Genomic DNA, 72,089 nt, shown 5'->3' on the forward strand with positions numbered 1-72,089 from the left:
CCACTTCAGATTTGTTTAGTGGCAGTCACATTTTATGATAAAATGAGTTGTCATATTGGTCCTTGTTGGATGATAATCATTGAAATATTTGCTGTAATAGGTCTCCTCTGATGTACGTAAATATCACTGTGACTTGTGATCGTAAAAACTCGGACGCAAATTTGTACAGAGAGTTTAAATTTGTCAGACAAATTTATAGTCAGATAAGCAGGACGTAACGGACCAAGCAAGATTGCTTACGAGTCTGGCATCTGTAGTTCGTCACAATATCAGCAGCGTGACGCAAACCCTCGATGTTTTGCGGGTGCGGGGAAAGAATCATTCCACAGGGAGAAAACTCCTAGACCACTTATTGGTCTGGATGTGAGTGAGCGCTACGAGTATGTGAGTATGAAGAAAAAAACAAACAACGTCATTTCATTGGTGTTTGTCATTCAGCACGTTAGCGCTTACGTGGTGTTAATTCTCGAATGGGATATGTATTATGTACGAAGAATGATCAGTATCGAATGAAATATGTGCCTCTTATATATGGCATCAAACTAAAGTCCAGCAAATAGTCTTACTTACAGTATTACCTGTTTCTAAATAAAAAAATAAAAAAATATTTCGAAGGCAGTATCGCTGATACTGAAGTCCTAGCTCTTAGTTTTGTCCCTTTTTCATTTCAGAATACAAGACAATTATCGGTGGCAAGCCACAAAGATGCTGGTGGAGCTGCTTCTGTTCGCTGTGCTGGTGTTCCTGTTGTGGAAGACCTTCAGGAAACCCCCCGGACTGCCTCCAGGTAAGTACTTCTCGACCTCACACAACTTCATGTAGTCACACACTTCATGCTACGAGAGCTTTCACTTAATGCAGAATGTACACTGACGGCAGGAATCGAATTGTACAATTTGATATCGTGGTGATAATTCATACCTTCCACCGCCCCTGGTTTGTGATGCGTAATGGCGGCGCTTGGTGGTGATGTCCCTCAGGCAGGTGGGGGCTTCCTCTAGTGGGCTACATAACCTGGACAAGTAAGAACTTTGAAGACCAGGTGATGGACCTCCACGAGCAGTATGGAGACATCTTCCTGTGAGTGATTGTGTGGACAGTTACCAACTCTGTGCATCCATAGTCCCACCATGCAAATATTATCTAATCGTCTTCCCCCCCCGCCCCTCTTCTCTCTCTCTCTCTCTCTCTCTCTCTCTCTCTCTCTCTCTCTCTCTCTCTCTCTCTCTCTCTCTCTCTCTCTCTCTCTCTCTCTCTCTCTCAATCTCTCTCTCTTTGTGAGTGTGTGTGTGTGTGTGTGTGTGTGTGTGTGTGTGTGTGTGTGTTTGAGCAGCATTGTCTTTCCGATGCAGGTGGAGGATGGGGACTCAGTTGATGGTGTTTCTGAAGGACTACAAACTGGTGAAGGAGGCTTATTCCAGATTCGACTTTATAGACAGACCAAACTGGGAGATCTTGAAGACCTTCGAGGAAACTGGCTATGGTGGGGTCACTTAAGCAGTTAATATGCTGAGATAAGAGCGTTTTTTAACGTTGACATACACTGCGTGACACATCAGCAAGCTGAGAAATAAAAGATGTCTTAATGCCAAATTGTGCTACAGCACAGGTGACTGGATTATTGTGTTCTTAAACAGGAATCACAGCGAGTAATGGTCTTCTTTGGCACAACAACCGGAAATTTACGCTGCGGCAGCTGCGTGACCTTGGCATGGGCAAGTCCTCCCTGGTGTGGGCGGTGCAGCAACAATGCCTCAAGCTGCGCGAGACTCTCGCAGAGAAGGCTGGAACACCCGGAATGATTCCCCATCAGCTTCACGTGACTGTGCTCAACGTGATCTGGCACATGGTGGCAAGTGCGTGACGAGTGAGCCTGGGGAAGAGTTTACTTTTCTGCATTATACTTCCAGTCTTGTCTATTTCATATCTTTGTTTGTAAAAGAATTTCACCGTTGTTTCTCGTCCTTACAGGCAGACAGTTCGATGCAGAAGACGAAAGGTTGCAAGAGTTCTTAAGACTTTCGGCCAAGTTCTCATCTTCAAACCGAGTAGCTCTCAAGGATTTCTTTCCATGGTTGGAAAATATCATGCCGAATTTTCTCTTTAAACGCCTCATAACGTATCATGAAATGGAACATTTATTGGAAATGTTTATCCGATACTTTTCAGTGAGTATTTTTTTTCATGAACGTGAAAATTATCTTTGTGAATGATGCATATGGCATGCTCTAATTCCCTAGTTCTTTTGGTAACAAAGTCTTATTTCGGGATCATCGAGCTTTGAAGTGAAGGTAAAATTTCTCTCAGAGGAGTCATGTTTTGAAGGGAGTAATTTATTTTTTTTTCCTTTGTGTGGTCAGGATGAGATCGAGGAGCACAAGGCCACTTTGGATCCAGACAACCCGCGGGACCTCATTGATAGCTACCTGCTGGAGATGGAGGCCAAGAAAGATGATCCGGAGACAACCTGTAGCGGTAAGTCTCTTAAAGGTGTCCCATCGCTCCCTCGTCCCTCACTGTGTGTAAGGGGATGTCCCAATCTCATTAAATTTCTGATTAAGGTTATTTAGTCAGTTTAGTCCTTTAGTATGACTACTCAAGGTTGCTTCCACATCTGCATGTCATTTTTGCACATTAATATAAGATTTTTTTTCTTTTTTTTATCATTCCTGAAATCTTTCACTTGGGTCAGTTTCATGTTTGTCATGTCTGTTTCAGAGCGGGATTTGACTTTTGTATTGTTAAGTATGTTCTTCGCGGGAAGCGAGACCACAGTCAATACTTTCACGTGGCTGTGTTGCTACCTGGCCGCACACCCGCAGGTTCAGCGTAAGCTGCATGCTGAAATCGACGAAGTGCTTCCCAATGGAGCTCTGCCCACCTTGGCAGAGAAGCCCAGGTGAATCACTTCCCTGTCTTCTTGTTCATGTATCAGAACCTTTTTAAGTTCACCCTGCAAGTGTAAACAAGTATTCCTTTCCCTCAACTACCGCTGGATTGCGTCTCTTTCAGGATGCCGTACACGGAAGCAATAATCAACGAAGTGATGAGGGCTTGTTCACTGGTAAACTTCGGATTGGCTCACATGGCCACCAGTGACACGCATCTCGGAGGCTACACCATTCCCAAGGTGCGTTACTGTCGTGTACTCCAGTGACTTGTGGTGCTGGCAATAACTAAAACAGTATTAACTTGAGTTCTTGAATTGCTGAGTCAAATGAACACACGTGTATTTGCAGGGAGCGGTCATGAACTCCACCGTCACGTCCATCCACTATGACAGTCGCTACTGGGATCGACCCAAGGAGTTCAGGCCGGAGCGCTGGCTGGATGACAACGGCAAATTCTCCATGGCCAAGGAGGGGTTCCTGCCCTTCGGTGTGGGTAAGTTTGCTTTTATTGTGAAGACTTCCAGGTTGTTATTTGTGTATTTATTTAGAGCTACATGGCACAAGAGTGATATTTGTATCGTATCTTTGATGTGTATATTTATTTGGCTGTTTTGATATTTTCACTTTCCATTAACGATGGGTGTTTGACGAAGCAGTGCGTGTGTGTTTCTGACCTCAAAACGATGGTCAGTCATCATTAGCGGCTAACAATTTATAGTAAAGCAATTTCTGTAAATGGTTATCTTGAGACATCCAACGAGAGAAAACATTATTGTGAAGGAGACTTAAATAAAAATAATTGTTTTTGAAACAACACCCAAAAAACCTTAATTTCATTCTCTGTTTTGATTTGGCCCAGGAAAAAGAACGTGTGTTGGGGAAAGTCTGGCCCGGATGGAGCTGTTCATCCTCACCACCATGGTCTTCCAAAGCTTCTCCATCGCTCCTCCGCCTGGCAAGTCCGTCAATTTGATACCTGATTTGAATGATTTGTTCTTCCGCAAGGCAATGCCTAATGAGTTCATCTTCACCGTCAGGGAACAGTAATTGTCGCTAAGGTTATCATCAGCTTCCCTGTCAAATATGTCAGCAGGACAAACGGTATCCCTCATTTCTTTACTTATTTGTACTAATTTCCATAGGCAGATCCAATCGTGTTAGTTCAGTGTCCTGGCTTTATATTGTAACCTACATCCGCGTCAACCTGACTGTCCACTTATTCAGTAGTTGTGACTGAGATGTTGCATAAAGCTTTTCAAATTTTAATGAATTAATAGTACTTACATTTATTACGAATGACCATAAAAAATTCTTACTCGTATTCATCTAAGGTTTGTTCAGTTATTTAGTGTTGGTTTCTATCTTCACTATATATTCACTAATTAAGGCAATCATTGTGCAAGAACACAGACAATATCATATTCATAAACACAGCAAATAATCAATCCATTATTGTCCAATTAGAAAAACACACATGATATCGGCATCACCGTTCTCACCGTTCTATTGTTGCTGTTAAAACGGTCATTGTTCTTCTCACAAGTTTATTAACAGTGGTTGTTCCTCAGGGTTCTGTTCTGTCATCCATTCTCTTCCTTTTATTCATAAATGATCTGAACCAAATTTCTTGTCCTGTCCACTCCCATGTTGATACCAACCTTGCACTTTTCCATGTCTTTTCGTAGACGTCCAACCCTTCAGGAAGTCAACACCTCACGTAGGGAAGCCACAGAACGCTTGACTTCTGATCTCTCTAAAATTTCTGATTGAGCAGAACAAACTTAGTATTGTTCAATGTTTTTATTTTTCTCATATTTTTCTGCATTTTTTTCCGTTTTTTTTTTCTTTTTTTTGGGGGGGTATATATACAACATTGTGATAAAAATTTTTTGTGTGTTATGTAATGAGGCGTTCCGTCATGAATATCTGCGGTTATGCACGCCGTGGTACAGGTATGATAACTTTTTTCCTCCATTTTTTTCCTAATTTTTTTCTGAGTTACCCAGTTTTCTTTAGTCTCCTGTAAAAATCTACGGCTCTCTCTCTACGTATAGCTAGAGAGTGGGAAACTTTTAGCTATAACTTATTTTTCCCGAATTTATTTATGAAATTTTTTTTTCGTAAACCTAACAAATAATCAATGCATTTGCATCAGATATATTTTAAATTAATATTTTATTTATTTTCAACAGTAGAACACTAGTTTTTACTTAGAAATATCGCGAAATAAGGCGAAATATAATAATACGCTTGTCCCCCCACCCGAGATCGTTAATTAAGCTTGACAGCATGAATCGCTCTAGGCCTACGTATAAAAACAATCAGAGTAACTAAAAGAAACTCTGTTTGCTTTTACCATACATCCTGAAGTATATAACCTGTGAATTTCAACTCCCTAGTTGCATTAGGTAAATTACACTAAATTCTTAAACTTTAAACCGCAATATCTCAAAATGGCAGATTTTGCCATATGTATCATATTGGTTTGATACACTGGATTCAAAACGAAATTGTAACGTGACGGCTGACTGTTCTCTCTCTCTCTCTCTCTCTCTCTCTCTCTCTCTCTCTCTCTCTCTCTCTCTCTCTCTCTCTCTCTCAAGTGATATGAATGATGACTGAGCAGCATCTCTCAAGACTGATTGTGACTGAGCGGAACTGAATGAGAGACCAAGACTGACTGCTCATGAATGGGTGACCGACTGGGACTGAGAGCTCGCCTCTGACTGACTGCGACTCTGACTCTCGAATGAACTGAGAGCTCGCTACCATGCAGGCTGTATTTATCTGAGCTAAGTGGATCGCAGATGTTATCCCTAAGGACTGGAAGTGGGTGTGAAATTCCCTTGAGATAGAGAAGGAGGACGAACGCAGGTGTTATCCCTAAGGACTGGAAATGGGTGTGAAATCCCCTTGAGATAGAGAAGGAGAAATGACCAGGAAGGAAGACGAACACATGTATGCAGGTGTTATAGCTAAGGACTGGAAGTGGTACACGTGGGATGAATATATAAAATGCTGAATATACATTTATATAATAATAGTAATTGTTGAGACTGATACAGATATAAAAAATATCTCCTCCAATGCTATTCATGTTACACAAATATGGGCTATTGGAGCTTATGAAACTATATGAGAGGAACAATTCCTAATCTCTGAAATGTTGATTGAAGTTAGTTTTGATTTTTGGCAAATATTTAAAAATGAATGTCTTTTTATTATATTCATTGAACATTAAAAAGAAAAATACTATTATATAAAAAAAAAAAAAAATAGAGAGTATGATTTACTCCCCTATGCTTTTTGAATGAAAGAAATTGGTCCATAAATAAGGGAGGAGATACATGTAGAATATAAGCAATTTAAATTCGCGATTTTACAATCCCCCCTTAAAAAATCAATTTTTTCATCTATCAACTTGACACAACCTTCCCCAACTATCCCCTTTTCTTCAATGACACTCAGTTGTCCCCCTCGTCTTTACTTTTAATCTAAACTAGAAACTTTACATCTCATCTCTAGTTCGAACATCTACGAATTTAGGCGTTCTGAGTCGTCTCCGCCAATTTTTTTCATCCCCACCCCCGCCCCACTCAGCTGTTAACTCTTTTCACGGCCCTTATCCGTCCATGCATGGATTATGGTTCACATGTTTGAGGGGGTTCCACTCATATCGCTATCTTAGACAGGGTAGAATCAAAAGCTTTTCGTCTTATCAACTCCTCTCCTCTAACTGACTGTCTTCAGACTTTCTCTTCGTCGCAATGTTGTATTTCTTGGTATCTTTTACCGCTATTTTCATGCTAACTGCTCTTCTGATTTTACTAACTGCATGCCTCCCCTCCTCCCGCGGCCTCGCTGTACAAGATTTTCTTCTTTCTCTCAACCCTATTCTGTCCACCTCTCTAATTCAAGAGTTAACCAGTATTTATAATCTTTCATCCCTTTCTCTGGTAAACTCTGGAACTCCCTGCCTGCTTCTGTATTTCCTTCTTCCTATGACTTAAACGTCAAGAGAGAGGTTTCAAGACACTTATTCTCCGTTATCTGACTTTTTTATTCGGCAGTCTTTTAGGAACTAGGAATTAAGTGGGCCTTTTTTTTCCGTCATAATTTTGTTTTCCTTGACCAGTGACCCTAATGGATTAAAAAAAAAAATTTCATTAGTTGTCATAAATATTTCGTAATTAAGTTAATCTTCATACACCATACCTACCTGTCATACCAAAACATAAAACAATTTGTAGATATCCTACTCCTCCTCTAATAAGATACTTGATTTCTAGACTGCATAACACTTTTAAGTTCCCCTTACTGCAAGTTATTCCGTCCATCTCGGCCCCTCTCTAGTCAGCCCCTCTGGAACCTCTGCCTCTCTTTCTGCTACTGCCTAATTCTCTCTCTCTCTCTGTTACATTTTCATATACATTTGTTTCGGACTGCCTATTTCCCTCATAAAATTATCTTTTATTTTCATAACATTTTACATATCTACCATTCACGTTTCTCATTTACGCATATGATCCGCCCACAGGCGTGGTATTTGATAGAGAACGCCAGTCAGGGTATAGGGGCAGTTTGGAGACGGAATTTAAGTGGACGTTTTTTCTATAGGCTAAGCTTCTTTCCTACTGGTGCCTCGATCGCTTTCTGGCCGACTTTTCCTTATTGATCACTTTCTCCACCTTGTCCTCTACATCGTTACCATTAATTCCCTTTTGTCCCAGGCTACCTTCACTCCTGTAGTTGTATGGCTTTCTTCCTGTTGTTGTGTCGTGCGTGCGTCCTTCGTCTGTGTTTGTTTATTTTTCCGATTTCTTCTCCAAGGTTCCCTCGTTCTTGATACCCATGTGTGAATTTCCCTACCGGTAGGCTGACCCGCTTGTTCTCTCCTATTTCATCCGTCTTCTCCATTTCTCCGTGAACAGATGTTCAGATAGTGAACAGATGTTCGGATAGTGAACAGATGTTCAGATAGTGAACAGATGTACAAATAGTGAACAGATGTTTAGAGCAGAGGAGAATGTTTAGAGCAGAGGAGGATGTTTAGAGCAGAGGAGAAAGATGTTTAGAGCAGAGGAGAATGAGAAGCTGACAGATATTTCCATAACTAGGGAGATAGTGGAACAGGAGATAGATAGGCTAAAAAAGTTCAAGACACCAGGACCAGATGAAATATATCCCAGAGTACTTAAGGAATGAAAAGAGGTTATTAGTGAGCCGTTAATTTCTGTCTTTAGGAAATCACTTGAGTCAGGTGAGGTACCAGTAATGTGGAGGCAGGATAATGTAGTACCCATCTTTAAGAAAAGGGATAAAACTTTAGCGTCTAACTATAGACCTGTCAGCTTAACTTCAGTTGTAGGTAAAATATTAGAGTCAATAATAGCGAGGAACATTAGGGAACATTTAGACAAACATAACTTGATAAATCACAGCATGGCTTCACGAAGGGGAAGTCTTGCCTGACAAAGTTGTGAAGTTTTTTCACAGTAAAGTGTACGAGGCAGTAGATAATGGAGATAATTATGATATCTTATATCTGGACTTTAGTAAAGCATTTGACAAGGTACCCCATAAAAGGCTCCTGAGAAAGGTTAGGGTACACGGGATAGATGGGAAGGTGTTAGGCTGGATAAGGTCATGGCTAAGCGACAGGCGACAAAGAGTGGTAATAAACGGCTGTAAATCCGAGTGGGGTCATGTAATTAGTGGGGTGCCACGGGGATCAGTATTAGGGCCATTGTTATTTCTAATATATATCAATGACTTGGATAGTGGAATTAGTAGTGATGTTAGTAAATTTGCGGATGACACAAAGATAGGTAGATTAATTAGATCAGACTAGGTCGGACTCGGATATATATATACGAGTATATATATATATATATATATATATATATATATATATATATATATATATATATATATATATATATATATATATATATATATATATATATATATATATATATATATATATATATATATATATATATATATATATATATATATATATATATATATATATATATATATGAACAAAATAAAATAAGTCCTTGTAAACAAAAAAAATGAAAACTACTACTTGCATTGCTGAATTATTGAGATAAATCGTCAATATGATGATGGAGGAAAGTACAGTGCCTCGCTAATGTTACACTTACTGATGCTGAAAACTTGCTGGATATTTAGTTTGGTTTTTATTTATTGCTGAAATTCGTATTAATTGAAGTATACGTATAATCTCAAACCTTGATGTCAGTATGTATGTTTTACCAATATTATGCCTAATATTTTTTCCAGTGCTGCTTTCTGTATATTCCAGTACCATACAACAAGATTTTAATTCTTCCTAATTATCATGAAAAGTTAAATAGATTTTATTTTAATACAGTGTTGCATTACTTGAGTTCCTTCTTACTACTTTAGAATAATTCTTGTTGACACCATTCTGATGACTGCAAGATGAACTCCCTTATTTTGCTTCTGTATATCAAAATTCTATAACAACAACCTAGTATATCCAGTTTAACTGTTACTTATTTATGACCAATAATAAGCACAAACTCTTGCTCACACCTGTATATCATATAACTTCCAGAAATGTTTATTTAATTTTGTTTTCTAACATTCGTCTTATCACAGTCATCATCATTTTCCTTGGCACTGCAACATCTGTATCTTCAATATCTTTTACTATACCATCTTCAGACAAATTATTTACTCTTCTTTTACTTCTCAGCTCTTCTAGAACTCTCGTTTTATAAGAAAAGTGTTAGTTTCCTTAATAATTCATATGCTATCGATATGCTGTGACTAGCCCCAGTCATATATATATATATATATATATATATATATATATATATATATATATATATATATATATATATATATATATATATATATATATATATATATATATTTTTTTTTTTTTTTTTTTTTTTTTACACGCCACAACATGTCATATCACGCTTCTCATCTACTTGCACCACATCCTGCCACCTACGCAATCCACTGACCACCACCGCCAACGCCAGCTCTGCTCCGTGCAATGCCGTCTGGCCTTGCCATGCCGTGCTGCAGAGTCTCTGAACGTAACGTGATGACACGCGCCAGTCGATTTCGCTCTCCAGCCGGCATGGCATTATGGAACGGACACGAAGCATTGTGAAAAATAAGAAGGCAACTAGGGAGACGGGAGAGAGCTCAGTCGGTTGTTGTAGCATTAGTGAGTGGAGTCGGTTGGCAGCGTGTGAGTCTAGGTGCGCTGCAGTGGAGTGTTCAGCAGCTCGATGTGGATTGGCCCAAAGTTAGCGATCTCGTCCTGCAGTGGTCCGATACTTGGATTTTCCCGAGAGGTTAGTGTTCTGATCAATTAGGTAAGTCCCTCAAGTTTTGCTTACTCCTCGCAGCTCTGCAGTGGATATCTTAACATGATATCTTTGTTGTAAGTGTTATTTTGTGAATTAGCTTGTTGTTGTTGTTTTTCTTAGCTTTCGTTGTTGTGTGTCCATGTCGTTACCAGGTTGCATCTTGGTATGGATTATTTACGACAGTCCTTGTTTTGCACATTATAAATCGTTTATTTGTTACTCTTAACTGTTGGCGATGTTTCAGCGTTCAGGCAAACCTAGCATTTTTCTTCCCTCTTCGTCCCCAATCTCCTGGAAAAATAGAGTTGGGTAAAAAAACAAATGCTTACCTTATACAACATCTAAGTATAGAAAGCTATGCGCGCACACACACACACACCCACACACACACACACACACACACACACACACACACACACACACACACACACACACACACACACACACACACACACACACACAAACACACACATACACACACAAACAAACACACGTAAGCCTCATGCACTGCAACATTGATTCGTTGTGTTGGTTTAACAACTACAAGACTCTCAGCCAACCAGAATGAACCTCGGGAAATAAGGCGCGGTTTTGCGTGTCAAACGAATCGATCCTGAGGTATAAGCCATGCACCGGGTGGTTTCCTTGGCTTTTTCCCAGAAACAATGAGCAAGACATGAAGTTAAACAGTCATACTATGTAGAGATAGATAGATGAATAGATAGATAGATAGATAGATAGATAGATAGATAGATAAGTACATAGATGGATAGATAGATAAATAGACAGACAGACAGACAGACAGACAGATAGATAGATAGATAGATAGATAGACAGACAGATAGATAGATAGATAGATAGATAGATAGATAGATAGAAAGATAGATAGATAGATAGATACAGTAAGGGAAAAGAAGAAAAATACATATACAAAAAATGCGTGTAAAAGAAAGAAAGAAAAAATGAATACATAAAGTGCAACAGGAATGTAAAATATCCATGTATGGAGTATGCTTCACATGTCTGGGGGGGTTCCACTCATACTGCTCTTCTAGACAGGGTGGAATCAAAAGCTTTTCGTCTCATCAACTCCTCTCCTCTAACTGATTGTCTTCAGCCTCTTTCTCATCGCCGCAATGTTGCATCTCTAGCTGTCTTCTACCGCTATTTTCAAGCTAACTGCTCTTCTGATCTTGCTAACTGCATACCTCCCCTCCTCCTGCGGCCTCGCTGCACAAGACTCTTCTTTCTCTCACCCTTATTCTGTCCACCTCTCTAATGCAAGAGTTAACCAGTATTCTCAATCATTCATCCATTTCTCTGGTAAACTCTGGAACTTTCTGCCTGCTTCTGTATTTCCACCTTCCTATGACATGAATTCCTTCAAGAGGGAGGTTTCAAGACACTTATCCTATAATTTTTGACTACCGCTTTGGAGCCTTTTCTGGGGCTGGCATCTCAGAGGGCTTTTTTTTTTCTTTAATTGGATTTTTGTTGTCCTTGGCCTGTGTCCCTTCTACATAGAAAAAAAAAATAAGAATACAAGATGGTAGATGAATTAAACAAAGATACCATTGACAGGCTCTTTTGGGACATTGGTGTGAGTTACGTTGGTGGCAGATTAGACAAAGAGTGTGTTTTTACGTAAGAGTGGGCACTGGTCGAGGACTGCTGAGGTGCCAGTCCCCAGAAGGAAAAGAACCAGAAAGCATCACTCCAAATTAGAGAAGGGTGATTAAACTTTCAGTATTTACACAATCCTGAGCCTCAGTGGGACTAACCCGTTTTTAATCGGTGTTTTTTTTTGTTTATTTGTCCTCCGGCGGTTGGCCATGTGAAGCTAAACTGCAGGCCAGGTCTCATGAACTCAGCCACGCAAAGCAGCCTTACCGCAAACCAGAACTAATTCACTTTTCTTTATTATTTTCATCTTTCTCATAATCTGTGTGAAAAAAAAAAAATCCCAACTGTGTAAATCCGACTCTCTCTCTCTCTCTCTCTCTCTCTCTCTCTCTCTCTCTCTCTCTCTCTCTCTCTCTCTCTCTCTCTCTCTCTCTCTCAACCCATCTAATCTTGCATTTAGAGGTCTTTCCAATCCTACATTTCCTGTCCAGCACACGGAGAGAAGACTGCATAACTGAATACGCTCACCTTAGTTCGATCCTGTACAAGTTTGAAGCAAATAGAATGAATGAGAGAGAGAGAGAGAGAGAGAGAGAGAGAGAGAGAGAGAGAGAGAGAGAGAGAGAGAGAGAGAGAGAGAGAGAAGGTTCTGCCGGAAGGAAAGCACGTTGCGCGATCGTAAAGGATGATCATGAGGGAAAGGATAGTCAGTATTGTAGATAACAAAAAAGAAAAAAAAAAAAAAACACTCACTGGTGTAGATAATAAATGAACGTTGATGATGTAATATCCAAGTGAGTTCTGCGAGAAAAGTGTGTCTGCTGGAGTGACGTTAACCCATTCACTGCTCTTTTTTATTAGTTCGTCTTTCCTTAATCACTCACTACTCTGATACATATCTTCTCGTCCTGCACTCACCTCCAAATGTTATACTGGCAAGAAATTTCGAACTCTGTCCATTTCCATCACTTTCTTTGCTGGCAGACGCGTGTAAGAGAGAAAAAATAAATACATTGCTTTACTGCTTTTAGTGCTGTGAATTATTGCATATCGCAGTGAAAAAAAAACTAAATAAATAACAGAGACCCTGACGAGAGGAATAAAAGGTTGATGTCGAAGTAAATTAAATGGTATGCAAAGGAAAAAGAGAGCGTCGAGCGGCGGAAATGACGAAAAGGCGGAGTCCATATTACGAAACACTATTTCTTTCATCATGACTATTTTCAAAGGTCACAAGAGGTGATTAGTCGACATCCCATTTGCGTTTTCTTCCTTTAAATGATGCGGTGGAATCCTTGTTAAATTATCACCTGAGTCACTACAGCATATTGAAAGTACGCAAAATCAGATAGTGAAATATTTGAGAATAGGGACTCAAAATCTTGGTATAAGTTTATCCCGAGAGGAAGAGGAAGAGGAAAAAGAGGAGGAGGAGGAGGAGGAAGAGGAAGAAGAGGAGGAGGAGGAGGAGGAGGAAGAGGAAGAACAGGAGGAGGAAGAGGAAGAACAGGAGGAGGAGGAAGAAAAAGAGGAAGAGGATAGATACGAGCATACAAGATCATTTGTATACGCTCCAGGAAGAAGAGGTTTATTCTTTACACGAATACAGGGCAGTGTATTAAAGGGAAGGGAAAGACAGAGTAGTGAGAGGACATGTATAATGATAACACTTATGGAGACAAGGACGAGACGACACACTTAACCGGGAACACTTTACGACGACGTTGCAAGACATAAATGATTACAAGTGGATGAATAAAGATAAAAAAAAAAAAAATCTTTAGTCTCATTTATTACGGCTTCCTTTCCATCCATACCCTTCTCCTTCTTCTCTTTCTCTTCCTCCTCGTTTCTCGCCCTCCCATCCTCCACGTCCCCTCCCGCGCCCTGCACCATCGAGCTGCAGTGTGACGTCACGCGCACACCACCATCAGGTCACGTCATGAGATACTCACTTCTCGCTTTGTCTCTCCTCGCTGCCTGCCTCGACCTCTCCCCTGAGGCTGTCATGGCGAGTATAAAGACGTAATAATTGTAAATGTAAAAGAAAAATAACGATGTGGTAACTTTACGAAGCAAAAGAAGATAGACGAAACAAGAAGACAGATAAATGAAGGAAAATAAAAAAAGATACACTAAGAAAGAGAAAGGAACAAAATATAAACATCAGTAAAAGATACACCTTTTCTGTTGTGAGTGTGCAGCTTCTCGGTCACGACAATGATATGACATGTACTGGTGCTCCTAGAAATCCGTTCGAGCAGCGCCAATAGTGGAAGTGCAACCGTATTTCACTGACACGTAAGGCGAGGTGGCGCCCGCTGGTCTCGGTTAAGTAAATTCGGGAACGTAACTTTCACTATTTTATTTTTTTTATTTTTTTTATTTCTTAATATAGACTTAGTTTCTGGGTCGTATAATCTTATGGCAGAATTGCTTTGTATCTAGCGTGATGTGAGTACCGTCTGTTGTGAATGTAGAGAGTAAACACAGCATAGGAAGAATGTTTCCGTCCTTTTTCCAGAATGTGCGGGTCAACTCACGGTGAGGGGGGGCCGTGAATCAAAATATGTCTTCAGGGATTTCCTTGTCTTCCCTCGAAAACTAAACAGAACATAATGGAAAGGAACGGAAAGCAGGTTTTGAGAACAAGAATGAGTCCGGCTTAAAATCAGTTGCAGGACTCAGACCCGAGAACTGATGAAAGAAAACGTGGAGAAGTGAGGGAGGCTAATGCAAACCTGTATGAGTAACACCAACAAACTTTTTACTGTCTGGCTGAGAAACACAAGTAATGGTAGTGGCGCCACAGTCTTCCTTTTGCTTATGGCGCCATTCTATCTTCCCTTGGTTTGTGCGCCACTCTCATCCCTTTGCTTGTGGCGCCACTCTCTCCTTCCCTTTGCTTGTGGCGCCACTCTCTTTCCCTTTGCTTGTGGCGCCACTCTCTTTCCCTTTGCTTGTGGCGCCACTCTCTCCTTCCCTTTGTTTGTAGCGCCATTCTCTTTCTTTTGTTTGTGGCGCAACTCTCTCCTCCCTTTGCTTGTAGCGCTATTCTCTCTTTCCATTGTTTGTGGCGCCACTCTTCTTTTTCCTTTTCCTTGTGGCGCCACTCTTTTCCTTTTGTTTGTGGCGCCACTATCACCTACCCTTCCGAGTAGATAGAGTCACGTAATTCCTTACTTAGATAAACAGACAGTCCTTGCTAAGTAGAAGAGCACAGACGTCACTTCCTCTGCCTTCCTCTGACGATAAAAAAAAATGAGGGTACTGTATTTTTCGAAGAAACGCGCGTACTCGTAAAAATACACTGTACTCGTAAAATACACACACACGCTACATGCATTACGTTAACACTGAAACAATAAACTATGGAAGCGTTACATTAAACACACTTCGTACTCTATATTTCTCTGATGGTAAAAAAAAAAAAAAAAAAAAAACGGAGCATAATTGTAATCGAACAAAAGAGTCAGTACATGATTTAAGCACATACACATTACATGCCAAAATTTCACATCAACGCTGGGCCAATAAATTATAGAAGCGCTACGAAATCAAAGCGTTATATCAAACACGAACATTAACTTTGTCCTATTATTGCCACAGTCACCACCATCACACGTACATACACACTCGCACGTGGCAAATAGTAAATGCAGCCAATATCTGCTGGCCAATTTGCGTGGAATCAATAATACTGAAATTAATGAACATAGGGAGAAATTACCAGAGGGGGCAGAATGGGACGCAATATATTTTTCGACTATTACCTAACATGAAAAAAAAAAAATGTGAAACTGAATGCTGAAATTTTCTATATATCGTTGTTTTTTTTTCATCAGAGAGAGAGAGAGAGAGAGAGAGAGAGAGAGAGAGAGAGAGAGAGAGAGAGAGAGAGAGAGATACGACCGCCTACTCAGAATGTAAATAAGCATATGCAAGCAAACAGGTATATACAGAGAAAATACATTACGTTCAGGACACCCACGTCACGCCTGCCAAAAAGACCCGCCTGGAAAAGGGAGGAACTGGAAAGTCAGATTATGTAAAAATGCAAATATTTCACCATTTTCAAGCACACGGGAAAGGTGCAGTGCGAAGAAATAAGCTGGCGATACTGGAAGAGCCGCCAAAGTGATGAAGCCGGCAGCTTGTGGATTCTGAGCTGGAGAACGACGAATATATGATGTTCTCTTCGGTTCTCAGTGGAATCAACTGCCTCATTTAGGTTAGTGCTGGTCTTTTGCTGCGGCCTTATTTTCCTTGTAGGCTACCTGGTGCATTGCTGTCCCGTTTTACTTCTTACGTTCTCTTCTGTAATGTTTCTGGTGGTTATCAGGGGGATCGTCAACGGGTGTAGCAATGCGTGGCAGCAGGAAAGTGAATTGACATGGGGAAGGTGTTTGAGGTGACTGTATTTATAATATTACTACTAGACAATGTTTTGCATAGGCACCTGTTATTTTATATACACTTAACTTTTGTACTACAGTCTCTGGCACATTTTCGCAGTGTAGAAATATGTGTAGTAATACATAGCAATAAGAAAGTGAAGCAATTTAGAAAAGGTGTTTTAAGATATCACTTCCAACGTTTTCGCTCCCAGATACTTTCCTGGTACGTATAACTTTTGAGGCAATTTCTTTTGCGGCATTGTTTCTTCTATCCGGCAGTGGAAGGAGAGGGAGGACTAAGAAGGTTTATGGATGCAATGGAAGAAGACGTGCTTGTAATGAGTATGACGGAGGACAGCGCAGAAGACTAAGGGTGTCGAAGATGAAACGATGCGGCGACAAATAGTGGGAGAATCAGAAACTCTATCAAATATCTAAGCATCCTAGAAAAGATAAAATCAACCTTCTTTTTTATTATGTTTTCTTCGTGTGTTCTTGTAGACTGTCTCCTGCAGGGCTGTGAATGTTAGCAGAGGGTGACCATGGCGATGAAAAGGTTAAAGGTCATAAACGTGAGGAAAATATTACGCGCTTCGGGGCGAGTCTGTGTGAATGAGTCAGTTGTTTGGTTGTCATTCCAGGATGGCTGAGGCTGAAGGTAAAACAAAAGGTGGAAGTTTTATTTATTGTTCTATATTTTTATTTATTTGTATATTTCTTTGTTTCAAGGAGAAATCAGATTTATTATTTATTTCAATTCATTTATTTCATCTATTTTCTTTTTTTTTTTTGTGTCAAGGAGAACACTGACCAAGGGCAGAAAAGAGGAAAAGAGGTCTGATTCGCTCGCCACTCCACAAGAAAAGGTTAAAGAAGAGAGAGAGAGAGAGAGAGAGAGAGAGAGAGAGAGAGAGAGAGAGAGAGAGAGAGAGAGAGAGAGAGAGAGAGAGAGAGAGAAATGTGTGTGAGTTCAGTAGCAGTTATTGTAGGATTTGTTTCACTAAGAAGGATGACAAATGATCCACTTCCATTGCCATATTTATCTACTTATTTATTTATTTTTATTTTTTAGCAGGGCACGATTCACAAACCCAAACCAAGGTAGTGGTGGTGGTGGTGGTGGTGGTGGTGGTGGTGCCTTTTTAGAAAATGTATTCATCATAGATTTAAGTATTTCCAAGAAGCATTGGGAATATGTTTGGGAATAAGTTCCTGAAAAGCATAAACACACACACACACACACACACACACACACACACAGACAGACACACCCTACCCCTTCCCCCAACGTACATCCACTGCCTGAATATCACTTAGAATGCAGAATGGCAAATAATGACAAGAAATACCTTCCCAGCGACAACACGGTATTGGGTTTATTCGCCTCAGGATCGAGATGAAAAGTTAAAAGTTTTCAAGGAGTAGTATAAAAACAGCCACCAAGTTTTCGGAAATGTTGTCCAGTGTATAGCTACGAAGAAAACAAACTTTCGGATCCCTTAAGTGGTTTACTAAGTTTGCCGAATGGTGGGCGGTTGTGTCGGGGGCCTATTGGTGGTGGTGGCTGTGGTCGTTGTGGCTGTAGCTGACTGTGCCGACCCTTGAGGAGAGTAACATGGTAGGGAATAAATAGTACAGGTTATTCATCAGTCGGTCTTTCAAAAACCACTTAATAAAGATCAACTAACCCTTTGCAGTCTCCTAATTTCTTTTCTTTTTATCTTCTTTTATTTATGTTTACACGGCACCGAAGAAAACACAGAAGTGGGACTGAGAATATATAAAAAGTTTGCTAAGTGGTGGTGGTGGTGGTGGTGGTGGTTATGGCCGTGGTAGACTGCGGCGGTTCTTGAGGAGTGAAATATGGTTGAAAATACTAGAAGTCAGTTTTCATGGTCAGTCTTTCAGGAGCTGCCTAGATCAACTGGCCTTTTGCAGTATTGTAATTTTTCTTCTCCTTTTCTTTTCCTTATGTTTAGTCAGTACAGAAGGAAACACAGAAGTGGAAATGAAAAATAAACAAGAGGGTGGAAGGAAAACTGAGCACAATCATCAGAAGAGGAAGAAGTAGCTGTGGGTGTTGTCTTTCGATGCACTGTTTCATGAATAATTTTTACTGATAACGTAAGAGTGGAAGAACAGGATAAGGAAGACAGAGAAATAGATGGAGGGATGAGGTAAAAAGATTTGCCTGGGGCGGCCTGGAATAGAGAGGCAGACGACAAAAAAAAAAAAGAGTAAAGCTCAAAGAGGCTTAATGTCCAGGATTATAAAGTCTATTGGCAGTGGTGACGATAGTGATGATATTTATCTAACACGTCACTTTTTTCTTAATCCAGGCCATCCCGAGGCGACAGGAGAACCACCAGGAGAGAATGAAAATGAAGCGGGCGGCGAGGTGAGGGCGTGACGTTGTGGCGGTGTGGCGTGTTGATGGCAGAGTGGAGGCAGCATGGTGCGGGTGGCGAGGCTGCGGCTCTCCTTCCTGTGGCTGGTGGGGGCGGGGCTCTTCCTGGCGGCTGGGCGAGGCGTGTGGTCTTCCCTGGTTGCTACCCTCGACAACTACCTCAGCCAGCACGTCAGTTATGGCTTCCAGGAGGACATGCCGGTGGGTCTGTCCATCACCACCAAACGTGAGGTGTCCACCGTGCCTCTCAAGTCGATGGGCAAGTCGTCAGGTGAGAGAGGTCCTCAGCAGGGCGGCAAGGGCGATAAGATTGTACTGTTCTGGACATCGTGGTTCGGCAAGTCGTGGTGGGTGCGGCTGGGCGGCGGCATGGACCTGGGGGCGGCGCAGTGTCCGGAGACTCGATGTGTGTTCACCCATGACCGCTCCACGCAGCACGAGGCCGCCGCGGTGCTCTTCCAGGTGAGGCCACGCCACTGAGCGATCTTCTTGTTTTTATTATTTTTTTTTTCTCATTCCTTTTTCTCTGTTGTCCCTGCACCACACACAGACCAGTCACGGATGCAAGGTAAATATCGAGCCACACATGCCTCGTTTTTTCTTGATTCCTCCTCCTCATCCTGCTCCTCCTGGCCTTTGTTCGCGACTTTACCTTTTAACTGTGATATGCAACAATTCACACAATTAAAAGCAATGCATGGAATATTTACAAGGATGTACAAGCAAGAAAGGGATAAAAGAATAGATTTTGCAATTTCTAGCTTGCACAATGTTTGGAGGTGGCTATAAAACAAGAAAAGATGTCTTAGAGTGGCTAGTAATTGAGATAAGGTGTCTCAAGTTGCAGTGAAAGGGTTATTATTGATATCATGATTAGGTTTCCACTCAATTACAATGACTCCGTTTGTCTCACGGATTGTTAATCACTTTTGGCTTTCAAGGAATATTCTCAAAGGCAATAGAGATGATTGGTCTGGTTCTTGTGGTGTTTTCTTCACATTGATGGTACAAGGTAATTGTTAAACTATCACTAGAATCATGAGAACATCCTTGAATAGCCCAGTAGCCTCCTCCACTAAGTACAGTTAGAATGAAGTGACACGTAGAAATGGTTTAGAATGAGAATCTCTGTGACAGTCATTGGATACTTGAAATATTTCACATTTTTTGTTTTATAATAATTTCGAGCGACGTTTTCTTGTTTCCTAGTAATATTTTCGAGTACTATTGGTCGCTAAGCATTCGCCATCTCTCTCTCTCTCTCTCTCTCTCTCTCTCTCTCTCTCTCTCTCTCTCTCTCTCTCTCTCTCTCTCTCTCTCTCTCTCTCATAGTCTCAGGGCGTTGATGTGCAAGACTTCCCCCGTGGGCGCGAGTGGTGGCAGCGGTGGGTGTGGGTCCACGTGGAGGCACCGCCCGCTTCTGCCGCCGCCTACCGCAAGCTTCACGACCGCTCCCTGGTGAGGACTGACGCAGGAGGAGGAGGAGGAGGAGGAGGAGGAGGAGGAGGAGGAGGAGGAGGAGGAGGAGGAGGAGGAGGAAGAGGAGGAGAAGGAAGAGGAGGAGGAGGAGGAGGAGGAGGAGGAGGAAGAGGACGAAAAACTAGACCACTTTCAGAGTAAATACGAAACGTAAGAATAATATGATGTAATATGTAATAATAGAATACCATGAAATAACATTGCAGAATATACAATATAATACTCAAATATACACGTCTTCCTCCATCTCTTCCTCCTCCTCTTCCTCTTCTTATTCCCTTCCCATGTTTTTTATTAAATTTTTCCCCATTCACGTTCCCCTGGTTTCCCTGCGCCACACACGGATCAGTCACGGCTGCAAGGCAGACATCGACCCACACATTGTTCTTTTTTCCTTGATTTTTCTCTTTAACTGCGCATCTCCTTACTCCTGCCTTCTTCTCCTCCTCATTCTGCTCCTGGACTTTGTTATCATCGTCCTCGTCCTTCCCCATCACCTTCTTATGCTTATCTTTGTCTTCTTCATCTTTCTTACTGTCCTCGACCCGTTCTCTCTTTCTCGTCGTTGTCCTGATCATCGTCGTCTTCTTTGTACTCGACGACCAAACACTCTTGTTCGTCTGCGTTCTCTTTCTTGTCGTCTCCATCCTCCAACTTTATTTCCCTCTCTACCTACGTCTATTCTTCCTCCTTTTCCACGTCCTTGTGGTCCTCTTCGATTGGTCTTACAGCGCCTCTTGCTGCTGCTGCTGCTGCTGCTGCTGCTGCTGCTGCTGCTGTTGCTGCCGCCGCTGCCGCAGCCTCCGCCGCTGCTGCAACCGCCGCCGCCGGCGCTGCTGTTGTGTTGCTAAGGCTGGTGCTATTGCTGCAGGTGCTCCTCTTTCTCTTCTTCCTCCCCCATTTCCTACTCCTCTTCTTCCTCCTCCATTTCCTACTCCTCTTCCTTCCCCTCTTCGTTATTGCTCTCTTTCTCCTTTTCTTGGCAGGTCTAACTCAGTCCCGATGTGCCAGGAAAGACGTTGAATAGTTAGGGGAGACTGACGTGCCACAAAATAAATCCTCTTAAAAGTTACCACATTTTACGCAGACTAAAGCTTGTCAAACTTTTACACCGCAAGGGAGTGATTCACGAAGCAGCGCGTCGCCGGTGTCTTGTGTGCGTGTGGCGGGGAAGTTTGCTGTATAACCGATCTGAAGACACGTGTCATTCGTTTTAATGTTGAGTGACTGACAGTGACTAATGTGCTGTTCCCGCTCATGTAAACAAAGTCAAATGGGACTATTTTTGGATTATGTCTGTAGTAATCTTTCTATGACTAATGTAGTAGTTTTGTAGGGGTAAGACCAACGATAGGAAGGAAATCTCATCCCTTCTACTTGTCCTCTGAATAGTTGCAGCATCGCCCCGCTTCTTTCAGACAATAACTAGGCGCGGGAGGGAGGTTAGGGGCGTGCAGGTTCACCTCGCCTTAGTTTCATACAAGTAACGAGGATATGATTAGGTTTAAGTGCAGAATAAAAATGTTGATTTCCTCGTTAGACTCCAAAAGTAAAGAAAAAAGCATTCTCTTACTGAATATTCTATGCCGCATCGCCTCCTCCTCATTATCTCAGAAGTTTCCTTGTGCTAGAATTTCGCTTCGTTTCATCGCCTCGTCAATGCTCTTCGCAGGATGCTTCACGTTGCCCATGTCTTCCTCATATAGATCTTTTGTTGTCCCATGTCATTATCCTTTTTTTTCTTTTTTCCTACAAAACACACGTAACACAGCCAATAATCCTGCCACTCATCTTTTAAAACTCACATCAGAACTGAGTCATGCCTTTCTCATCACACTCCTCCTCTGATGTCCACCAACACTTCTGCAGCTTATCGGATTTCCCCGTCAGTTTGTGCCGTATTTGATGCTCGTTTGTCCCCAGATTGAGATGAAGAGAAGCACTGAGAGGAGGAGCCAAGACGACAGACTGGACTTAGCTGCACTGTGCTTGGCTGGGCTGGGCTGTGCTGGCTCCTGCTCTCCTCTACCTCCTCATGCTGCTCTCCTTGGCTGCTCTGAGGCTTTTATGCTTTTTCCTTAATTCATAAGATTATTGGCACGAGCTGCTCATGACCAGTCGCCACAGCTTCCTGGAGGACGCCACCAGCACTACTTGAACTGGCCAGCCACTTCCCAGTCCCATTTTAATAGCATTTAGGTAGGGAGTTGACTTGGTGTGTGTGTGTGTGTGTGTGTGTGTGTGTGTGTGTGTGTGTGTGTGTTCCATTTTCCCCCGGATATTTGTGTCCATTAGTGCAAATTTTTCTTTCCTTCACTGTCTTTTTTCCTCTTTTCCAGGCTTCTCTTGCGTTTTCCCTCTCTTTTTCTTCTTTACTTCCATCTCGTTTTCCTCATATTTCTTCTTTTTTTCTCTGACATCTTTGTAAGTTCTTTTTTTTTCTTTTTCTTCTTTTTCCGGCTTTCTTTTTACCCTAACTTCTTTTTTATTTAATTTTTTTTCTTTTTTTCGTTACTTCCATCTCGCTTTCCTCCTCCGTTCTTATGAAATCCACTTGAGCTGGACGCCGCCTTTCTTCAGCCTCCTTTGATGTTTTTATTACTTTAGTTGGTCTTTCCCTGCCACAATTCGCCGTCCAACATTTACTCGTACATACATTTTTTCCTTCCGTAATCTCATTTTTGCTCCACCCTTTCATCTCTTTGAATTTTCTACGTCACATACCAGCGCACGCCTGACCATCACCCAATACCACAGCGATCACCAGTGTCTTGTATAATTCCGTAACTCCTTCAGCACCACGCTTACTTTTGCCTCACTGTTTGTTTATATCTGAGTACACACTTTTTACTATGGCCAGTATTCTCAAACGCTTCATTTTCTCATAAGGGCAGTTTTCAGAGGCTGGAAAGGGGATTTATAGGGTTTTCATGAATGTTCTTTTTTTTTTTTTTATTGATGATGCAGTCTTGTTAAACTATCATTAGAATGGTAGATGGTGAAGGGAACGCGGGAAATTAGTCAGACATAAAGTATTCGCTCCTCAGCAAGTGTTCCCTTCACCACTATCTCCAGTTTGTCACAGTGTCCTCACATAAGACTAGGATCATAAAAGAACATCCCTGAAGGTCCTCACAACTTCCCCTAGTGCCTGCTGGAAGAAGTCGAGACAAAGACGACAGGACATTTTGAGAATGCTGTCCTATTTTTGCAGTTCCTTTTAATACTCATTCAATTACGCACAGTACCAAACATATTACATAACAAGAATGCTAACAAGTCAGTCCACAACTTAAACTACAAACAGTCCTGGGTAAAAACAGATTAAAAAAACATACTGAAAACTGAAAGGAAATCTTACCTGCAGGAGGAAGCCGCCCCTCGGAACCTAAGCAGTCTCTTCAACTGGACCATGACTTACCATCCCGCGTCAGATGTCCTGGAGCCTTACGGGGCCCTGCTGCCACTGCCTGACCGAGGAGAAGGACGCTCCACAACCAGTCCTGCTACCTCCACCTCCACCTCAGCAGGCTCCACAGTCCCTCCACCACATAACAATCTTTCCTCACCTCTTCGCCCCACCTTCCTCAACTCCTCCAGCTCCCCTTACGTGGCCTACCTCTCCGCTCTTCGCCTGGGAAAAACTCTGCCTCGCTTGCTTCCCCTTGGCTGGTCCCACTATGTCGACAGGGAAGTAGGTACGTGTGTACGTGTATGTGTATGTTTGTAGAAAAATATAAACATATGTATCCTTTTGTTCGTGGGCGTATGTACCCAAAGCGATACTCCCCTGCTACAAAATGCTGCTAATTGTTTCCTAATGGCTCAGTGCCCAAGGGGAGGGAGAGGCGGGGGAAGGTCAGAGTCCTCATTGCCGGGGAGCAAATAGTCACCCCTCGCCACCCGGAGCTAATCTATACGCAAATGTAGGCTTCTCTCTCAGTGCAGGAAGCCTCTGCGCTATCTGACTGGCGAATTCCTTTTTTAGCCAGAGCGGCGGTCCCAGGTGGCTGGGATACACTCGGGCTTGAAATTATGCTCGTCCCATTTTCACGTTCCCTCACCGCTGCATGGTAGAGATGTGCGGCAAAGGCTCCTGCTCGCCGCCCACTCGCATCTGAGTGCAGGGCGAGTGGTGATGCACGGCTCGCACTGCTCCATTGGCCCACTGAAGGATGAAAGGACATTTTTCTATCTTTTATTTATTTATTTTTTTTATTTATTTATTTATTTTCTAGAAACTGGGTTGTGTATATTTCAGTTGTTTATTTGCGTGATTTCCATGAGCCTCTTAATCTAGTGGATGGCTTGCCTTGTTATCTATGGCGCCTCACACGCGGAGTCCGCGTCGTGGCAGCGGTGCACAGCCCACCCGGCTTGTTAGACTGAAGGTTGAAACGTGAAGACAGGACGCTGATGAAGCAATGAGGTACTGAAACTTTTTAAAAGACGGGGAGATAAGAGCAAAGAAGATAACAACGTGGAGTCTAACACCTTGCAGTTTCAGTAACTCTGCAAAGAAAAGCGTAGGAAAGAGGTGTGCGTGAAACACACACACACACACACACACACACACACACACACACAAATGACGGCTAAGTGTATTAATGTGGATTATTCCCAGCAGACCAGTCGGGGGATTCCTGGGAAGCCTTCCTGGAGCGGCCTCGTCTGGTGGCGTGGATGTCCTCCCACTGCCACACCATCTCCCGCCGCGAGGACTACGTGAGGCGCCTCCAACTGCACGTTCCTGTGGACATCTACGGCGCGTGTGGCCCCCTGAGGTGACTGTCTTCTTTACGAAACACAGGAATGTTTCTATATTTCTGATGAGACGAATATTTTCCAAGGTGTATCAGAAGTATTGGGAGGAAAGTCTTGTGTAGCAAAACTCAAGGAATTCGCTTTGGATATATTATGCTTAGATTTACTTCCTCTTGTTTCTAATGCACAGAATTTTATTTATGACCCCTGCATATGGTTCCTGGCTCCTTGATACACGGCCAGGTGCAGCAGGAGGGAGGAGCACCGTGGTGATAGGTGTTGGCGGCAGGTGCTTGGACCCAAATACCTCTTCTACTTGGCCTTCGAGAACGCCCTGTGTGACGCTTATGTGACGGAAAAGCTGTGGAGGCCGCTAGTGCACGGCCTGGTGCCCGTAGTGCTGGGGGGCGCCAACTACACGGCCATCCTGCCACCCAACTCCTACATCGACGCCGTCAGCCTCACGCCACGCCAGCTGGGCCATTTTTTGCGCCGCCTTCAGAAGACGCCTCAAGAATATGCTGAATACCATTTGTGGCGGGCTTTTTGGAAGCCGACGCTGAGACCGCCCCTGTGTGAGCTGTGCCTCAGACTGCATGGCAAGGTGAAGGGGACCACTCAGCGGGACCTGGCGACTTGGTGGCGGGCGGCGAGCCAGTGCCGCGCTCCGGTCTGGACCTGGGCGTGAAAATCTTGCCTTCACTCTCCCTCCCTCGCTTAGTACTGCTGTTCTGTGCCTCCGACAAGATGCAACATTTCCTCGTACAGGCGCGGCAACAAAAGTTGCTTGCACGTATATTTTGAAGACTTCTTTTTTACCATTGCATTGAGAGATATTTTAGTGAATAAATGTATCACATTTGATGTATGAAAGGGCACTGGAGATGAAATCCTCAGTGTATGACAAGCGGTGATCACTGACTGGCTCAGCGACACAGCCCTGCCTCTTCACCTTACCTCACCTCACCTCAACCCGCTTGCAGCACAAGGAAATAAGGAACGTTGTTAGGTGACCATTGTATATCCTTCCCCTCCTCCTCCTCCCCCTCCTCCTCCTCCTCCCCCTCCTCCTCCTCTTCATGTTTGACGCCTTGTCCTGGGAAGCGTCCTGCAAGAGAAAGTCATGGCAGGAACCCTTTCATGAATTTAATTCTTTTTATCCCGCTTTCTTGCAAATTGTTACGTTTAGATATACTCAGACTTTTCCATTCTTGTTTCATTCATTAAGAAAATTAGAATTCTCTGGTTCACGTGTATTCTTAACCTTATTCATATATATATATATATATATATATATATATATATATATATATATATATATATATATATATATATATATATATATATATATATATATATATATATATATATATATATATATATATATATATATAATTTTTTTTTTTTTTTTTTTTTTTTTTTTTTTTTCAGAGAACCATCTCAGACAACCCTCCAGTCTGACAGACGATGTAATGATCTCACACAAACTGTTTATTGTCTTTTTTGCTGTTCTAAGGTTTCAGATTATCTTGACCACTCGTTATGTTCAGTGCGTTGGGGCCGCACTGGTCCATTCATAGAAACACTGAGAAAGTGATTTATAGGTGAGACAATCATTAGCTATGAGAGGCCTTATTTGGATTGGGGTATTCAGCTCATAACAGGGAGAACTGGACAAACCGTAGATTTCTGGGCCATAGCTATCGTCAGGTTCCAAGATTATTTTAAGTTTTTCGTAGTTCGTATTCCCGTTTAGCGTTGACAATGAAAGGTCAAAACGAGCAGTGGTAATGATATGAACGCATCCTAGTTAGGCAGTGATGCCTAACTGGCATCACTGCGGCTACTGGCTCACTGCGGCGATGCTTCTCTTATTTCTTTTGCCTCAAGGCCTGCCTATCCAAATATCTGTCCCTGTCCTTACTTACGGACTTGAAATACTCGGGCAGTTAGAAAGGTTTTTGAGAGTAGCCATTTCCATTTGTAATGTCCGTCCTCCTCTAGATGTAAACAAACATTATTTGGTGGTTACTGGCAACTCCGTACTCAAGAAACTAGTCTGCTGTAACCATATGGAGATAATGACGCTGTACGTAGATACTAATTTGACAATGAAAATGTTGGGAATATGAAAGTTACACTGTATGAATTCTAAAAGATACGAGGAAAGCAAATAATAAGAATGACACTGATGAAGAAAAACGAGTATGAGAGAGTGGCGCCGTTACTAATGCAAGATTCCCGAGTGAGAACATCATCAGTAGTGTTTACAGAAAGTCTTGTTCGTGTCTCTACGGCCAGTCTCCTCATTTCTCTTCAGCGTAGTTTACGTAAGCCACAGTTCTCCTCTCCATGTTTGTTAATGCAAGATTAATTTCTGGTGTACATAAGACAGTTACTTTTATGAAGATTGGTCTGTGTGGTATGAAGTGTTCCCATCAAATCACCCGCCTCCGCCTCCGTGTCCTGCTTCCCCCTCCTCCGGTGTCTTGTGAGAATATTTTACGTATCTGTCTCCTTTAGTCTCGGCACTCCGGACTCGCGGGGTCTTGATAGGGGCCCACGTTGTCTTAAAGTTGTGCTGCTTACCCTCTGACCCTTCTCCGTCTGGGAAAATCTCCTTATTTACAAAAAGGAAAACTTCTGCCGATCTTATCAGGGATTCTCTCTCAAAAAAAAAAAAAAAAAAAAAAATCTTCACGTCATCACCATATTGCCTTGACTGATATATGCATCGCGTGTCGGCTTTCAGCGCTGTATATTTTGATTCCGATCCTCACTAGTTCTGCTGCGTGGAAATAAAAATCTGTGGATCTGTGTTTGTAATATGACAACGACAACGCGCCTTTGTTCCACGCCTCAGTCACTGTTCCGCCAATCCATCAGCGAACATCCAGGTTTTCCTTTTTATGCATGACACACTGCTCTTATTTTGTAACCGACATCATAGTGGCTGTAGAGTAAGCCTTATTCTAAAGAGTTTTCCTTATCCTTCAAGACACTTTACGATGTCATTTTAAATTTGCTTTTGGACTGTCTTAAGGGACTGGCACCCACAGTGAACTTACGTTTTTCAGTTGCATCCCTTAGCTAAATTTCTTTTACATAAAACGGTTAATCTTACTAACAACTCCGAGTCACGTATAACAATGAAGCTTACATATAATGCAGGACACACTGCGGCCTTGCTGTAAATGTATAAATCTTTTGGGCACGAGTCTTATATGGCTGTAATAGCTCCGAGAACGTGCGGCGTCTTTGAGTTTCCTTAAGTCCAGCGAGTTCTGCATCACTCCATCAACTGAGCCTAAACTGCGATCGTTCGTGTGTTTGTTTACAGGCATAAAGTGGAATAAATAGATAAGTAAATAAATAAGTAAGTATACAAATAAATTAGTAAAGGAGTAGGTATGCTTCCTTTCCGCTATAAGCTGTCAGTATGAGCACAATCTAGGTTTACACTCGAGTCTCCACCTTACTCTTCCTCAAATGCGAATTACACTGTGCTCTGGCCCGCCGCCGCCACTCGCTGCGTAAATCAAACCAGACAATGAGCTCATAATGCGACGCTTGAATGAACCTCTTGATGACGACAACTTGTGACCGAACTCAGCACAGCAGGGAGAGACGCAGGTGTGGCGGAGGGCAGGACTGAAACTGCCAATGTGTGTGTGTGTGTGTGTGTGGTGGAGACAATGGAGAGAGAGAGAGAGAGAGAGAGAGAGAGAGAGAGAGAGAGAGAGAGAGAGAGAGAGAGAGAGAGAGAGAGAGAGAGAGCGTTTGTGATATAGTACTGCATAACCAGATTCGTCTGCCCATCCTGTGAGAAAATAATAAAGGAAAAATCCTATAACAAAGGGTTAAATGAACCGAGGGTTGTATTCCTTGAAGTGTTGCATCAGTTGAGTTTTTTCACCCTTTCATTACTAAAAAAATTTTCAATCCCACAATCACTTACAACGTTCTGTTCACTACAGTCCCTCAAATACTTCCTTAGCTTGGAGAAAGACGAAAGTAACCTCCTATTCTTTCTGTAGCGTCTATCCAAACAATTCTTTTTAGTGCTGAAAGTTAACAAAAGACTATAGCAGCAGAAGGGAAGAAAGAGGCTGTGAAACGCTGGGTCTGGAATGTGTATAGATGGGAATGTGGAGGCTGGCGGTGGCGGTGGTGGTGGTGGTGGTAATGGCGGCGGCAGTGGTGGAAGAAGGTAGGGCGTGTGGGTGTTGATAAGGAGAAACGGCATAGAGGAAAGGAAACTGCCTCCAGCCTTTCCTGTTCTCATCGTTCACCTCTCGACGAACACGAAATAGCTTCTCGTGCGAAGAATGGTCCTCTTAATTGATGCCATAAAGATAGAAAGCGGGAGGAGAGGAGAGGAGAGAGGCGCGTCTTCGTACCATATTCTGAAACACTTCTGCGCCGCACCACGACCTTCTTTTAAATGAAGCTGCACGGGTTTTTAAGGGTGTTTTTTTTTTTTTTTATGGTTCTAGGGACAGATTAGCTAAATTTTCTCATTATTAACAGGATAAACACTATAGAAAACCCGGCTAGTCATCTCTGTAGCCGTTCAGAATACTCTTAGTGGTGAGAGCAGTTCGTTTCTGAATACGGGCCTTACTTTGAGTCCGAGGCGAGAAATGAGAGAAACAGCGAAGGTGAAAGATCACCTACACTACGCCAGCTTTCCGTTATATAAGGAGCTTCTTAAAAATGGCTGGAAGAAATGTGTTTATACTTTCTTTTTTTTTTTTTTTTCTTATGGTTGACTTGTACGAATGCGTTTCCTTATCGGATATTTCCATTTGTTTCAGGCTGACAGGTGGGAATAGGTAGCTAGATAGGTACTCGTATATAAGTTTGATACAGGGGCTGCCACGTGTAGGCCTGGTACCTGGTTGCTTCTTGCAGTTTCCCTTATTTCCTTATGTTCCTCAGCTGTTCTAAGATGTGTATTCTCTCTCTCTCTCTCTCTCTCTCTCTCTCTCTCTCTCTCTCTCTCTCTCTCTCTCTCTCTCTCTCTCTCTCTCTCTCTCTCTCCCTCTCTCTCTCTCTCTCAATACCTAGGTCATGTTGGTTCAAGTTTTTATCCCCCCGCCTGAGTTACTTGGGGACGAAGTCATTAGGATGGTAATCAGGTGGTCGTTCGCCTAACTAATGACTCTAACGCAGCTAGGAGTCTTCGCGCTGAGTCTCCCCGCCTCGAGGCTCAGCTGACGCGTCCTGCCAACTGCTGCGAGGTGACTGGGGGACTTGCCAAGGTTCCTTTAGTGGCGTAGTGTTCTTGGTGTTTCTCCAATACTAACGAATCTTGCCAGTACCAAATCTATTGTAGCATTATCTATCTACCTGTGTCTGTCATATTACCTATCTACCAGTCTATCCATCGTATTAGCAACCTACCTATCACTTTATCTACCTGATTACCTTTCTACCTATTTTATTAGCAAGCTGCCCATCAGTTTGTCTGCCTACCTGTATCTATCTTATTACTCATCTACTTGTCTATTCATCTCACTAGCAGCCTACCTATCAATCTATCTATCTACCTATTCATTATCTAACTTTCAAACAATTCAATCAGGTCTCAGAACAATTTATCTAAAAGTTTATCGCCAAGGAATATAGATCAAATGAACCTTGCTATTACCAAATCTCTCAAAACATAATCTACCTTACCACTTAACAAGCCTTTCTTCCTGTCACATTTCTGCTGCATGCAAAGATCATAGACAGTATGGTCGTGCGTTAAGAGCTGAAGGGAACTTATCTTCTTATCAGTAGGAGCAGGGAAAGAGAAATTAACCCATTCAGTGGTCGACAGAAATTTCCCCATAAACATTTAAAATTTTAAGGCATATTTTCTTGTGCTACTGTCTCTTAAATAGTTTTGTATTATTGAAAGGACACATTTTTTTCCATTTTCCTCTTTTTTTGTGTCTGCTTGCAAATTATTATTATTTATTTTCTTTAACAGAGCCCTGAATGTTAACAAAAAGATGACCATAACAGTAAAAAAAAAATTAAGGGGGATTGTTTGGGCTGTATTTGCATGTATAACGTTTCCTATACCTCTAAACACACGCATTTAACATTGATTTTGCAGTCACAGGGAACGCCATACATGCAGGCACACACACACACACACGCACACACCAGATATCCTCCATTAAGCCCTCCTCCCCGCTGTTCCTAATGGTAAAAAGTAGCTCCCTTAAACTCTTCAAGCACGATCATATTGTCTCCGAACTTTGCGTGTCATAGAAATACAATTGAAAAAAAAAAAGTCTACGTTTTGATAGACTTGGTAATAACGAGGTTCATTTGTACTACGAGTGTATTCCACGGTGGTAAACTTAAGTGAAATTGTCATGCGCACTGATTGCATTGCTTGATAGACAGGTGTGAATAGGCAGATAGACTGACTGATAGGTGGATTGCTAATATGATAGATAATAGACAGGTAGGTAGGTAGTAAGATAGATACAGGTAAGATAGGTAAGAAGGTAGATAAATAAATAGATAGATAAATAGATAGTTAAATCGATAGAAAGAAAGGAAGATACATAAATCGATAGATAAACAGATGCTACAATTCCGTTTTCATTTGCAAATAGTTAATTCATTAGTTTCGTAATGAGATGCAGTCGCAAATTCTCTCTCTCTCTCTCTCTCTCTCTCTCTCTCTCTCTCTCTCTCTCTCTCTCTCTCTCTCTCTCTCTCTCTCTCTCTCTCTCTCTCTCTCTCTCTCTCTCATCTATTCCCCGCCGTTCAATTACAGAAGTAAATCCCAGAAGGAGCGAGCGAGAGAGAGAGAGAGAGAGAGAGAGAGAGAGAGAGAGAGAGAGAGAGAGAGAGAGAGGTAAAGTGGCATCCACGAAAGAGACACATGACACAAGCATACATCGCAAGTAAAAAAATATAATAACGCTGCCGTGTGAAAAGAGAAAACGAAAAGTGCCTGACAATAGAATGATAAAGAAGAAAGAGACACTTTTGCTTGGTATTTTCTCTCCCAAGCGATGAAATATAACCATGTTTCTTGATTAATTTAATATAATACTATAATAAAGCAGTCTCTTATTTCATTGTTACTCGTTATATCGTTAAAAAAAAAAAAATTCCAAGCATTCTAACCCTTTCACTCCCACAGTCGTCTTTTTTTTAACTCTGAGATCATTGTATTGAATATTTTGGATGGACGTAAAGAAAAGAAGAATGAGGCTATTTTTCACCCTTGCATAGGTACAGAAGTATGTATTTTTGAGAACAGTACGAAAAATAAGTCTTTTAAAAGTTATAAATTACTGTGGGAAGCATTGACAAGAATGGCATTGAAAAAAAAAATCATATTAATCCCTTTATTCTCTAGTAATGGTGCTTGTAAAGGTCATAAGAACAAGAACATGGGAAAAAATAAGGAAAGCGGAAAAAAAAAAACGTCAGCCTTTCATGTGACATTCCCTGAACCATATACTTTCCTATTTCCACCCGTCCTCCCCGTTCAGGTCGTGGGGGCTTTTTCACTTTGGCAGATTACGTTTAGCAGCCACCTCTTAAGTATTGTACTGGCCAGACATTGGGAAACCTATTCCTTTAATCCCTCTCTCTCTCTCTCTTGTTGGTGACTGAGAACAATACCTTTAGTGATGGGGATTGTTGTTTATTGCAGTGAGGGGATTATTAAGGCAGAATTATTAAGTCAGTTTGGAAGGAGTGTCAGATGCGAATTAATTATTATTTTCATTTATATGTTTGTTCTTCTTATTCAGGAAATAAAAGGTATGAGTTTTTTTTTTTCTTTTGTATCACAAAGTAAAAGGTTAAGTAAAAAAGAAGGAAAAATAAAAAAGAAGACATGTTCTCATTTACGTGCGTATTTATTTTTCCTTATTCACGAAATGAAAGCTATTATTATTTTTTTTTCATTTTATGTTAAAAGATAAAAAAAAAAACGCAAATGCATATTTATGACGTCCTTATATTCTTGCTGTCGCTTGCAGTCAAGCAGGCGATACACGAGCCGTCTATTAGTAAGTCTGCACCGCTTATGCATAAAACTTCACTCCAAAAAAATTTCTCCCCTTCGTATCGCGGGTCTCGCACGGGGACGCCTTAAGTTTTCACCAAGACCAACAAAGGCGAAAGAAAAATGACGCTAAGATACAATAATGATTCAAGTTATTACAACACAGCTTTGTTTGTTTCCTTATTAACATAAACTCAAATATTTCTTGTAAGGAAAAAACATATTCTGGCGTTTGTTCATGAGCTAATTCTTTCAAGGTAACGTGCACTGTTTCACAAGAAGAGTATCAAGACAACTCGGAAAATATATTGTTCTTTCTTACACGAGAACCTGAGAACATAAAGAAAGCTGCCAGAAGCCGTCAGGTCTGCATTCGTCAGTCCCCTGTATGAAACGTACCTATTTTCACCTATCATCCAGTATTCTTTCAAAGCTCCCTAATGGCTCGGCAGTAACACCTTGATTACTGAGTGCGTTCCATCCACCAGTAATCAGAATGTGGATTATTCTAGTTCTTGATGCTTTTAGGGAACTGCACTTTAAGAGAAACTTTTTATATGTCTCTTGTTACCCTTGGTTGTGATTGTTTAGGAGAAGCGGCTGGAGAACAGTTCACCGAGCCACTGATCTTGTTTTGGCGCGAAAATCAAACTCACTTAAGCGAAATTTGAGGAAGCGATGGAAATAAATGCGAGTAGATTATGTAAGTGAATTATGACTAGAAAGGCGCCTCGTGGGGATTGCTGAGTATGTGTGTGTATGTGTGGCAGAAGGAGGAGGAGGAAGGAGGGCATGTTAGTTTGTGTTGTGAGCTTGTTCAACTGTCAGTGTGAACTCTTGTGGTCGTGGTTGTGGTGATGGTGGGGGTGATTGTGGTGGTGGTGATAGTGTGACCCGTGTCCTCGCCCCTGTGCCCCCAGGATAGTGAATGATTAATTAATATTGTGTACAGTACATTAAAGATATTTAGATTTCCGGATAAAAACTAGCTTTTGACTTTTTATTTATTTTTATCTATTGTATTTATTTATTTTTTTTTTGTAATGCGAGCTAGATATTGTTTCAGAAATGATGGTGATAACTACGTATAGCACTGCACCTCGTCCCTTCTTCCCTTGTGTCTGTTGGTCTGTCTGTCTGCCTGTCTCTATTTTCCAGTCAATATACCTCTCTCTCTCTCTCTCTCTCTCTCTCTCTCTCTCTCTCTCTCTCTCTCTCTCTCTCTCTCTCTCTCTCTCTCTCTCTCTCTCTCTCTCTCTCTCTCTCTCTGTGTGTGTGTGTGTGTGTGTGTGTGTCTGCATGTATGTATATAAGTATGAACGTACCATTCTTTCAAAACCATTGCCATAAACGGTGAGGAGATCAGCAACATGTACCCAGCGTGTATGACCAAACTGTAGCATCACCACACCAATATACATCAGACCTGGCAAGTGCTAAGTCGCAGAGAGAGAGAGAGAGAGAGAGAGAGAGAGAGAGAGAGAGAGAGAGAGAGAGAGAGAGAGAGAGAGAGAGAGAGAGAGAGAGAGAGAGAGAATATAAGCGCCTGCCTGCTGAAAACTTCATTAGTACCCCACTCAACTCCTTCGTTTTCTGCCCACCCCCCCACTCTGCCATCCATTCCCCTTAGCCTTCCATCCTCCCCACTTTCCTCTCTTACCTCCCATCAACCACCCGCTCCGTCACTGGGCAGCGTGCCAGAGAGCAATACACGAATGACGTCACCGGTGTAACCTGTGACGTAAGCGTGGCGTCAGCACTGCGAGAGGCTCTGGGAATAGACCTGGATGTAAAAGTGTCAGATTTTCTTGAAAGTTGAATGTGGCATTGAATTAATGGGTTTGTGATGAAAACAGGGAGGGAAGAAAGGGAGGAAGAGTGTTTTATAGTACCAGGGGTAAAAGTAGAGAGGAAGAAAGAAATGGAAAGCGATATATTGAGTAGGGCAGGATGAAAGGAAGGAAGATACGAGGGAGGAAAGGAAGGAGCTATACACTAAGAAAAAAAAATAGAAAGGAAAGAATAAAAGTAGAGAGGAGGAAAGACATGGAAATTGATGTTGAGTCAGGATGAAAGGAGGGGAGAGAGGATGGAGGAAGGGAGAGAGTTAAAGAAGGAAGTGGAAAATCGCTAGTAGAGAAAGAGAGAAAGTGATATTGAACAACGAACAATAAAAGTAAAGAGAAAGAAAGAGGAGAGAGAGGAGGGAGGAAGGGAGACAGTTATAGAGCTAGCGTTACAAAAAAAAAAAAAGGAAAGAAAGGAAGGAACTGATATTGAACAGCGAAAGGTAAAAGTAAAGAAGAAATAAATGGATAGAGGAGGGAGAAAGGGAAAAGAGAGAGCTACAGAGTAACGTAAGAGAAAATGAGAGAAGGAAAGAGAAAGAAGGAAATGGAAGTTCGTGTTGAGTATGGTAGAATGAAAAGAGGGTGAAAAGAAAAGGGAAAGATGAAGTGAGAAGTAAAGGATAAAATTAAGGAAAGAGAGAGGAAGGAAGAGAAAATCATACAATGTGCGATCTAAATGATAGTCGAAGAGGGGAAGGAGAAGAAAACGGGGCTATATACATGAAACGGTAAAAAAAAGAAAAAAAAAAAGTAGAAGAAAGTAAAGTGGAATATAGTAATAGAGAATAAAAACAAAACAAGGTGAGAGGATGGAAAGTAGCAAAGAACAGTGAAGAAAAAAGAAGTGATGTCCAAGGAATCTGGTGATGTGTCAAAGGAACGTCATCATAATTATGTCAGCGTGTCTCTTTTGTGTGTGTCAGTGTGTACGTGGTAGGGTGCCAGGAAGCAGGAGGGGAGGAAGAGAGGGGAAGGGAAGCAAGGACGGAAGAAGGGAAAAAAAGTAAAAAACACACCATTTATAAATCACCAAAACACAAATAATGCATACAACTTATACTTTATATGAAAAAGAACAAATTTACTTTAAAAAAAAAAAAAAAAGGTGTCTTATGACGTGATTGTGTGTAGGTAAAACAACAGGAAGGGGAGAAAGGTAGGAGGGGAAGAACGGAAGGAAAGAAGGGAGGGAGGGGCGGGTGAAGGGAAGGAAAGGGAAGCAGATGGAAACTTGGCGAACCTCAAGTTTTTCTTTGTCCCATTGTGCTTCCGATGGTTGTCCCAGAGTGGAACAATGCTGCGTAATGGCGGCTTTGTTACCTCCTCCACATGGCTCTTTTACTTGCTGGAGGACAGGTGGAGAACATCATAGGATTCCTTGTTTTATCTGTGTGGGTGTCTCCTCTGTCTGCCTGTCCGTCTGTTTGTTGGCCTTTCTGTCTATCTATCTATTTGTCCATCTGTCTACTGTCTACCTGTGTGTGTGTGTGTGTGTGTTGTGTGTGTGTGTGTGTGTGTTTATATATTGCATTCTCAAACGTTAAGTCTTCCCTCCCTTTTTTAGCAGACTCTTACGCAAATTAATGAGGCTTTCAAGGGTGTCTGCATGATTCTACTGGTTGCTTAACTAGGATTACACTCGTATATCACCAATGACAAATACTCCCATGAAAAGGAAAAAAGACTATTCATCTCTGTGACCTTTGAAAATAACCTTTGAATAGCGGTTAGAGAGAGAGAGAGAGAGAGGAGAGAGAGAGAAGGAGAGAGAGAGAGAGAGGAGAGAGAGAGAGAGGAGGAGAGATGAGAGAGAGGCGAGAGAGGACGAGAAGGAGAGAGATGTATATTATTAAAGCTGTTATGTCAATTAGTATTACGTATGACACTGTATATAATAAGCAGTCCAGTACTACAATAATTTATCCAACTTTCCAACAGCAATATTCATTTAACATTCCCCTTCACCCGAGCAGCAGTATTTGCATATTTAACCCTTTTACTGCCATGGCCTTTTTTTTTTTTGTCACCACTGAGACCACTATAGTTAACTGTTTGGAAGGCCATAAAGGAAAAAAAAATATAATATGAAGTTTATTTCTTCTTTGCCAAGTTATAGAAGTACGATTTGAAAAGACTGTAGTACAAAAAAAAAAATAATAATAGGTCTTGTTAAAAGTTGTAGAATAATAATGGGAACTACTGACCGAGCCATGAAAGGGTTAACATTCTCTTCACCTGCATGGATACTTTTGAATAGGTCACATGCCCTTCATAATCAAACCTTACCTTTCTTCCCCTCACTTTCCATCACTTCGCGTATATCTCTCAATACTTTTTCCTTCTACGTCAAAGCTTATGAGTCTTGGATGCTCACGGCCTCTTCCAGCTCTACGCATCCCCTCGTATAGGACTTGTTCGCACACTCCATCTCTCTCTCTCCTCATGGCTGCGTCCGTCCCCTCCTCCGTGACGCTGCCTGCACCTCGCCCCTCAGCGCTGGCCCAATCTCATGCATGGTGTATTAAGGGGATGTGTGGTGACTTGAGGTAGGTGGGCAAGGGAGCGTAGGGTGGAAAATAAGTGCTCAGTTTGTGTTCTCTTCATCTATACTTGTCATGATGCTCTAACTTGAAATTGTGTTGAAGAATAGATTACATTGTTTTCAGTAAAGTTTGGAGCAAAGGAAGGCTTACTGAAAGAGAAGGAAGAAAGTCAGTAAGTTCACCTTGGTCTGAATTCTTCACTTACCTGCGCTTGTCACGGTGTCTGCAAACTGAAAATCATAAATAGATTACATTATTTCCATTCAAGTTGGAAGCGAAGGAAGGTTTACTGAAAGAGAGGGAGAGGGAGAGGAAACAAAATCACTAAGTCCGCCAAAGTCTAAATTCTTTAAATATTAGATGAGAATGGGTTATTTCAGTGGAAGCTGACAGACAAAGAGAGGCTTACTGACAGAGAAAGCCTTGTCCAGGGGGAACTTTAGCAGTTACGGGGAGCCGAGCGTCCCTTGATGGCTACCAAACAAATCGAATAAGAGTAATTTACTGTGAATTCTAGAACATTGGACCCACATTTGATAGGTAGCCAAGTGGACCATTAAAGACGAAAGACAGACAAAGCGGCGATGTTGAAGTGTGTAGATGTATTCTGGCAGGAAGCAAGGGGAGAGAGAAAGAGAAACACCGAGAGAAAGGATGAGAGAGAGAGAGAGAGAGAGAGAGAGAGAGAGAGAGAGAGAGAGAGAGAGAGAGAGAGAGAGAGAGAGAGAGAGACATAATAGGCTGAAGCAAGAAAAGAAAATGTGATGTAAACAGTAAACAAACTATGTGGCCAAAGTGGACGAAATTTTGTGGGCGTGGTTGGAACAGGAAGCCGACAAGGAAGAGAAACACCTGGCAAGATGAACGAACGTGTGTGAGACATACTGCGCAAGGAGAGAGTGAGTGTTGAATGTGGCTATGATGGTGATGGTGGTGGTGATGGTGGTGAGTGATGATGAGTGTGTGTGATGATAGTGGTTGAGTGATGATGGTGATGATGATGACAGTGTTGCTATGGTGACAGTACTGCACCGTGTTAGTTTTGTAATTACTATTGTGATGTGGAGAGCAATTAACCGATTAGTAATGGTGGAGTACACAGGTGTTCTATCCTACTGTGTTGTCCGGGAGAGAGAGAGAAAAAAAAGACGAAATAGGAGACTGATAAACACCGATGTACTCTTAAAAAGAAAAAAGAAAAGGCAAAAACATTGACATAAATAGTCTCGTACTGACGCAAGAGCTAGAGAGAGAGAGAGAGAGAGAGAGAGAGAGAGAGAGAGAGAGAGAGAGAGAGAGAGAGAGAGAGAGAGAGAGAGAGACGCCAATAAAGAAGCTTCTATTGAAAACCACAAATTCGTCCCCTTGTCGCGAACCAGGACCCGGATTCTGAAAAGCTTTGTTCTCTCATCAGGAATATTTTCAAAGGCCACATAGATAATTAGTCGGGTTCTCATGGGTTTTCTTTCCCATTGATGGTGCAGGGTCCTTGTTAAACTACTATTATTAGAATCATGAAAATGCCCTTGGAAATCCCATTAACCTGCACTTGAACCGTTACAACAAAGGGGAAAAGACATGGAATTGTTTGAAAATACAATATCATGAGTAGAAAAGCCACCTCTCTCTCTCTCTCTCTCTCTCTCTCTCTCTCTCTCTCTCTCTCTCTCTCTCTCTCTCTCTCTCTCTCTCTCTGCTTTAGTAACTGTTGTGTAGCTATCCTCCTCCTCTTCCTCTGGCCTGCCCGTGACCTTGTGTTAAGACTCCCTGGGGCAGGATTTCTGTGCATTCTAGTCACACACGTATCTAAATATTTTTTAAGGAATTAGTGTCCGTATTCTTTTTTTTTTTTCCGAGTCCAGAGCATAAAAAAAAAAAAACTTAATTCCCAAATTTTCATCTGTTAGTAGATGTATGTTCCTTGCTTAAAAAGACACATTATGCCCATGTTTTGTGTTCATAGGAGTGGTGTGAAGATAGTAATATTTAACTGTAATTCCACATTTAATTCCACATTTATAGAAGGTTTAGAATGTACGAAAAAAAAAAAAAAAAACACGCTTTACTGATAGATTTAAACTTTCTAAATTCATATTTAACTTCTACATTTCATGATTCGAAATTTTCCAATTTATAGGGGAAATTTTTTATCGCAAATATGTTTGAATGTCCGGCTTAATAAAAAGTGAAAAAACTCCAACCTCATTTTTTTTTTTTTTACCTGATAATAGATGCAGGTACTTGCTTAAAGAAGACACATTGTGTTTGTAATTTGTCTTCATAGAATGGGTGTGAAGATTAATAATATTTAATTTTAACTATATTTCACATTTCAATAAAGTTTTCGAAGTAAAAAACCACGAATTGTTGATATTCAATGATTAATATAAACTTTCTGTATACATATTTTACTTTCACATTTCATTATTCAAAATGTTCTAGTTCTTTTTATTTATTTATTTATTTATTTATTTTATTTATTTTTTATTTTTTTTACCTTGAGGAATATTCCCCTCAGCAACATGTGAGGAAAAAGTCAAAGGTTTCACAAGCCAGGAAGGCAAAGCTGTAATGACGCTTGTGTCTGTAATGGAAAAACAAAGTTTCGACCCTTCCCGTGATGGGGCGCCTCACGTAACTAGTGACAAAGCACCGCCAGACCTTTTTATTTCCTCGCTTCCCTCCTCGCTTCAGTCATCTCCCCTCTCCTAAATTCTTCCTTTGCTATCTTTCATGTTTACGTAGAAATTTCACTGGATACTGGACACCGTGGCTCGTACTGAAGCGAGGATCCGATCACTGGGCAAGAAAATTCACCAGGTTTGTGACGCTTTGGTGACTTTGTTGCTTCAGGTAGTGGACCGAAAAGTTCTGTCACGCCGAGGAACCAACTGTTAGAGGCACGTGGCTTAACCCATTCAGTACTGCAGGCAAGTGGTCATCTACAGTCACAGCATAGTAAAGAAATGCTTAATTGCAATAGATGAGTGTATTAGAGATAACCGTCAACCTCTTCATCAGGAAAATGTATTACCGTGTCCTCTATAAGAAATCCTCCACAAATCCGCCATTGGTATCTTAGGTAAAGAAAGTGATGTCATACCGCTTGAAAGGATTAACGCAGTGTTTGGTTTGAGGGCGAAAACTTTTCATTTCGTCATTTGGATAAGCTGAACTGTCCAGGAATGATAAGTAAACCATACATTATAGCCAAATTCTATAGGATCCTTTTGGAACTGTGGAGAAGGTTCGACCCATTCAATATAAATTCAAGGCCGCTCCAGGGAGGCGAAAAAAGACAATGAGCAGATATATGTGAAGTTATTTCTTCCCCTTGAACTGGCTTATGAGGTACTTCCTGCGCTGACCTGGCGGCTTGGTGGATCATGGAAGCCTCGCAATAGCTGCACCTCGCCTGACGCTGCCACCCGAACGCCACTTGTCCTTTGGAATTCCCTCCGTCAACTCTCTCTCTCTCTCTCTCTCTCTCTCTCTCTCTCTCTCTCTCTCTCTCTCTCTCTCTCTCTCTCTCTCTCCTTCAGACTTGCGTGGGTATTTCTCGCTCTACCTCATATTGCATATTAATGTTGCAGTAAACTTCCACGATACTGAATGCACGGAGTTCGCGGAAGAGCGTCATGACACTGGAGAGGGTGCAGGGGGACGAAGCTTCATCTACGCTGGAAGGAAGGTGGCTGGTGAAGGCAGTTATGAATAGGTTGCACTAATAACACCTGCAGGGGGCGAGTGGGTAAAGGGTGAAGCCTCCAGCACGTTATGAATGGGAGCCAGGGGGAGCCTCAACTATATTGCAGGGGATAGAGGTGGCCAGGGCCTTCGTTAGACGGGAAGCTGTTATTGACAAGGGTTCCTCTTTTGATAGTTGTCAGTAGGGTTTTGTAGCTACATACTGGAAGCAGTGGAGGTGGTGAAGGCCTTCGATACACTGGGATTTAAGTAGTAGTATTGATAACAGTCTGTCGTTATTTAGGTGTCAAGGGATCTGATGACTTTATACAGGAATTTTTGTATTTTCTTGGCAGCGGTTTGAAGGTTGGCAGTGATGGCGGTTTGATGACGAGGTAGTGAAGGAGTGTCTCTTTGTTGCTGGGTTTTGATATGACGTGAGGCAGCTGGGGTGGCCTGGAATAGGTAAACTGCGAGGAGATTGCAGATCTTTGTATTGTAGTGGAGAAGAAGAAAAGAGGAGGAGGAGGAGGAGGAGGAGGAGGAGGAGGAGGAGACAGTTATTTAATGGTATTTTTTAACGCTCCTCCGCCCAATCCTTTATTTTTATTATTATTTTTTTATTATTTTATTTTTGTTTATTTATTTATTTATTTATTTATTTTTTATTTATTTATTTTTTTTACGAAGAACCTAATATAGCAACAGACCAGCGACTTTAAGGAAAAGGACAAGAGTCGCTACTGTTTACATGCTGAAAATAACAAAATTCTCCCTGAAATTTGTCCCGCGGTTGTATGCTCATCTCTCATACATTTTTTTTTACCAAGATTCTGAATTAATGGGTGACTGCAATACCAGCAACGTTACGGAAAAGGATCAGATTGGCTACTGTCTGCATATTGAATCATAGCGAAAGGGTGTCAGAAATTTGCCTATTGGTTGGATGTTCTTGTGATGCATTTTTTTAATTTATTTTATTTATTTATTTATCTATTTTTTTTTTTTTTTTGAGAAGATTTGTAAAGTAATGGTGGCCCGCCATACCAGCGGCTTTACGGAGAGGATCTAAAATGGCTGCTGTCTGTATGTTAAATGGTAGCAACTGTTCTGCCAGCCCGTGGACATGACAGGGAGGAGGAAAACCACTAATACAATATGAATGCAAATTGTGTTCGCAGATTTTCCCACCAGTAACCGTGAATAATATGTAGCTCATTTGTGCATCATGATTACCACGTTTGTGCACGTATGAAAAATGTATTGGCATAATCTAATGATAAAAAAAGAAATATTGTAGAGGTAAATAAAATCAGCTTAATAAGTAGATCAGCGCACAGCAGCACCAAGGAGAGCAACGGTTGAAATAAATGTTCGCTGACTTAAGAACATAAGAACATAAGAAATAAGGGAAGCTGCAAGAAGCGACCAGGCTTACACGTGGCAGTCCCTGTATGAAACACTCCTACCTATTTCCATCTGTTATCCCCATCCATAAACTTGTCTAATCTTCTCTTAAAGCTCTCTAGTGTCCTGGCACTAACTACATGATTACTGAGTCCGTTCCACTCATCTACCACTCTATTTGAGAACCAATTTTTTCCTATCTCCTTCCTAAACCTAAATTTTTCAAGCTTGAACCCGTTATTTCTTGTTCTACCTTGGTTGCTGATCCTAAGAATTTTGCCTACATCTCCCTTGTTATAACCCCTATACCACTTAAAGACTTCTATCAGGTCCCCTCTTAACCTACGTCTCTCTAGAGAATGTAAATTTAACCGCTTCAACCTCGCTTCGTAAGGAATACTCCTCATCCCCTGAATCCTTTTAGTCATTCTCCTCTGTACTGATTCTAATAGACCTATATCTTTCCTGTAATGTGGGGACCAGAACTGCACAGCGTAGTCTAGATGAGGTCTGACCAGCGCCAAGTATAACTTTAATATTACTTCCGGCCTTCTACTTTTAACACTCCTAAAAATGAATCCTAGTACCCTATTTGCCTTGTTTCTGGCTTCTATGCATTGTTTCCCTAGACGGAGTTCAGAGCTAACTATATCTCCTAAATCTTTCTCGTACCCTGTACCTACCAGAGTTTGGGTGTTTAATGTGTACCTATTGTGTGGGTTTCCTCTACCTACGCTAAGCACTTTGCATTTATTGATATTAAATTGCATTTGCCATCTATCCGTCCATTCATTCATTCTATCTAAGTCTGTCTGCAAGGCGATGGCATCCGCTTCTGACCTAATTAATCTACCTATCTTTGTGTCATCCGCAAATTTACTAACATCGCTACTAATTCCACTATCCAAGTCATTGATATATATTAGAAATAATAATGGCCCTAATACTGATCCCTGTGGCACCCCACTAATGACATGACCCCACTCGGATTTCGAGCCGTTTATTAGCACTCTCTGTCGCCTGTTACCAAGCCATGACCCTATCCAACCTAACACCTTCCCATCTATCCCGTGCGCCCTAACCTTTCTCAGGAGCCTTTGATGGGGCACCTTGTCGAATGCTTTACTAAAGTCCAGATATAACACAGAACAGACGACAAGCAAACATGGCGCTTAGCAAGTCTCGGGTCAATAATGAAATCAACATCAACGGAGGAATAAGAAAAAAAAAAAAAAACTGCTCACAGAAATTTGCTTTGCTCACGAGGCCACGAAACAAGTGAGGCGGGTACAGCAGCAGCAGCAGCAGCAACAGCAGCAGCCTTGTCTCCCTCCCAGGAAATGCTTGCCTGCTCACCGATTCTCTCTTAGCCAGTATATTTACGTCCACCTGTGCTTGTGCGTATGTGTGTGCTTACAAACCATGACTGATTAAACCGCTTATTTTTCCTTATCTGAGTTCTTGAAAGCGCTATTAGTCCTCAGTTGTTGCATGTAGACCACTGCAATAGTAACGCACGAGCAGTAATGTCAGAAGTCCTGGTGGTGATGCAGGTGAAGACTGTGATAATCGTATGAGGGAAAAAGGTAACAATAGAAAGGATGAATTTGAAGAGAATACTTTAATGAAGACAATACTGGTGGCGGTAGTGATGGTGATGCAGGATGACGTAACGAAGGCATATAGAGTTAATTTATTGATAGTTTTCCTAGTGAATGCATCAGTGGTGGTCATGGTGATGGGGAACGTACAATATGGCGGTGGTGGTTATATATATATATATATATATATATATATATATATATATATATATATATATATATATATATATATATATATATATATATACAGGCGGTATACCGACAACCATTAAATGTTACAGGTTCGTTAAGTGATGGTGGCGGTGCAGCAGGACGTAAGGCAGTGGTGGCGTTGGTGGTACTGTCGAAGGAGGCGCTGCTGGTGTTGGCGGTGGAGGAGGCTGCATGTAATTTAGGGAAGGAGATAATAACTGGCGGGGATTTATGCAATTACCGAGCTTCCTCCCCAGCGAGGGTAAACAGTCTTCTCGATCGAGTCTGGATACTTGACAAAGCAAATTAGGCAAGTTTATGATAATTATGAGCGCTATTAGCAGAGAGAGAGAGAGAGAGAGAGAGAGAGAGAGAGAGAGAGAGAGAGAGAGAGAGAGAGAAAGAGAGAGGGCGGGGGGGAACGCCATAATCCACCCACACTCAAGAAAACGAAGGGCAAATTCTACTGCCCATATTTACCTTATAATGAAAATTTTCAAGGGGAAACTGTAGTAAACGTTTCAGGCTATGTTTTACTATGTACACCTGTACTGTACCTGTGGTGACGTGATCTTATAGAGCGCCCTGTAACCTCTTTTCCCCCAACACACACACACACACACACACACACACACACACACACTATAGTTACGATCTTTATTCCTCGCTTGAAATCAATAGAAAATGGGAGGAAAAGAAAATGACATTCAGGAAAACAAAACTACGCACAATCTTTCACCCTCTCTCTCTCTCTCTCTCTCTCTCTCTCTCTCTCTCTCTCTCTCTCTCTCTCTCTCTGTCCAGTTCTGTGTCCTCTCCGATATATTTGAGCGTCCTATCAACACAATCAGAGCCCAGGAACCTCTACCTTGAGACACGACAAATGGATGAAGTTGCAGCCTCACGATTACTCCCGGAAGACAGTCCACATTAGCAGTAACATGAACTGCAGACAGGAACAAATGAGCAGGAGGAGGAGGAGGAGGAGGAAGAAGGTTAAAAAATGCAAAGAAATAAAAGAGATAAAAGAGAAGGTTTAGTGAGGCAGATTAAGCGGGTTTCCTCTAATGCGCACGTAAATGTGAGAAGCCACTTTGCCATGAGGGAGGTACTAGTGAAGGTAAAGAAGGAAGGAATGAATGGAAGGAAGGAAGGAAGGAAGGAAGGTGAAAATATGAGAGATGAAAGAAAAGGTTTATGAAGGCAAGTTAAGAGGGTATCCCTAATATGCAGGTTAATGAGAAGCTATTCTACCATGAGGATAAAGATTGAATGAATGAATGAATGAATGAATGAATGAATGAAGGAAAAAAAAAAGTGAGAATATGAGATGAAAGGAGACAGGTTAGGCGGGTTGCCCAGTTGCTCAGGTTAATCAAAGAAAACTGTATGATTAGTTAATGAGGAGTGATGAATCGTTATTTTGTGTGCGGCTGTAATGGTTGTTGGAAGGGCAGTTAAGGCGCTCCAGCCTGTCACTCGTTTTGGGAATATGGGAGCGAGTGGAGATACGCCTGTTTGTTCAGTGTTTAGTCATGACCACTCCACCACTTCACCACCTTAGTCCACTGCGGCGGCACGTGGTTTTCAGTTGTTGCTCGTTGCTGTGACGGGTGTCCTTAGCAGAGGAGGAGGACGTGGAGTTGTGTATAGGTGTGAATAATGGTGTGTTCTGTGTGATAACTACGTAGGTGAATCCAGTAGAGTCAAGGGGTAATGTTCTGTTATAGCACTGTTCATTGTATCATGTAATCAAGTGGTTATCTGAAATTTAAACGTTATGGTGTTATGTTACGTATATAAAGTTGAGGGGGACGGCATACAACAGTGAAAGGTTAATACAAGACACGTTTGTATGGTGATGTGACAAGCGTTTCAATAACCGCTTCAGTGGTATGGGAAGTGCCTTGTTGGATAGTTCAAGAATGGCGGAGGAGTTATTATTGTGAGTTTTCTAATGCTTTCTGTTTACTGAATCAAGATATGTGAATGTTTATACTTTATTTTCTTGCAATGGGGCGATTAATGGCTGGTATTCCCCGGGTCGAAACATGTGGAAATAAACTGTTGCGGCAGACTCCACTCTCACACATCCCTCGACTCCTAACACAGAAGCCACTTTGCTAGGAGGGAGGCTCTGGTGAGGATATAAAGAAGGAAAGAAAGAAGGTGAGAATGTAGGAGATGAAAAAGAGGTTTAGTGAGTCAGATTAAGCTGGTGCCCTAAATGCGTAGAGAGAGAGAGAGAGAGAGAGAGAGAGAGAGAGAGAGAGAGAGAGAGAGAGAGAGAGAGATACTGGTTAGGGTAAAGATAGATAAAGAAGGAAGGAAGGCAAGTGAAAAGGCTATCAGGATTTGTAGGAAGACTCGAGGGGGTTTGTGTAGGAGTGAGGAAGCAAGGAAAGAGGAAGGGAGATTAGAAGGTTCACAACTGAACGATATATTTGGTGTGGGATTATTTCACATTTTTTTTTATCTTTTCTTAACTTTTTTTTTTCTCTTTTGCTTCTGTATAACCATCTTCTCTCTCTCTCTCTCTCTCTCTCTCTCTCTCTCTCTCTCTCTCTCTCTCTCTCTCTCTCTCTCTCTCTCTCTCTCTCTTCTCTTCTCTTCTCTTCTCTTCTCTCTCTCTCTCTCTCTCTCTCTCTCTCTCTCTCTCTCTCTCTCTCTCTCTCTCTCTCTCTCTCTCTCTCTCTTCTCATCTCTTCTCTCTCTCTCTCTCTCTCTCTCTCTCTCTCTCTCTCTCTCTCTCTCTCTCTCTCTCTCTCTCTCTCTCTCTCTCTCTCAATACGCGCCAAGGAGGAAGATTATTTCCTGCTTACACACTGCCGCACTCTTTCAGTAGCTAATGGACGGAGGAGGAGGAGGAGGAGGAGGAGGTGGAGGAGCAGGAGGAGGAAGAGGAAAAGAATATAAGGAAAGAAGGGAGAAAGGAGACTTATTACACCATGAAGGTAATAACAATTTTCTACCGTGTTTCTTCCTCCTCTTCCTCCTCCTCCTCCTCCTCCTCCTCCTCCTAAATAATAACAACACTGGAATAAAATAAATACTACATCAAGAAAGGTGAGGCCACACATTTTTTTTTTTCGCTCCCACACTCTCTCTCTCTCTCTCTCTCTCTCTCTCTCTCTCTCTCTCTCTCTCTCTCTCTCTCTCTCTCTCTCTCTCTCTCTCTCTCTCTCTCTCTCTCTTGTTAATACATAATACACCATTTTTCATGTTGGGGATTGTACAGGTTAAAGGAGATATTCTGGGTACCTCCTATCCAGAAATCCACCCAACTGTCCAAGTTAAGATATTATATTTACTGTACAAATGTCACTGTCACTCGTGAGGCCGAGTCTCTACTACGTATCAAAGCGTCACTGTCGCACACGAGGCCTAACCAATGCCATACTCTGTTGACGTGCCACTGTCACTCATTGGCCGAACTTCTAATATCTACGCCCAAGTCACTGTCACGCATTTCACTGAACCACTGGTTCACTAACACTGAATTTCTGGCCTCCGCACGCTGCAACACTAAGGTCGTCCGGGCACTTGTCCGAGGCCAGAAATTTGTTCCACCACTGCACATACTTATGCTTGAACTGCTTTTGGTGGTGGGTGAAGTGAAACCGTGTAGTAGTCAGAGCCAAGAGTGCTGTGGAAACGACTCTAGTGAGCACCTCAGTGCTCACCTCAGGTGTAGTGCAGGCTGTGGAGGCTAACTTGCTGCTCGGGAAGGCCATCTTCTATCAGACGTTCTGCCCTCCGCTGAATCTTGTCCAGGACAGCAAGATGGGAGGGCGCCGCTCCGCCCCAGGCGAGGCAGGAGAACTCGAGAGAGGAGCGGATCTCGGCTTTGTACAGCAGCTCCCGTCCCCTGCTGTCCTGGAGTCTGGACATCCTTCTGAGGCAGGCCAGCTTCTCTGCTGCTGACCTGGCGAGCTGAGCTATGTGTTCCCGGTAAGTCAGCTTGCTGTCAAACGTGACTCCCAGGATCTGCAGCTCCTGCTGAGGCGTCAGTTGCGCCCCATTGAGAGTGGGGCGGATGTCATGCGCTATCCTGGACACCACGAGCAGCTGAAAAAAAGCAGGCAAAAATCTTTGGTTTTTGTACTGGTTAAGAACAAGTGAAAATTTTTCAGTTTAAAAATTTTCCCCTGGTAACTGGGATAGAAGAACCATTGTACATATGTATGATATTCCCTTGACTTCTTAAAAGTGGTGCCAAACAATATTTAAACAACAACAACAACAACAACATTATTATCCTCATCTCTAAAGCATCCCTCCTCTTCACTGCATCCTCATGTAGCATCTCTCTCTCTTTCTTTCTTTCTATCTTTCTACCACCATCTCCTCCTCGTCCTCCTCCTCCTTCTCCTCCTCCTCCTTTTTTCCCCATCCTTCTCCTCTTCTTCCTCATCTTCGTCTCCTCCATGCAGCATCACTAGTTCATACGAGAGAGAGAGAGAGAGAGAGAGAGAGAGAGAGAGAGAGAGAGAGAGAGAGAGAGAGAGAGAGAGAGAGAGAGAGTAATCTGAACAACGTAATGAGTCAATATAAAGCGCATGCTGCCGCCACTGCTTTATTAATTTACAGACTAATCAGGAAAATGGAAAGTAAGTAGCTTGCGTAAACTCTCTCTCTCTCTCTCTCTCTCTCTCTCTCTCTCTCTCTCTCTCTCTCTCTCTCTCTCTCTCTCTCTCTCTGTATCCATTACTCACACTGACACCCAATACTCGGCCAGATAACTAACTGAAACAAGACCTAATAACACTTGACCATTACTCTGCACTATAGGATGCCTGCCCCGCGCCCTTCGTCAAGAGAGAGAGAGAGAGAGAGGCGCGCTAGATATCGCCGGCGCCTTTGACCGTATGTGGCACGCTGGCCTAATGGAGCAACCACACGCGGTCGGAGTGGGCGGCGCACTGCTGGAGCTGCTGCGAGACTACCTGCACGAGTAGGAGATGCGACTGGTCCACAACGGGCAGCAGTCTTCCGCAGTGAAAATTGGCGCATTGATCACGTTATGACTGGTGTGTTCACGTTTAACTCGTTATTGTTTCCATTAAAAAAACAAACAAACAGATCAACAACCCATAAAAGCCACTTCAATGCATCATCAAATTTCCTTTCACCTGCCTACACACTTCAAGCTGACAACAGTGGTAGGCTCACCTGCTCTGCTCATTCCCTTTCTTCCGCCTCCAGTTTTCTTCTTCACAATGGAGCGAAAGTCATAAAATTTCTTTTCACTCGGTCCTCCACGCTTGTGTGACACCATACAGTCACGGCTTCAGACTTGTTTCTTGGTTTCCTTGGTGACTCGAGTGTCATCCAGCTTCCACATTACTACACTCCTCACCTCAAGTACGTCTCGCATCATGACAGCCATTTCTTCCTCACTATAACTTGGTCGGCGTCTCTTGGGCTCCACTGACACTGGTGTCTCTTGTATTATGTGATTATGAAGTAACATTTGGTTTTACTAGGTAGTGATTGACTTATATATAAAAAATTCTGCTATTGGCTGAAGGAAACATGTCAACAATGCACTAATGCCGTCTACCGGCAGAAGTGTGAAACAGAACTAAGAAGAAAATATTCCAAGATGGCGGACTTAAGAAACGTAAGTGAATCGCTTATGGGAGAGTTCGTACGAACTTCTTATCTTTCTGTTCGTACGAACTTCTAAAGTTGAGAGCGTTAGTGAATCCCAGCATTGGACTGGTCTGCTTCCTCCCCTTCGCGTGCGCGCTTGCGCGCGCGAGCACACACACACACACACACACACACACACACACACACACACACACACACACACACACACACACACACACAGAGAGAGAGAGAGAGAGAGAGAGAGAGAGAGAGACGCACGCGCGCTCGAGCTGTTCTTTAATACTGAGAAGCGCGTTTCTACCTCCAACACCTTAGTGAACATTGACAGGTGACTCGTGTTTCATAGGAAAGTAGCTGTTTACTCCACCTAACCTTCGCTTACCTTCCCTCACCTTCCTTTACCTTCCTTTACCTGTATTTCGATACGCTGTGCCGCATTGATCTTTAATATGCACTGTAGCGTGATGCACAGTGCTGGATTATAATGGTTTTGCTTCTTTGATATCATATAGCTTCGTGCGTATTGTGTTGTATTATAAGCACTCGTATTAACACTCAGGTATTGAGGATATTGATTGCTATTAATTTGAATTTATACTTGGTTTGCCGCTGGGTGTATTTCATTGTGCTGCTCTTTGTTACGTACTGCGGTGTTGTGCAGGTTATTGTATTTGTAGTTAATCTGTCTGTATTCATTGTTATATCAAACGCACCTGATATTGTCTGATTCTGAGTATGCCTGTTGCTATTCATTATTATTTTCTGCCCATGCCTGTTGTGGTGGTGTGTCTCACGTCTGTCACGCTTGATATTATGTACATATTTTCACTTTCTTTGCAGTGCGAGTAGTAATAGCAAGCCTCTCAACGCCTCCCCCTGGCCGCCCTTCCCGTGTTGGCTGTGGCTGGTGTTCTTGAGTGCAGTGACCATTCATTTCGACTATGGTGAGTGAGGTGAATTTAGTAATCTGTTTGTGTAGAATATTTAATCCCATTTCATTGTATGCCCCAAGTAAGCGTGCAACGTTGCAAACACAATACTGTTTTTAGTCTCGTGTTGTTGTAGAGAGTTGTCGTAAGTTGTAATATGACAAAGTTCTGTAAATGTAATGTCTGTAGATTAACTTGATATTAATGTATGAATAAATGAGGCGCTTTACGTTAAGAAACCAAGGAGAGCTCGGAATCTGATAGATGAACGTGACTGCCAGCTGCTTGAAGCGTTTTGTAGACTATGAAATCACTACTTTGGGCAGCTGAACCTTGACAAACTACCTTGACCTGGTGAAAAAAAAGATACATATTTCAGCAATGCCAGGAGGTAAACAACCTGCACAGGTGGAAGTTTCCTAGACAGATCAGAGGCGGTAAACTGTGTGGACAATTGGAAGTGGAGCACGGGAACTCATTAGACAGATGAAAGTATACTAAGAAGGTCAGGGCAGGGAAACTAAGTAGATAGATGGAAGCATAGGAGACAGGTTAGATGAGGCAAACAACATCGATAGGCAGAAGTTTACTAGACAGGTAAGACAGATGCAAACATACTAAATAGCTCAGAGGACGGAAATTACGTCTATAGATGAAGGTATACTAGACAGGTTTATTAAAAGGATCTACCCCGAAATGTCTCCTCCACCTGTCAAAATACCGCTGTTATGATCACATCCCTTCCCTTGTAGTGGGCTGGAGAGGTGAGTGGAAAAAGCCTGGTTGTGGTCTTTTTCCTTGCACTGGACTCGGGAACTATTGCTGGTCACTGCTGCTACATGGTCATACATTTTCGGATGAGTTATTTCATCATGTTGGCGTTAAAATGCAGGGTAATTAAGTTATAATTGTTTTCGCAGCTCCATATCCGTGTTGTGTTCTCGCATTTCTACAGTTCCCGCCCATTATCTACTGCTGTCTGTGTCCTTGAGCGTTGTTTTAATAAATTTTCAACAGTAATTTCTCGGCAACAATTTGCTTTGGGCGTGGAAAAGTTTTTACTACATCTAAACTGCATTTCACGTAACTTTCATCATATTTTGGTGAGCAGCTGGTGTTGTACAGTGCATGCGCTCCTCGAAACATTACGTGCCATCACAGATTTTCATTTTTCATAGACAAAGACAGTATTTTTTTGTCCCATCTCTCTCCACCTTTGTTTTCTATTCATCACGTCTGCGGAGATACAAAAGAAACCCAACTAATTCCGACACGTGTAGCACAATGGCCACTCGTCTTTCCTGTTTCCCTGTGCAACACCTCACCCTCCCTCTCCCTCACCCTCTCACTCATCCTCTCCTCTCTCACCTTCTTCCGTACAGCACAATGGCACGTTCTCGACAGCCTCATCACCACACACACACACACACACACACACACACACACACACACACACACACACACACACACACACACACGCACGCACGCTAATTATTCACAGCCCACGAAGCCTCCAGTATGAAGATCCCTCAACACTTCGCCCGAGCAGCGTGCCTAAGAGTTCTTAATGGCCGCGTGAAAGAGTCCTAAGTGCACCCAGTGAGGAACCACTTCTCCGCACCTTATCCGTCTTCTCTCTCCTCCTCTCGCTCGCCACTAATGTTGACGGATCATAATGGAACCCCAACAATGAGTCTCGGCCATTGCGCGTCCCCCGAGACTCTGCTGGTCCCTATGGCGTGCTGTTGCCTGGGAAAGGAAAGAACTGGTGATTGATGCCCGGCAGTGTGTCTGTGTGAAAATGGTATTTGGATTTGATTAGTGCGGTGGACGTGTGTGAGCTCAGTGTCGTTTTCCAGTGATTTGTGTTCATGTTTGTTGTTTTCTTTTTATTTACTGGTCCAGGTGGTTCTCTTGGGGTTGTGGGGTGTGGAATAAGTGCTGTGTGTTGTGTAAAAGTGTAAATATTGCTTTTTTAGTGTCCTTTCTATATTGCGACTTGTTTCTAGGCCAATGACTTTTCCTTCTTCCCACTGAATTGAGTTTTTTTTTTTTTTAATAGAGGAGTCCTGGTCAAGAGCAGCAAAAGATGCAAAAAAAAAAAAAAAAGGCGTCCTTGAAGATGCCATTACCAAAAGAGAATTAATTGTCCAGAAAGGATATTCAAAATTACGTGTCTTGGATTATGAATTGTGAAAGAGTGGCAAATATTCTGAAGTGCTTTCTTCTCTCATCAGAGGTCACAGAGATGATTAATTAAGTTTTTTCATGTGCATTTATGTTCTACAGATGGTGCAGAACTTTCGTACAATCATCACTAGTATAAGAAAACACCCTTGACAGTCACTGACCACCACTAAAAAGCCTGTTAAAAGTAAATGAGATAAGGTGATTAAACGTAATAGTAAACTGTGACTCATACGGCTAAATTAAATATCTGGTATAAATTCATGGGATAATTCCAAAGAACGCCACTGACAAGAAGGGGAATCATGTATCCGAACTTTTAAGCCTTTGTAGCTTTACTTTTACTCAGTGAAATGGTGCACGGCTGCTGAAATGAAGGAGCAAACGTTATAGTGTCAGACATTAGCTGCGAGAAGGTTCATAGCAATAGTAATGGGACTGTAGCGCGTGTCTGATGGTTCCTTCTGCTGGTCCTCCGTCTGTCTGGGGCCATTGAGTGAAGTCGAAGAATGAGGTCAGGCAAAACAATGTGTGTGTCATTCCTCATCCTGAATCGAATATACACCGAGTTTCACGGCGCCTCCAAACCTGAACTGGCTTTTCTTTTGTACTTTTGATGGAGAGACAATTAGTAGTCCTTTTTTTTGCCCTGAATTTTCTTTTCCCTTTTATCCTTTGAGTCTCCCTTGTGCATAAAAAAAAAAAAACTCTTTATTCATGTAAATTTACGTCCCACTGTTCATTCATTGCTGCAGTAACTAAAGAGGCTTTCTTCTAGGCACGAGGACAGGTGAGAAAGACAAGGAGAGAATGTAGAAGAGAAGAGATGAGGTGAATAAAATCAAAGGGAAGAAGGAAAAAAAAATTGAAGAGGAGGAGAAAAAAAAAAGATAAAATAAATTGCACGAAGGCGTTAAGTCAGTAACGTGGAGGTAAAGGAGAAATAGAGAGAGAAAAAATAAATTAGTAAGTAGCAATCGTACGCTAATGGACGGAAAATATTCAGTTTTACTCTACTTATTGCAAACGAGTCTCTTTGATAACAGCGATAACATTCACTTCACGACAGACACTTGGGTTCACTTCTCTTCTCTCGTCTCGCCTCGTCTCCTTTATTGTCTCTTTTCTTGCACTTTCATTGTTCCCTCCGGCATTTCCTCACCTCCCTCTTTCCCTTCCCTCGTCCCTCCCTCTTCCGCGCGCTTCTTATCATCGACTCCCAGGCCGCGGAGGGAGGGAAGGGAGGGAAGGGAGGTAAGAGAGGGAAGGGAGGAAGGGTCGAGGGATACAGGAGCGAGAGAGGAGGTGAATGAAAGTATACTAAATAAAGGCAGTGTGATTCTCTCTCTCTCTCTCTCTCTCTCTCTCTCTCTCTCTCTCTCTCTCTGTTTCCGTTTCCATCTTACTTCGAATTCGTGGTTTTCTTGAAGTGACGATATGTTCTTTTTTTTTTTTCCCCTTTCCTTTCCCTGACCGTGTTGAATTGGTCTTTTTCCTCGAGGTGACGATGCTGAATTGATGTTTTGTTCCAGAAAGTGACGATGGTGGCTAGTTTTTTTTTTTTTCTTTTTCCCTCTCTCTCTCTCCCTCTCTCTCTCTCTCTCTTTACATAGAAGTGAAGATGCGTTGTTGTGTACATTCTCGAAGACCAAGCGGGGAGAATCTTTATGAACTGTGAATATGAGGCAGCGTCCGTGTTTATATTACTCTCTGCTACCATTTGAATCTGACCTCTAGCACACAGTCAGCGTTGCATTATGACTTTATTAGCGATTACTTACATTTCTGCTCAGTTGCGTAAGTCCAGGAAATGTAAAGTATTGGAGTGGGACGTGAAATGGGTGCCCCTGTCGTCTATGGCCCGTAGTGTTGTAAGTCTCCTTCTCTCATAAAGACTGTTTTTCAAAGGGCACGGAGGTAAACAGTCTCATTCTCACTGTTGTTTTCCTTAGCTGTTATGCAGAATTCTTGTTAAACTATCACTGCATTCATAAAAAAAAAACACCACTGAAAACCCCCATGATTGCCAGAAGAGCTTGCTAGAAATAGTGATGAGTCGACGGAATGTTTAAGAAAATGGTGCTATATGTAATACTTTAGGGGAACTGTTCATGAAAGCTGCTTCATTTACTGTCACTCTGCAAAGTCCATGGGAGTGAAAGATTCGACAACGAGGAGAATGATGACGTATTGTGAAAGGTAATGGACTTCCACTCTATATCCTTCTGTCGTCCTCTTTCCCTTCATTCTCCCGTCCTCCCTTCTTCCCTCCCTCCCTCTCTCTTTCTCTCTCCCCCTCTCCTCGTCCCTTCCTATCCCTCTTTATCTCTTCCAATCCGTTTGCTCAAGACTTCTTACCCTTCCACCATTACCGCCGCTACCATTTCTTCTTCTGCCTCCTCCTCCTCCTCCTCCTCCTCCTCCTCCCCTTTTCTCGTCCAGCACTTCATTCTTTTCCACCACCACAACAACCACTATCACTACCTCTTCCTCCTCCTCCTCTCCCTCCTTCCCTCTTCTCGACCAGCACTTCATTCTTCCACCACCGCCACCACCGCCTCCCCCACCGCCACTGCCGCCTCCCCCACCGCCACTACCGCCTCTCCCACACCACTGCTGCCTCCTCTTCTTGCAGCAGAAAAACAAATTAAAAACACACCCAGGCATTAAATGAAGACACCCTCTGCGCCTCTACCTCCTGAGTGTCTCCACTAAAAACATGAGGCGTGGGAGGATGATCGCTGGAATTGTGTGTGTGTGTGTGTGTGTGTGTGTGTGTGTTTGCAAGTTGAGACGAAAGATTCTGCTGCCGCGAGCCAAATCGGGTGTAGGATGATGACTTCAGTATATTATGATGTGGACGGGACCGGGTGACTTTCTCTCTCTCTCTCTCTCTCTCTCTCTCTCTCTCTCTCTCTCTCTCTCTCTCTCTCTCTCTCTAAATTAGGTTGGTTTTGTTTTCGTTGAAGTTAAATTGGTGTGCGTTTCAGGTTCAGTTAGTTAAGGTTAGGTTAAGATTGTTTTTGGTGAAGTTAGTTTTTTTTTTAAGTAAAGTTAATGTGTGTGTATTAGGTGTATTGATTTTTTTATATTTTTTTTATGGAATTCAATTACGTATTCAAACTCGTTCAGGGAAGATAAGGAACCCTAATAGCGTGGATCCACCTCCGGGTACGAAAGTGTTTGGCTCGAGGCCCCGGCTGGCTGTCCGGCTGTCTGGATGGTTGGATGGCTGGATAACTGGACGACTAGATGACTGGCTATCTGTTTAGCTGTCTTGCTAGTTGATGGTCTCTATTGAAAGCTGATGACTTAATGTTACGCTGTTTGACTTGCTCTCTGTATAGTTGGGCGGCTGACTGGCTGGCTGGATGGATGGTTGGCTGGTTGGATGGATGGCTGAAGAACTGGACGACTTGATGGCTGGGTGATTGTCTGGCTGGCTGGCTGGCTGGCTGGCTGAATAGCTGGTTGTCTGGTTGGCTGGATGGTTGGCTGTCTAGCTGGCGAACTGTATGGCTGGCTGGCTGGCTGGATGGTTGTCTGGTTGGCTGGTTGGCTGGCTATCTGGCTCGCTGGCTGGCTGGCTGGCTGGTTGTCTGGTTGGCTGGCTATCTGGCTGGCTGGCTGGTTGGCTGGATGGTTGTCTGGTTGGCTGGCTATCTGGCTGGCTGGCTGGTTGGCTGGTTGGCTGGCTGGATGGTTGTCTGGTTGGCTGGTTGGCTGGCTATCTGGCTGGCTGGCTGGCTGGCTGGCTGGATGGTTGTCTGGTTGGCTGGTTGTCTGGCTGGCTGGCTGGCTATCTGGCGGGTTTATTTAGTCATAGTCTCTTGTTGGTCTCAGTCTATTGATCCGCTTATCTGTCTTTATGCCTCCGTGTTCTGTTTATTAGGACGTTTTTGGCTGTAGTGTGTATTTTTATTTGTCCTTGTTTTGCGTCACGGACTCTCTCTCTCTCTCTCTCTCTCTGGGAATAATGATAAATTGATAGTGATCGTGTGGTGGTGGTGGTGGTGGTGGTGGTCAGACATTGGCGAGAAGTCCACTCCTTGCTCTCCATCCAAACATTATCCTTCTCTCCTCTTTCCTTTAACCTCCCCATATTTTCTCTCCCGTCATGCCTCTTCACTCTATCAGCCCCTCCATTCCTTCACTCACTTCCCCTCCCTGACCTTACCTTCCCTCCTCACCAGTTCTCTCCCTTTCTGCTTCCTTCCCTCCCTTCCCTTTATCTTGCTTACCCACCCAATACTCCTCCCTTTATTTCCTCACCCCATCAGTCCCTCCTTCCTCTTATCTCCCCTTCCCTCTCCTTGTGTCTACAGAGAACTAGAACACCACCTCACAGCCTCACTGACCTTCATGTTTTCACTTTTAGCAAAGGCCTTTCCATCACCCCTTCCCTCTCCTTGCCTGTACACGGAACCATTACCACACCACATCACAGCCTCACTAACCCAAATGCTTCACACAGGAAAAGCCTCTCCATATCCCGTTTTCTTTCCTTGCCTTTACACGAAAGCACTACAACACAGCCTCGCACACTGACCCTAGTATTTCTCCCTCACTGGAAAGGCGTGTGAGAGACTTGGAGTTTAATATGACATCTCTATCTCCGTCTTACTGTTCAGCCTCCTCGCGCGGTGATGTTCGGGGTTGCATTGCACTGTCCAGGCGAGGGAGGCGGGTAATGCTGCGGCGCGTTGACAGCTGTGTTATAGATCCTGAAGCGTCGCTCATACCCTACCATTGTACTTGCTTTCCTTTGTTCCTTGCGTGGGGAGCCTGCAGAGTTGCTTGGCTGAGTTCAAGGCCGCGAGTGTGAGTGCGTGTGAGTGTGGAAAGAGACAAAGGGGGAGAAAGAGAGAGAGGAGGAAAGAGGGAGGATCCTATGTACTGCTCCAGAATCTACATAGAGGTCGACCTGGGAATGAAACGTTTGGGAAGTAAAGAAACGTTGTGCGAGGACGGTGACAGAAGAGGCTTGGAAGGGATGGAAGAGAGGCTTTCCAGGGATATTAGGGATGAGGGAGATGCACGTGCAGCGGGTAAGAGTTATGGGGCACGGCGACAGAGAAAAAAGAGTCTAATAATAGAAGTGAAGAAAGGACGGTGGTGAAAAAGAATCAGATCCGCGTTTGAGGCGATCAGTCCTGCTAAAGCCTTGAGACTGATAGGACGCTGCGGGAGGTGAGGGAAGGGTGACAGGGTGCAGCATGCCAGGCAGGACTTGCAGAATGTGGAACCAGATGACCTTAGTAATAGTAGTAGTAGTAGTAGTAGTAGTAGTAGTAGTAGTAGTAGTAGTAGCAGTAGTAACAATATTAATAATAATAATAATAATAATAATAATAATAATAATAATAATAATAATAATAATAATAATAATAATGATAATAATTTACTGTAGTTAAAGTAGTTGAGAGTAAAAATATTAAGGGAAGGAAAGTAAATCAAGAAAACAATAACAATGGCACTGTTATGTGTGTGTGTGTGTGTGTGTGTGTGTGTGTGTGTGTGTGTGTGTGTGTGTGTGTGTGTGTGTGTGTGTGTGTGTGTGTGTGTGTGTGTGTGTGTGCAGATAGGTAGGCAGGGAGAGGTATATAATTCTTTCATTACTTTCATTATTTTACATGAGGAAAGGTTTAAAAAAAATTATATATATGTATATATATATATATATATATATATATATATATATATATATATATATATATATATATATATATATATATATATATATATATATATATATATATATATATATATATATATATGAGGAGGCAGTAGACACCTGCCGAAACGATAATTACTCCCAGTGAGGTCTAAAGCACTGTTCAGGGGGGTGCTGTAAACTTATCATTAAACCCAGCTGTGACCTCACTGAACGTTTCCTTTTGTGTCTCACAACACAAGGGGGCAGTCACAGCCTGCCCTCTAAAGACAACTCTCTTCCTCCACACAAAACTACAAGCACCTAATAACACACACACCCTTCACTCAAAAATTTTTAAATCATCATGGCGACTCCTACACCAGCCTCGGAGTCACCATCTGGGGAGGGGACCATAAATGTCCCCAGGTCGGACTGCCTTTCTGTCGACGCCTAAATGTCTTGACACCCCCTCAATTTTTTCTTCATTAACTTCTGCAACATTCGCGGTCTAAGATCTAATTTTCAATCTGTAGAACACCACCTCTCCTCTTCTAAACCTCATCTTCTTTTCCTCACTGAAACTCAGGTGTTTGAGGCAACTGACAGTTGCCCCTTTTCTGTTCCCTCCTACTTTCTCTATCCTCATTTTCGATCCAAAGCTGGATGTTGCGTTTATGTGTGCAATGACTTAACTTGCTCTCGTGCCCACGCTCTTGAATCTTCCGAGTTTTCCACCATCTGGCTACGACTACAGAGTTACTCTCAAACTAAATTTATCTGTGCTGTATACCTCTCACCTAACTACTCTGACTATAAGAAATTCTTTGACTACTTAACTTCCAAAGTGGAGCACATTCTGACCATCTTCCCTTTTGCAGAGATCTCCATTCTTGGAAACTTCAATGTTCACCACCAGCTTTGTCTTTCCTCTCCCTTCACTGACTATCCTGGTGAACTAGCCTATAACTTTGCTATCTTCCACGACCTAGAGCAATTGGTGCAACACCCTACTCATATTCCTGACCGTCTTGGAGATACGCCCAACATTCTTGACCTTTTCCTGACCTCTAATCCTTCTGCTTATGCTGTCACCCTTTCTTCTCCGTTGGGCTCCTCCGATCACAATCTCATATCTGTATCTTGTCCTATCGCTCCAATCCCTCTTCAGGATCCCCCATAAGCGAAGGTGCCTCTGGCGTTTTGCCTCTGCTAGTTAGGGGGACCTGAGGAGGTATTTTGCTGATTTTCCTTGGAATGACTACTGCTTCCGTGTCAGAGAACCGTCTTTGTGTGCTGAGCGCATAACAGAGGTGATAGTGTCTGGCATGGAGGCGTACATTCCTCACTCTTTTTCTCGTCCTAAACCTTCTAAACCTTGGTTTAACACAGCTTGTTCTCGTGCTATACATGACAGAGAGGTGGCCCACAAAAGGTACTAATGCCTTCCATCACCAAAATCTCATGCACTTTATATTTCTGCCCGGAACCATGCCAAGTCTGTTCTCCAACTAGCCAAAAACTCCTTCATTAACAGAAAGTGTCAAAACTTTTCAAGATCTAACTCCCCTCGTGACTTCTGGCATCTAGCCAAAAATATCTCCAATAACTTTGCTTCTTCTTCTTTTCCCTCCTCTATTTCAACCAGATGGCACCACTGCTATCACATCTATTTCTAAAGCTGAACTCTTTTCTCAGACCTTTGCTAAAAACTCTACCTTGGACGATTCTGAGCTTGTTCCTCCCTCTCCTCCACCCTCTGATTACTTCATGCCACCTATTAAAATTCTTTGCAATGATGTTTTCCATGCCCTCGCTGGCCTAAACTCGGAAGGCTTATGGACCTGATGGGGTCCCTTCTATTGTTCTCCGAAACTGTGCGTCCGTGCTTGCACCTTGCCTAGTCAAACTCTTTCAGCTCTGTCTGTCTACATCTACCTTTCCTTCTTGCTGAAAGTTTGCCTACATTCAACCTGTCCCTAAAAAGGGTGACCGTTCTAATCCCTCAAACTACCGTCCTATTACTTTAAATTCCTGCCTATCTAAAGTTTGGTTAGGTTTTTTTGGTGAAACTTTTGCTATTGCCTTGGACATATCAAAAGCTTTTGATATGTAGTAGTTTTCCAAAACTACCCTCCTACGGTTTCTATCCTTCTCTCTGTAACTTCATCTCAGGTTTCCTTTCTGACCGTTCTATTGCTGCTGTGGTAGACGGTCACTGTTTCTCCTAAATCTATGAACAGTGGTGTTCCTCAGGGTTCTGTCCTGTCACCCACTCTTTTCTTATCATTCATTAATGATTTTCTAAACCAAACTTTTTGTCCTATCCACTCCTACGCTGATGATACCACCTTGCACTTTTCTACGTCTTTTCATAGACGTCCAAGCCTTCAGGAAGTAAACATTTCACGCAGGGAAGCCACAGAACGCTTGACTTCTGATCTTTCTAAAATTTCTGATTGGGGCAGAGCAAACTTAGTATTGTTCAATGCCTCAAAAACTCAATTCCTCCGTCTATCAACTCGACACAATCTTCCAGACAACTATCCCCTCTTCTTCAATGACACTCAACTGTCCCACTCTTCTACACTGAACATCCTTGGTCTGTCCTTTACTTATAATCTGAACTGGAAACTTCACATCTCATCTCTAGCTAAAACAGCTTCTATGAAGTTAGGTGTTCTGAGACGTCTCCGCCAGTTTTTCTCACTCCTCCAGCTGCTAACTCTGTACAAGGGCTTTATCCGTCCATGTATGGAGTATGCTTCACATGTGTGGGGGATTCCGCTCATACTGCTCTTCTAGACAGGGTGGAATCAAATACTTTTCGTCTCATCAACTGACTGTCTTCAGCCTCTCTCTCACCGCCGCAATGTTGCATCACTAGCTGTCTTCTACCGCTATTTTCATGCTAACTGCTCTTCTGATCTTGCTAACTGCATGCCTCCCCTCCTCCCGCGGCTTCGCTGCACAAGACTTTCTTCTTTCTCTCACCCCTATTCTCTCCACCTCTCTAACGCAAGAGTTAACCAGTATTCTCAATCATTCATCCCTTTCTCTGGTAAACTCTGGAACTCCCTGCCTGCTTCTGTATTTCCACCTTCCTATGACATGAATTTCTTCAAGAGGGAGGTTTCAAGACACTTATTCATCATTTTTTTACTACTGCTTTGACCCTTTTATGGGACTGGCGTTTCAGTGGGCTTTTTTTTTTTACTTATTGAATTTTTGTTGCCCTTGGCCAGTGTCCTTCTTACATAAAAAAGCAACAAAAAAAGAAAAAAAAAAAAAAAAAAAAAAAAAAAAAATATATATATATATATATATATATATATATATATATATATATATATATATATATATATATATATATATATATATATATATATATATATATATATATATATATATATATATATATATATATATATATATATATATATATATATATACATAACTTGACGTATTTCCACATAAGTAATTGAACGAAGGGTGAAGAGAAACTCAGAAAAATCAGACACGAAAAAAAAAAAAAATGAGTCGAATCTTTTATCTACTCACGAAAAACATATCAATCTTTCATTGTTTTCCTGATAAGCCGAGGGAGGGAAGGAATGGGAAGTATTGAGTTTATTGTCATAGTAATACATAATAACATAATTTTTACGTATTTACAATGGAAGTGTGGCTTTAGTATGGGAGGGATGGGAGGACCGAGACCGAGGGAAGAAGGAAAGGAGAAATGATAGGGAGTAGCCGAAGGAGAAATGGTAAGAGAGTAACCGAAGGAAAAAAAGGAACAGGAAGGGTGAGGAAAGGGGATGACTATGGCCGAAGGAGGCGTGGATGGGAACCGAGAGGAAAGTACGAGAAGGAAGGAAACGAAAGAGGAAGAAATGGGAAAGAGAGAGAGAGAGAGAGTATGGGAAGAAAGGAACAAAAAAAAAAAAATGGGAACCGTGAGAAAGTTATGAGAAGGAAGTAACCGAGGTAGGAATGGATGAGAATGAAAAAAAAAAGAAAGTATGGAAGGAAAGGAACTGAGGGAGGAAAGAACTGGAAGGAGAAAGAAAGTATGGGAAGGAAGAAACCAAGCTAGAAAGGGATAGAAAGTAGGAAGAAGACATGAAAAAGATAGGACTGACGTAGGAAAGGATAGAAAAGAGGGAGAAAGTATGTGAAAGGAAGCAACGGAGGGAGAAAAGGATAGGAAAGAGGAAGAAGGAGAGAGAGATAAGAGGAATGAGAGGAAGGAAGGTATGAGAGGGAAGGACAGGAGTAAGGGACGCCCAGAGTGGATGCTAAGATGTGCGTAAATTCTCGAGAAGCCGCGTCGGATTTCTCACGTGGATTTCAAGGGACTGAGTATGATGGAAAATTTTAGGACCGTAAAAGATGACTGCCTTGTAGCGTGTCAGGAGTGAGGGGTGAGGGGTGAGGGGCTACGTGGTGGTGAAGGTGTAATTGTAGTGGTGGTGGTCGTGGTGGTGAATGGTGCGCAGTAGTAGTAATTGTAGTGATGGTGGTAGTATGTGGTGATAAGAACATAAGAACATAAGAAATAAGGGAACCTGCAAGAAGCGACCAGGCTTACACGTGGCAGTCCCTGTATGAAACACACCTACCTATTTCCATCTGCTATCCCCATCCATAAACTTGTCTAATCTTCTCTTAAAGCTCTCTAGTGTCCTAGCACTAACTAGTGATGGTAGTGATGGTGTTAGTGACGGTGGTGGTGGTCGTGGTGGTGATGGTGGTGATGATAGTTATTCAGAGGGCAACGAGTTTACAAGTTTATACACTTAAGTTTTAAAACTTTTCCACACATTACATTACCAAAGAGAGAGAGAGAGAGAGAGAGAGAGAGAGAGAGAGAGAGAGAGAGAGAGAGAGAGAGAGAGAGAGAGAGAGAGAGAGAGAGAGAGAGAGAGAGAGAGAGCAAACCAGAAGAAAAGAAAGAAGAAAGGAAGAATAGAGGTACTGTGGAACAAACCGAGGGAGAATAACAATGGGTGTTGGTGGAGTCCCGCTTTAGTGTCTCCAGGAATTCCTTTCTGGCGAACAATGGCGGCTGGAAGTGCTTGTCTTGACTCATCCCCGCCCCCCTTCCCCCTCACAAAAAAAAAAAAAAAAGGAAGGAAAGAGAGTTATTTCCCTCGACGCAATTCCAAAGCACAATCTCATCTTTTTCTTCTTTTATAAGTTTTCTTTTGCAGCCATCACGTAAGGATAATGCTGCAACACGGACGATGAGAGACACACATAGAAACAAGAAATGGAGGAAATAAGGAAGATATGACATTTTAATGCTGTACATTTTTTTCCCCTGTACTTTTTTCCCCCTTTAATGCTGTACACTTTTTTCTCCTTTCGTGTCCATTACCGAAGAAGAATAATGATGGAACAAGGATGATGATAAGAACAGAGACAAACGAAAAACATTATAAAAAAAAGTTAAGCCATGACATTTTCACTTTATTTTTAACAGCATTCTTGAGTATGCAGAATATCCCTAACTTTCTGAAAATAAAAAAATAAATAAATAAATAGAAAAATTAAAGTGACTGAAGGGAAGACTCGTCCCCGCTTCATCCTTTGCGTGGAAGACAAAGGGCGTCCTTGCACTAACCGGCGGCGAGGACTTCAAAGGGGCGCACTGAAGACATGCATTGGTTCTCCTTATGAAGCGGAAGTTTGTTTGGCTGAAGGAGACAGCAGTGAATGAACTGTGTGCGGCGGAACAACAGCCTGAAAGGAGAGAGACGACTCGTGCATGCGATTGGCTGGATGGAAAAATAGAAGAGGATCCTGTGCTTTCTGTATATCAAGGGATCTGCCCGCGCACGCGCACACACATACATAGGCACCAGCATTCTCACACACACACACACACACACACACACACACACACACACACACACACACACACACACACACACACACACACACACACACACACACACGTTGTATCGCCTCAGAAATTATCGCCTTAATTGGTTTGTTTCATGACTTTAACAGAAGACTTCCATTCCATTAATTCGATCACCATTCAATAGCTCGTTTTCCACGCTAGGAGCGCCGCGGCTTCACAACCTTGGCGGTGCGTGTGGTGGACAAAAGGCCGCACTGTGTGTCAGTGGATTAGCGTGTGCGGCTATTAGTGGATATCAATTCATTTCCAGGACGACGCGCTAAGTGGATGTGACACTCACACCTTCGGCTCTTTCATTATTCGTGTTGCCTTCCGTGTTGCGTTGTCAGTTTCGTTTCGTTGTTATTGGTTATGTGTCATATATTTTTTCCCCCTTTTTTGAGTCAACTGGCGTTTATTTTTCTCTTCTAAATTTGTTACTAATCTTTGTCCAACTTCCATGTGTATAAAAAAGACACATTTAATTCTTCTCTTGCGTCGTGATTACATAATGAGCGTAGCCCAGTCCTCGTCTCCTTCTCCATGATGGATAAAGTGGAGGTGGGCGTCAGAAAGTTTCATTCCCTGTCTTGTTACTCTTTGGTTCCTTTTACTTTAATTTCCTGTCTTTGGATTTTGGCTGAATGATTTTTGTGTTTGCATCGTAAGACTTCATTTCCTTCTGTCCGCACAATTAGAAAAAGGATAAGATATGACTCGAAAATATGAACATACACCGTTTTTGTGATCTTTAATTCCTGTTAATAAGTAATTATCATCCAAATGCCAGGAGCTGCTGTGTGTAGGTCAACTGTCCCTTTGCAGTCTCCATTTTCTCTTACTTTGACTGTTATTTGATACATCTTTGCTTAATTACTAATCACTCTGAGACATCTTTACTTGTTTTACAGCCACCTCAATTTTTTAAACTGGATATAAATTGAAAAATCTATTTTTTCATCTCTTACTTTCTTGTAGATGCTTATAAAGATTTGATGCATTGCTCCTGGTGCTGTTTATTGTTTCGTATGTCTAGTGAAGTTCTTAATTGTCAGAGTGTTCTGTGTGCGATCAGTATACGAGAACAAGAATAATGAGGCAGGTTTTTCAAGGTCGAGAGAAGACGATGCAAAACTCGTCCTTTTTTCTGACAGCATTTTCTGCTCCTACCGCGGCGAAAGAAGGAAAAAAGTACAAGTCTGGTGACGTAATGTTCGAAGCGACCAGTGCACTAGAAGAGGAAGATGGAGGAAGGCAGCTTTTTCTCGAGGATGATAAGAACGCGTCCCTTCACTGGCAGCATTTTTCATCTCAGATCATGGCGAAAGAAAAGAGTGCAAATCAAATGAACTCTTTCACTGATACAGGGATCTGAGTTCGATCATTAGACCAACACACGAGGAGGTAGACACGGGCAACTTTTTCAAGAGGGTGATAAGAACTTTATACAGACTTCACCCCTTCTCAGGCAACATTCTTCAACCACGATCATGGGGAAGAAGAGTACAACACGTGATAATGAAAGAGCAACCAGTACACAAGAAAAAGAAGATGGAGGAAGGTAGCTTTTTTTTTTCTTTTTTTTTTTGTGTGTGATAAGAGCTTGATGCAAAACTCGTCCCTTCAGTGGCAGCGTTTTCAATCCCTACCGTGGCGAGGGAAAGGTGGTGAAAGGGGGCGAGAGGAAGGCATGGCGTCCTAATCCTCCTTCGACGGGGAGCCGCAGCGAAGCCTTCCCCAGGTGACTTGGTTTTCGGTCCAAGATATCATGCCGCCAACCTCACTCCCTCCCCTTCTTCAGGAAAAATATATTGATATAACCCGGCGCCGTCCTCAAGGGGGTGCTGATGAGTGATGGGGAGGAGGGAGCTGTTGACACTTTCCCCCCTCCGGAAGCAGGATGGACAGGGGGTGGTGACGGGGGAGTGGAGCATCGAGCTTTACTGACATAAGGCAAATACCGTGGCATCTTAGCACCTCAGTCCCTTGGGATCTGTTTTTCTGGGACACCATCAAGATGCGTGCCTTTATTTTGCTGTGAGATGTTTTGGCTATGAGTTAGTGGTTGTTTACTACTACTACTACTACTACTACTTCTCTTACATTAAACTACTACTACTACTACTACTATTACTACTACTACTACTACTACTACTACTACTACTGCTACTACTACTACTACTACTACTACTACTACTACTACTACTATTACCACCACAGCCACCACTACAACCACTACGATAATTCCTCCCAAAACTCATAGCGTCTCTTGCTCAAAATGCCACGAAATGTCGAGTACTGCCCTCACCTTTTCAGCAGCGCTCATTACGAAAACATGGGATGCAAGGATGAGAGAAGGGCGGGTAAGTCACTCGTGGGCAGATCATCATTAGGCGTTAAAGAGAGGAGGTTTACCGAGCGTGAGGGGACCCATGTACTGCGGAGAGAGAGAGAGAGAGAGAAAGGGAGAGAAAGGGAGAGGGAGAGAAATATATAAATCGAGTTTTAAACATATTCATGAAACCTTTTGCTGTGTTATGGAAAGAAAACGGAGAGGAAGAAGCAGTACTAAGAGGACGGTGCTCTGAGACGCGAAAGGGAAGGGAAGGTGTGCAAAGGAAGGGACGGAGTTTGGGACGCAGGACTGGGAAGGTTTAAGACGTGAAGCAAGATGAGGCAGCTTAGGGGAGCCTTCAGTCCAACGCCGCCTCAACATTTCCTTCCTTCTCCAAATATTTCACAGGAACTTTGCGAATTTTTCCTTCTAGACGTGATGTGTGTGTGTGTGTGTGTGTGTGTGTGTGTGTGTGTGTTCTTCACTTAACTAATAATGGTCTATAATCTTACTCTATCTTCCACAATTTTTAGATAATACCCATGACTTTTTTAACAAGTCTTTGCCAGTGTAAAAAAAACAAAAAAACAGGAACACAAAAAAAAAATAAAAATAAATAAAATAAAAGGCATCACTAATTTAGCCTTTTTACTTTTCTTCTCATTGTTTTCATTGTGTGGTCTGTTCTTAGTCCTTTTCTTTTCCTTTTTTATTTTCTATTTGTTTCCTGTGCCAGTCTACCCAGTGCATGTAAAAGCGAATTATGCAGAATACTTCCCATTTCATCTCCCCTTTTAAAAATACCCATAAATATTCTTTTTCAAACGATGCAGTTACTATAGTGCACTCCTTAATTTGTATTCCATTAAGTAAATCAGAGAATGGTGGATGGGGAGGAGCCTTCTCGCTTTCGTATCCTTTCCTTATAATAGAAATGAAGATCTTGGAGTACAAAAGCATTCTTATCAGCCACCGCACCTCCAGCTTCCTGCTCTTCCTGTTGCTGTGTTTTGATATTCCTTCTTCATTTGCCTTAGTTATCTTCTCATTCCGCTAATCTCTCCTCTTCCTTCATCCATTCTTTCCCTCGTTCCATCTCAGTTTCCTTATCTGCTTCTCCTCTTCCCCTTATCATCTCATTCCTCCCACGTTTCTTTCGTATCACTCAGCGAGACCTCATTTAGAGAGAGAGAGAGAGAGAGAGAGAGAGAGAGAGAGAGAGAGAGAGAGAGAGAGAGAGAGAGAGAGAGAGAGAGAGAGAGAGAGAGAGAGAATCAACGCTGTATAAATTTCCACTTCCATTTTATTCAATCTCTTTTTCGAAACCTTTCTTGAGTCTTTCCCTTTCATTTATATTTTCCTTCTTTTTAGATCTGTATGTATGCATGTATATATGTATGTATGTATGTATGTATGTATGTATGTATGTATGTATGTATGTATGTATGTATGTATGTATTATCTGGACAGAAATTATTTGTGCTAGTATTTTATATTGCAAGAGGAATTTTTTTTTTTTTCATTAGCATATATGAGTCGCAGGAAAGTAGAGCCAAACAAAGCAGCAGGTTATTACGAAAGTGAATAGATGTAGTGATATATGAGGGACAGGAAGTAGTGGAAGAGGAGGAGGAGGAGGAGGAGGAGGAGGAGGATGTCTCGCGGCCTTATCACTCTGGGGACAAAAATTAGTCTGCTGTTATGCTCGTAAATCGAAGAGAGCTTTTTTTTTCCGGGTTTGCAACGGGATATTACGAGGCACCAGGGTCACCAGAGGATGATAAATTACTGCAGCGTGGAAAGAAAAGGTTGTATTCTTCCCCAGCAGTGATAATGTCTAGTCCTCATACAGTGTTTGTGAAAGGAGTCTCCACTACTATACAAACTCGTAGTGTTGTCGAGGAAGGCTGATCTTAGTTGGGAGAATGTGACAGTGTAGTTTTTAAGTGTAGATATTTCAAAGCTCCTGCAACATTTTCTGTGGTCTCGTTAAAGTGAGAGATAAAAAAAATAGGAAAGAAAGAAAACAAGATGTAAAAAAAAGCAAAGTATATAGGGAAAGGCTGCCGTAATCTTTTCAGTAGGAGATGAAAAGATAAGAAAATATAAAGAAATAGGAAAACACGAATGAAAAGACTGCCATTATTTTTCCTGCCGAGTGTTTCAGGCTGAAGCACGATGGCTGGATAACCGCCTTATTATACTATGCATGGCTGGAGCCCCCTCGCTGGGAACGTCTCGAGGTGATTAAGGAATCCTTAGAGCAAGATAGCTAAGACTCTGTATCTCTATTAGGGTTACAGAAAAGCGCCACTCTTCTCACTAAGAAACTGCCAAGGAAAGTATCTTCAGGTATCTTTAAATATCCGCCCAGAAAACACAGCCATGTAAAGTAGTATCTTGAAGTGTCTGTCCACAAAACACAGTCAAGTAAAATGTTTCAAAGTATCTATCTACAAAACACAGCCAAAAATAAAGTATCTTGAAGTACCCGCCTACAAAACACGGCCCCCCAAAAGGTATCTTCAGGAATACACCCACAAACGCAGCCGAATGGAGTGTCTTGAAGCATCCTCCCACAAAACATGGTCAAATAAACTACCTTCAAATTCACGCCCACCAAACACCAAAGAACACAGAGCAACAGTTTACACTTGCTAAACACAACACCTTATCTTCCAACACCGAACTTCCATGCTAACATTTCTCGCGCTCTTTTTTTATTCCGGTAAAAAACAAAAACAAAAACAAAAAAAAAAAGTAATGGAGGTATCATTTGTCCAGTAAATTGCGCGTGAGTGTGAATAATACACTGTGAAAATTATACTTGGAAAACAACAAGTCTTGAATGCAAAATTGAAGCCGCTTTCCCGAACCACACTCACTGCAAATATACGTCGGAAAAAAAAAAAAGAGTGACGGAGGGAGGCAGTGGGGAAAATAGAGGACGTGAATAGGAAGGGAAATGAAGGGAGGCAGTAGGGAGAGATGGAAGAGAAGAATTAGGAAAGGGTGATGCGTGCCTGCCTCGACTCCCTGTATACGTGCAAACACATATAGGAAGATAAATAGATAAACAAATAGATAGGTAGATAAAAGGAATAAATGTAGGTAGATTTATAGATAGATAGGTAGGTAGATACATTATTGACTACAAAAAATACATACATACATAGACATAATGAGACAGTATTTGATTCTGAGTCCAACCTAGCGCTTCATCACAATATTGCTGAACTACAACAAAGAAATTTTCGATGTTAATAATGGCAGTTTTAGCGAACGTATGTATTAGAAACACACACACACACACACACACACACACACACACACAAGGCAAAACTAGGATTCTGACCACAATATGACGTTTTTAGCCCATACATACGTGCAAATGTAAGGGCGAAAAAATTAGTGTGGGATGTTTGTGTATGCATGCATGAGTGTGCATATGAGTGCATGAGTGTGCATTGTGTGCAAAATAAACACCTTGTTAAAGGAAGTTTTGAATACAACAAGAGTATTATTTGAATCAAAGAAGGGAGATTCAGTTGTGATGTGTTGATGCAAGGATTGCAATAGCAGCCTTTATTGGTTATCAAGCTATTTTGTTTTGCCACTTGAAATGAATGTGTCACTCACATATATACACATGTTCAGCAGGAGGACAAAACCTTTGCCTCTTTTTTGTATTCAGTCCATATTTACTGAATCAAGCCATTCCAAAAATTTTGTGCATTCAGCGTTAATGCGCGTGGTGTGTTCCACAATAGGTTTACTCTGAACTTCAGCATGATGCAATCTGTCTTCATTGAAATTTATCTGGAACGGAAGTCCAGCTTACAAACACTCCTCTTCTTTCTTCTTGGACTGTTCTAATTCTTTTTTTTTTTTAGCATTGATGACGTTGTGGTGAAGGCGATCATTACATTTATTTTGTGCCTTGAGAGCCTTCCTAGCTTTCTTTCTAGCTTCTTGACTGTGATACTTCAAGTGCCTCGACTCAGAGTTCCTGTATGCTTGCTGGTTTTTGAGCTTCTTCAAACGTTTAATCTCTTCAAATATCTTACCCTCCTCGGTATTCAGTTCCATAATTAACTGTTTGATGTTCTTTTCCATTGCAGCTTTGTTTTGTATGCCATCTTCAAGATCTTGCAAGTTAGTATTCAATTTCACCAAGTCATCAGAATACTGTACATTAATTGCTTGAGCAGCTTCAGTTCATTGATAACCTTGGGTAGAGACCGCTGGTAGACTTTAAGTTAGAATTGAATCTTTACATGAGGTATACAATATAATGGTAATAAAACAAATAGAAAAGTTATGAATGATGCTCAGCATCCATTGCACTGCCAGTATAAGTTTCTGAGATCGGGCAAGAGGTCAGCACTGCTCATGATGCATACGAGTAGATTTAAAAATTCCTTTATCCCACTGAATATAAATCTATATAAATCTTAAACCTCACGCTGATTTCTCTCTCTCTCTCTCTCTCTCTCTCTCTCTCTCTCTCTCTCTCTCTCTCTCTCTCTCTCTCTCTCTCTCTCTCTCTCTCTCTCTCTCTCTCTCTCTCTCTCTCTCTCTCTCTCTCTCTCTCTCTCTCTCTCTCTCTCTCTTTTCTATTGTGTGTATGTTTTATTTTACTCTTACCTTTGTAATCACGTGGATGAGCTCTACGCCAAGAAGATTTTCATGTTATATGTATATTCAATATGAAAATAACATTACACACACACACACACACACCACCACCACCACCACCACCACCACCACCACCACCACCACGTATCATCAGAGGAACAAACACCATTAGATTATCCCGTCAGGAGTGTCCTGCGGAAGTGAGAAAAGAGAGAGAGAGAGAGAGAGAGAGAGAGAGAGAGAGAGAGAACATAAGAACATAAGAACATAAGAACATAAGAAATAAGGGAAGCTGCAAGAAGCGACCAGGCTTACACGTGGCAGTCCCTGTATGAAACACTCCTACCTATTTCCATCTGTTATCCCCCATCCATAAACTTGTCTAATCTTCTCTTAAAGCTCTCTAGTGTCCTGGCACTAACTACATGATTACTGAGTCCGTTCCACTCATCTACCACTCTATTTGAGAACCAATTTTTTCCTATCTCCTTCCTAAACCTAAATTTTTCAAGCTTGAACCCGTTATTTCTTGTCTCTACCTTGGTTGCTGATCCTAAGAATTTTGCTT

The 72,089-nt window shown here is 42.2% G+C and overlaps 2 protein-coding genes across 5 annotated transcripts in view; both read left to right on the forward strand.

The window, feature by feature from the left end:
- LOC135104536 (uncharacterized) overlaps window positions 1–4,514 on the forward strand; it is a 17,608-nt gene extending 13,094 nt beyond the window's left edge. Inside the window, 11 exon segments of the mRNA XM_064012110.1 lie at window positions 200–363; window positions 672–787; window positions 981–1,080; window positions 1,353–1,483; window positions 1,638–1,856; window positions 1,972–2,168; window positions 2,361–2,475; window positions 2,719–2,899; window positions 3,013–3,130; window positions 3,240–3,384; window positions 3,751–4,514. Coding sequence (XP_063868180.1) covers window positions 200–363; window positions 672–787; window positions 981–1,080; window positions 1,353–1,483; window positions 1,638–1,856; window positions 1,972–2,168; window positions 2,361–2,475; window positions 2,719–2,899; window positions 3,013–3,130; window positions 3,240–3,384; window positions 3,751–3,938 — 1,674 coding nt within the window. The 3' untranslated portion in view covers window positions 3,939–4,514.
- Window positions 4,515–9,851: 5,337 nt separating this feature from the next.
- On the forward strand, window positions 9,852–25,770 carry LOC135104373 (alpha-(1,3)-fucosyltransferase C-like). 4 transcript variants are annotated; one of them, XM_064011733.1, is made up of 7 exons: window positions 9,852–10,255; window positions 17,090–17,156; window positions 18,630–19,159; window positions 20,030–20,155; window positions 23,544–23,874; window positions 24,801–24,960; window positions 25,184–25,770. In XM_064011733.1, the coding sequence occupies exons 3-7, from the start codon at window positions 18,743–18,745 to the stop codon at window positions 25,626–25,628; spliced, it is 1,479 nt and encodes a 492-aa protein (XP_063867803.1). In that variant the 5' UTR covers window positions 9,852–10,255; window positions 17,090–17,156; window positions 18,630–18,742; the 3' UTR covers window positions 25,629–25,770. The 4 variants fall into 4 exon arrangements, with proteins under 4 accessions (XP_063867803.1, XP_063867802.1, XP_063867804.1 ...); XM_064011732.1 differs by lacking the exon at window positions 17,090–17,156; XM_064011734.1 differs by lacking the exon at window positions 17,090–17,156 and having other exon boundaries at window positions 24,804–24,960.
- Window positions 25,771–72,089: the final 46,319 nt, after the last annotated feature.

This window comes from Scylla paramamosain, chromosome 10 (genome assembly GCF_035594125.1).
Source record: "Scylla paramamosain isolate STU-SP2022 chromosome 10, ASM3559412v1, whole genome shotgun sequence".
In the NCBI taxonomy this organism is placed as follows: Eukaryota; Metazoa; Arthropoda; class Malacostraca; order Decapoda; family Portunidae; genus Scylla; species Scylla paramamosain.

Bases quoted from the DNA above. Each gene is read 5' to 3' on its own strand.
- LOC135104373 (XM_064011733.1), top strand. From the start codon at position 18,743: ATGGTGCGGGTGGCGAGGCTGCGGCTCTCCTTCCTGTGGCTGGTGGGG. The intron at 20,156-23,543 runs GTGAGGACTGAC...TCTTACCTGCAG, and splicing joins AGCTTCACGACCGCTCCCTG to GAGGAAGCCGCCCCTCGGAA. The intron at 24,961-25,183 runs GTGACTGTCTTC...ATACACGGCCAG, and splicing joins GGCGCGTGTGGCCCCCTGAG to GTGCAGCAGGAGGGAGGAGC.